General features: G+C 46.8%; 1 protein-coding gene across 1 annotated transcript; it reads left to right on the top strand.

Moving 5' to 3' along the window:
• The first annotated feature begins 28,928 nt into the window (after positions 1-28,928).
• Positions 28,929-56,602, top strand: F2RL1 (F2R like trypsin receptor 1). The gene is made up of 2 exons (XM_069627446.1): positions 28,929-29,314; positions 54,290-56,602. The coding sequence occupies exons 1-2, from the start codon at positions 29,224-29,226 to the stop codon at positions 55,384-55,386; spliced, it is 1,188 nt and encodes a 395-aa protein (XP_069483547.1). The 5' UTR covers positions 28,929-29,223; the 3' UTR covers positions 55,387-56,602.
• Positions 56,603-72,089: the final 15,487 nt, after the last annotated feature.

The raw sequence follows: 72,089 nt of genomic DNA, 5'->3' as shown, positions 1-72,089 counted from the left end.
AGAGGGACAGATGACCCGACCACAGCCAGTGTGTTGGCTGTGTGGACTGACAGGACATGTGGCACGCATGTGCAGAAGCCAATGCATGTGGCAAAATAGTCAAGGAGCAGGTATGCCGAATCAGCCAGCCGCCCCGCAACAAGGCAATGCACAGGGCCATCTGGTACAGCAGCAGGCGGCGAATGCGCAGCAAGGTGCACAGCAAGGGTTTCAACCCTTGAACTTGGGGAACTTGCAACAGGGTCAACCCCAGCAGACACCGCCGCCGGTACCACAACAAACAATGGGGGTGTTCTGCAAACTTATAGTGGGCCGAACCTATACATAAAATAGGACAGCTCACAGGAAACTCGGATGTGCTCTATCCTATCGGTGACACCAGACCCTATTAGGGAACCGAGGGTAAATGTCACCATAGGGGGAAAAGAGTATTCCTTCTTAGCTGACACAGGCGCAACACGCTCGTGCATAAGAGAAGGCAAGTTTTCCTTGTCCCGCGAGGCAATAGACACGCAGAGTTTCACTGGAGCTCATAGTAGAGTTCCCTTTACAGACACTCTCCCGGTCTCAGTGGGAGAGCATGAAATGAATGTGCCTTTACTGTACTCCCGTCAGTCCCCAGTAAACATCATGGGTCTAGATCTAATGACAAAGCTGAATATGTCAATCTCATTTACTGAGGATAGCAGAGTGTGCTCCACGCCAGGATGCATTATTCCAACGTATGCAAAATGATCAGAGCATACTCGGGACGTGCAGCTATGAGAGCTTTACCGCTGGAGCCAGAGGTCTTTGAATATGGCGTGCGAGTGCTTATGGCGGGATTGCCGGGCCTCGCAAGCAAAACTATGAGGACCCCTGATGAGTTTCTTTTTAGACCAAGGATACCCATGCATGAAGAAGAGGTACAAATATTTCCTTTGGTAATACAGTTTCTCGCAGTAAAGGGGAAGGTGGTTTTAGTAGAAGGATACGATGACGAAGGAAGGCAATGGTGCGCTGTTATCGCCATTGAAGAACGGTATTGAGTGACTAATGTCACAGATGATGATCTGTTCAAAGAGCACCCCGACTTAGAGGAGACACGGGTGGAAGTAAGTGTCATATTCTGGGTCAAAATGATCAAACGAGAAGTGCCACAGCGAATGATGCTAGCTATGGTACGACCAGAGTACTTTGAGGAGGACATGGCCCAGGTGCCAGTCACAGTATGGACAAAAGGGCCTTATGACGTAGGACTCCTGAAGGGGGCAGGAGAGGTGAAGATTAAACTCAAGCCTGGAGCAATCCTACCAAGAGCGCGGCAATACCCCATGTCCAGAGAAGCGGATGAGGGGATTGCGAAGACAATCTCTGCCATGATGGAGCAAGGTATTCTGGTAACGTAAGAATCACCTTGCAACACAGTGATCTATCCTGTCAAAAAATCGAAGGGAGGGTCTTGGCGTTTAATCCAGGATTTACGAGCATTGAACGACATAGTCGAAGCCGAGTTCCCTCTAGTCCCTAATTCATCCACCATTTTGTGCCACATACCCACAGAGGCAAAAAATATTTCACGGTAATCGATTTGAAGAATGCATTTTTCTAGATTCCATTGCACCGTGACTCACAAGACCTGACGTCATTTACTTTCAGACAAATGCACCTGAAAAGTACAAAGCTGCCACAGGGGTATTGTGAATCTCTGTCCATTTTTAACAGAGTCCAGCAAATGGACCTAAGCAACATTGCGGTAGAGAGTGTTGTATTGCAGTATGTAGATGACATTCTGATCTGCAGCACCACTGAAGAGCAATGCCGACACGACTCTGTTCAGCTATTGACCATATTGGCTGAGAAGGGATACAAGGTAGACAAGGACAAGTTGCAATACTGCCAACAAGAGGTGTTATACATAGGGCAACTAATCTCACATGAAGTGAAAAAGGTAACACCAGAAAGGGCTGAAGCTATCATGAACACGGCTAAGCCGCTCACGGTAAAACAAATGCAGAGCTTCTTAGGCCTATGCAAATATGTCAGAGCATGGGTATTCGATTACAGCTCGTACACCAAGCTCTTGCTCCAGGCCTTAAAGAAAGCCAGGCAACAGAAGGAAAAATGGAATGGACTGAAGAAATGGAGAAGGGATTTGCAGAGCTAAAGGGGGCAATTTGTAAGGCCCCAGTTCTCGGGATCCCCAATTATGCAGAGGAATTCTATATCTTCTCTCATACCGATGGCAATTTTATGATGGCAGTGCTCACTCAGCGAACATCGCTGGGGTACAAGCCCCTAGCGTACTACAGTGGGAGCTTGGACCCGGTCATGAGGGGCCACTTGCCATGCGAGCAAAATTTAGCAGCTGCCGCGTTTGCGATCGAGAAAGCATCATCCATTGTGATGGGATGCTCCATGACATTATATGTTGAGCACTCATTATTTGCCATATTGGGGAAGCCAAAAGGCACCTTGACTTCACAGAGAGCATCTGCATATGAGGTGATTACCTCAAATCCATCGAGCAAAATAGTGCAATGCAAAACTGTGAACCCTGCTATGTTTATTGCTGAGCCAGTCACAGAGGGAGAACCTGTGCATGACTGCGCCAATTATGAAGAGTTTTATGATGAGATCCCCAGGGTAAGAGAGAATGCTCTGCCAGGCGGAGAAGGTGTCTTCATTGACGGGTCATCAAGAATTGACCAAGAAGACGGGCAAAGGCATACAGGTGTGGCCGTGATCAAACACATGGCAAATGGAGAGTTCCAGGTACTTGTCAGTGCATGAATACCATCCCACTATTCGGCACAGGCTGCAGAACTAGTGGCATTGATACTCACCATTGAGAATCACGCAGACCAGGAAGTAACAGTGTACAGTGACTCCGCCTATGTGACATCCACCATGCATGCAGGCCTGGCACGATGGAAAAGGAGGGGCTACCTCCGAGCGGATGGCACGCCAGTGCAACATGCAGCCTTTTTGGACAGGCTGATAGAAGCACTACAGCTCCCAGTGTGCATAGCGGTCGTCAAGTGCGCCGCTCACACCAAGGGAACAGATTTCGTGTCACGTGGAAACCATGAAGTGGACACGGAAGCCAAGCGCATGGCATCCAAGGGTGAGACAATCATGGACGTGGAGGTGGCACGTACCCATGAACGAATGATGATAGCCCGAGCCACTCCAGAAGCCTGTAGCAATATGGGGCAGACACAGTTAATGGAACTCCAGGGGGAGGCACCTCAGGATGAGAAGAATTTATGGAAGCGACGAGGGTGTTCTTTAAACCCTTCTGATGGGTTATGGAGGCAGGACAGCACTGGTAAACCAGTAATGCCGGTCACCCTTCTAAAGGTAGCGTTAGAACAGCTCCACTGCCCTTTTCATATGTCAAAAGAAAATCTTGCGGCAACGCTCTCAGAAGACTGGTTCATGCCGAATCTAGCGGAGCATGTTGCATTCTTTATGGTCAATTGCATCATTTGCCAGCAATTCACCTCTGGGCACACATTTAAAGTGATGAGAGGAATCATTCCCAGACCTGAAGGACCTTTCGAACACCTGCATATCGACTATGTCGATATGATTCAGGTTTGTAATGGGTACAGGTATTTAATTGTCGTGGTGTGTCCATTCTCCAGATGGATAGAAGCAGGGCCCTGTACACACCCTGACACTGCCTGTGCTGCAAAATTCCTGGTGAGGGAGATTTTCCCCAGGTGGGGGGTGTGTGAGGTTATGAGGTCAGAAAACGGGCCCCATTTTGTAAACTCAGTATTTGAGCAGATTAGCTTGTTGCTTGGTATAAAGCACAAGTCTCATCGGCGTATCACTCAGAAGGAAATGGCATATGTGAACGGCTCAACGGCCTGTTGAAAGAAAGGATAGCTAAATTGAAGTTCACATTAAAGAAGGGATGGCTGCACTGCCCGCCATTGGCATTATATGCGCTTTGGAACCAGCCAAGCTCCGAGCATCACCTCACGCCGCACGAAATTATCACTGGTAGAAGGATGAGAACCCCTCTTACCCCCTGAGATAGGGCTAGATGTGATGCCCAGCCTGCTAGAGAGGTTCTGGGAGAAGAAATGAAGAATGACCTTGACTGCCTTACCTCTAGTACACCTGTCATTTCAGGCCAGCTGCAGCGACGGCGTAAAGGGAACAGCACATCCCAAACCACAACACACAGTGCTGAGACAGGCGCAGCACACAGTCTTTGTGCACCACTCATTTTCCCTGGCTATACATTGAACTTTTTCTCTAAGCACTGAACAAGATGCAGGATTTTTCAAACAAATGCAATGTGCAGCTGAACTCGCAGTGCAAAGGAAAAGGTTGCATACTCTGAACCTGCAGTGACACTGGTAACGAAATCACGTAGAGCCACAGAGTAGTGAACAAAGAACTCTAAGACCCTGATAAGCAGTAAAGGAAGGCAATTCTTATAAGCTGAAACTGTTATCCTGAAGGACCCCAGCATAAAGACTTTGTTCACGAACTTATGGCACACCCCGGCAGGAGCATTAAGGGGGACGTACTCACCTATTACCAATTAGTGACATGGACTTATCCATCACTCATAGGGAGAGAAACAAGTGTCACAGAATTCATCCAAGATCCAGAAAATAAGAAGGTAATCAGGAAACTATTGACTGTCATCGCAGAGGTCTTTGCCGAGTTGCCCGATCACAGTGACTCAAAGACCGAATGCTCCCGCCTCAAGCAGTCATTGACGAAGTGACCTACACGTTGTTCTTTCAAATAATCGAGAAATGCCCAGGACTCATCGGGAGAACAACTGACACACGTACTTTCATCAGAGACTCAAGAAACCTAGCTCAGTTGAACCAACTAAGTTAAATCACCTTGTGGTAGTCCACGCAACCGGAAGGTGCAGAGACTCATGACAAACTCATGACAAGGACCCTGCCAAACAGGACAAATGTCCCTATCCCCTGCAGACACGCAGCTCGCCCACAACGTTCTAATTAGACTCTTTGCAGACGATCCAGAAATGGTGGGAAGAGCTGCTGATGTCGACGTTGCAACCTTCCTCAGAAATCCAGCCAATTTCTTACACATGAAGACTCTTCTCCACGGCATAATGCTCCAGGTGGAGCTATCTAACTTCCAACAAGAATACCTCAGGAGGTTCCAGTGAACCTTTCCGCCGGTGGACAGATCGGGGTGATAAGCAAAGAACCTGTTCACAACAGCAAAAAACCTTGTGATTGAGACTCTGCAAAACGAATGAATGTCCCTGTCCGCTGAGGACAGCCTACTAGCCCACAATGTCCTCTTCGGCTTAGTAAATGACTTTCCGGAAATGGTAGGAAGACCTGCCGAGGTTGACGCCCTCACCTTCCTCAGAGACCCTGCCAACGCGAGAAAGATAGGAACACTCTTCTATAGCATACAGCTACAAATTGAACTGCCCAGCTTTCAGAGGGAGTTTCTGAGAGAATTCCAGGAAATTAGTCGGCGAGCGACAGATCGAGAAGGCAAGGACTGATCACACTGCAAAAAGAGTGGTGACCTAAGAAACAGAGAATCTGAGCAAATGTCATTGTCACCTGAAGACAGCAGAATTGCCTTCACAGTCTTCTTTCACCTCATCGAGAACTTTCCAGAACTAGTGGGTAGACCCATTACTGTCGATGTGCCCACTTTCCTTAATGATCCAGCAAAGAATGCCCAATTCAACAGACTCCTGAGAGCTATTGCATCACAGCTGAGAAGCAACCATGGACATCCGCTGCTGAGAAGGGTTTTAGAAGGGAGAGCTCCAAGATAAAACTGTTTTCATCATCACCCCCAGGGGCAGATCACGGAAATAAAGACACAGTTCTCCATGCTTTTAACGGAGGACAGATCAAGGAAAGCAGAAACAAGGATACCAATATCGTGATTTTATATTTCTGTTTTTTTCTATTTTTCATCATCCTCCCGCAGTGGAGTAAATGGGGAACGGGAGACTTTGCAGCAACTCGACCTCGAAGAACCAAGCAAAAGGAGCAGTGCAACGAACTTCGCTGCCATGTTTACTTTTTTCAACCTTTTTCTTATTTTTTCCTACCTTCTCATATGTTCACTTTTATTTTCATTTTTGTTTTTATTTTTTCAATGGTTTATCTATGCGTGATGAGCAGCGAAGCCACCCTTTTATGGTGCCACAGTGAACAGATCCCTGTATGTCCTCAGGGCCTAATCGACTTTGAAGAATGCCATGGGACGTTTATCATAGAAATACAAAACCAATGTGATATGCTGGAAGCGTTAGTCTAACCTTTTTTCCATAGTCTAGCAAAGGATCTATACTCCATAACTAGAGACTTCCGTCACCACTCGCAAGAGGGGGGATGTTAAACTACACCCGCCACTTTAGTGTTTGCTGAACTTTTTAAGTAACAAAATCAAGATAAGAAAAGAAATAAACTATTGACTATGGACATATTCGAGATGGGGGCCCAAAACAGTAATTTAGTTGTACCACCAGTGGATGGGCGCCCCTGCTTTCCTGGAAGGAGGTGCTGCATACTGTCATTCAAGGCAATCATATGTATATGTATAGTGATTATTGTAGTATTTTTGTCGTTAACGATCAGAACTGCATTTTTTATTGGTGCACAAAGCATCCCAATGTCTGTACATCCACCAGGTAATGAGCGTCTGGACCCCACAAAAGCGCCCAGACTATATGTAGTGATCCCTGTTCCAAGAAAACCTCATGATAAAGCAAACGATTTACAGTTGAATGTAATTAGCAGTAATACGTACACACTTGAAGTAATGAATGGTGAGAAAAGCTGGAGACAGGGTCAGCACGGAATGAATGATAACAAAGCACTGTCCACGGCACGCACCCATACACGGAATGCACACGAGCAAGGGCAAGTGTCAATGGCTACGCAATCACAGGCCGGAACAACCGAAAAAGAAAAGATACCTGTGAAGCGAACAGCTCCAGAGAACAGAGAACCAAGCGAGAAACAAGACAGAGATGGCATGACAAAATCCCTCAAGAGAACAGAGGAAGCTGCGAAAGAACCTACTGAGAAAACACACGCGGTTGTCGAGTATGTATTTCCACTCATACTTAGAACAAAGAAGCTACATGAAGAGCTGAGCAAGACAACCACCACAACTGTAATAACAAGTATGCCAGCTGCAATGCCAGAAATAACGACCGAGCTTACGACACGCCATGTGTTGAAAGGATGAGCCAATGGTGGTGGGAGGAGGTCTACAAGAGAATGCATGAGGGAAGGAAAGGAAACGCACGACCTCCCCCTATTACTGCAGGGCAGGAAATGGAACCTGTCTCACCGAGGACAATACCTGAGAAGCTACCTGAACGAAAGAGCAGCACAGATGCATTCAGAGACATAGTGATAGCTAATTACAGGAAAACACTGAGAATCAAGAGAAGCCCATATGAAGCCGACAATGAACTTAATGACTATTTGGACAGCACAGCCCATCTTGGAAACAATATCTGGTACCAGCACATGAAGGAAGTTGGATGAAGACAATCAGAAGGAGAATGTTTTGTCTGTGCACTCCTGCCATACAGCATGGGAAAGTCCAAGATCTTCGTGGCTGTAGAAGTAGATGTCCCCACAGCACACTGTATGTCACACGTAGCTATGTGCAATATCAGAGGACAATTCATGGGAAGAGATGCCTCATTGATATGGGCCAACGAAAAGGACTACCCTGATGAAGACGGGTTTGTCCAGGACATCAAAGCAAGAAATAGGGCGCACACCAATAATCATGTGATTAGATATGAAAATCCTGACGTCAAAGGGTCAGGAATAAGGTGGGAAATAACCTCAAGACTGAACATCCAAGGGAAAACGGCAGAAGAAGCTCAAATATGGAAGAACCGAGGACAAATGCAGATCTGGGGATCAGTAGTCTCCCCAGACGGATGGGAAGAAGGAGTAGTAATCTGCCGAGCTTGGATGGTCCTTGGAGCCTGTAAAGAAGCAATAGAGAACTCTCAGAGACTATGCAGACCATTGTTGCCAAAATTGGTAAAGCTATTGAGATGGGTCGAAGACAGAGGAGGACCCTTGCAGATATTACCGCTGGAAAACCCAAAACTGTGCTTTAGAAGTAATGGCACGAGGAAAATGGGGGAGAATCAAAACTGCGGACAAATATATGAAGCCCCAGGAATGACACAAGGAACCGCCGTCCTAATGGATCACTATTGGGCATGTGGGTCCAAGGCATATATAAGACTACCTAGGAACTGGGGATGCATATGCACACTGGTGAACGTCCACATTCCTACACTAGTGATCCCAAAAAGTGAACTGAATTTGGACAGCTTTCTGAAAGCAGATGCTCACCTGGGGAAAAGGAGGTCTGTAGAGCTGACATCCAGAATGAAGAGAGAAAACTACTTTTCTGCAAAATCGGAAGAGGCATTTCATGCGATTCCATACGAACACAGGCTGTTCAGCCTCACTTCAACAGTATTCACCACAATGCTCCTGCCACACATCCAAATTGGAGTGAATGCTAAATGGTTGCAGATAACCAGATGGGAGTTACTGCAGACCATCAAAACCACAATAAAAGGATTCAATGCAATCAAAGAAGAGCTGAGATCGGTTGAACTGATGACTCTCCAGAACAGATATGTGCTTGACATGATCGCAGCAATGGATGGAGGTGTTTGTGCAAAAATTGGAAAATCTTGTTGCACATTTATACCATCGCATGATGAGGAAAATGGAACCCTCACAGAGGCCATAAGCATGTTGACAACTTTAAAAAAACAGATGACTGATGAAACGGACAAAACAGATGATGACAGTTGGCTTGGGCACCTATTCTCATGAGTCCCGCAATGGATGGCCGATATATTCAAGATTCTGGGAGCCTTGCTGGCAATGGTGCTGCTAGGATTCTGTGTTATCAAGATAATCATCACACAGTGCCAGAAAACTGCAAAGAAGGTCATTGGGATGAAAATTATGGTCGATGTCGAACCAGGCTGGAAGCCCAGACACCTGACAGATGAGGAGATAAAGGACTTCGTGAAGGCCAGTGAATTTGCACCAGAGGGAACAAAATTCACTTATCCCAAGAAACGAAGACGGTATAAAGGCAAATGGATTTACTGCAGTCCAAATGGACAATGCCAATTGATGATCTGGAACAAGGATGAGCAAGTGAAAACAGCAGGAAGTTTGAAAGCAGTGATAAAGATATGGACACCCAAATTGCATACATTCACGCCATCTTGTGTAAATCCAGAAAACGATGAGCAAGTAGCTGAGGAATCAAAGAAACTGAATATAAAGGAGAAAGTAGGAGTGGTTGATGAACCGACCAGAGGGGGGAGTGTAGAGGAGGTCCCAGATAAGACCTGCACCCCTGCCCCCCATTGCGATTTGTCAGTATGTTACCCGCCAAGGTATGTGACATACGAGGAGCAGCTGAACCAACAAAGGGCTGTAATGGGCCTCTGCCCCGTGTACATTAGAAGATCAATACCTGTTGAAATGCCCATAACCAGGCAACCCTGGGCAGCACGGTACCCAATCAGACAACCGTACCTGCCATTGGTATGAAACGACGAGTATTTACAGACGGTCCACGAGGAGGCCTCGAAGGCCTTAATGGAAGGCCAATGGAAATAGACTAAGGGCCTAGGCAGCCCCGAGAACAACCAGAAGTGGCAATATGCTAAGTAATCGATACCGCCTGCAACACTTAAGTAGAAGAATAGAGCGGCATGCGCCAACTATATATGTCTACCTCAATACAGCACAATGTACACGTGCAACTCCATTTTGTTTGAGCAGAAGGATGCCCAGGCGGCCCAGGCCCAACTGGCTGAGTTTCACATCTAGGTCCAAGCTGAGGAAAAGAGCGGGATCGAAACTTAACAAAGGATGGCTCATGCCGGGGAAATCGAGGTCAACCAGAGAAGGGGAGGTGAGCATGAGCTCACGAGGCTCCAACTTCAGAGTATGCCAGCCCGCCCGTGAAGGTCAGGATAAGAGAGGCCCATGCAGGTGGCCAAGCGAACACAGAATCAAATGCACAAAAAGACTGAGAACTGAAGCAGATTCACGGTGGACCAACACGTGACCAGACAGGTGCGAAGATGTACCACTACCTGATGTCATCCAGAACCAGAGGGTGCCATCACTTTTCCTGACAAGAGACTGCAGATCCGAGGCCATACCCAGCCAACTAATTGACACATAGCCCTAAACCACGGATTGATGGAAGGGAGGCAGGGTGAATCTTGGGACACCAGGCACCAGGGTGTCTATTCTGCATGCTGCTAATTAAAGTGGAGATTTATGTTTAGGGATGTAACTTGCCCAATCACAATGGACCATGTAATCTAGGGTCCTATAGAGACTGTAACCAATAGAACGTCGTACTTTTAGTGACGTCAATCACGTGTGTTGTAGAGGGATAGGCGTAGACGCCCACCCGATAAGAGTTATCCAATCCGTAGGCCTTATTTTCATATACAGATATAACACCTATACTTAAGTTACCTTTCCCAACCAATTATATTGCATGATGATTTTTTATAGAAGTGCATGTCAATGATGACGAAGTTTGCCTATAAAAGAGGCTGTTGTACTGAAGTTCAGGGAAGTCGGGGCGAGACAGGTGTTTGTGATGCTGCTGATTTCCACAAGCTGATGTATGTATCATTAAACGGACTTCCCTTTGCCAACTTACTGAGTCCCTAGTATTGATTTGTGCTGGAGTATGTAAATCCTGCACCCTGTCCTCACACGGTGCAGCTATCTTGTATTACAAGTTTTCGAGGGTGAGTGCTGACCAATGGGCCTGTCAGTAATTACCTCTCCTTGTCAACACATACATAAACACATCTTCACGCCATACTCTCAACACTTAACTCAACATAATTATATTTGATCTGGTCCAGTAATTCCTACAAAAAACCCTTGTTTTCCTAGTACTATGTATGTCGTGCTGAATCTGTTTTAGTCTCCATTGGCTTGTGAATGGCAGGAACAGCTGCTGAGTTACCGTGTGCTCTCTGCCAGCCTGCCTGTAGGCTGAATTCACTGGCCCTCATTACGACCCTGGCGGAAAGTGACTGACCGTACCGCCACAGCGTAAATAGCGTTTCCGCCATTGCACGAAGGAGCAAAGTGCGGCCCATTCCGACCCATCGGGCACGAGCACCACGCCATGGCGGAAGTGCAAAGTCCGCGATGGCGGAAATGACCCCAAAACGGCCCACACCGCCGCCGTACGGCGCCCTAGGTGCAATACCGCCACCCATCTTAGCGGACACCGCAGTGAGCGCCAACCGGAAAGTACGGTGACCGTAAATATACGGAAACGGAAGTAAAAACATGGGCCCGGAACGGGAAACATCCCGCCGTACACCTATAAAACCACAAAATCCACACAACCACTAAAAACACTACCCTGAAACACACCCCAACCCGTCATCCACCCTAGCGAAACCAAGAAAAATGGGAAAAGTAGCGAAGAAAGCGTGCGACCGCAAGCGGCAGGTCCACTTCTCCCGTGAGGAACTCACCGTGCTAACAGAGACCCTCCAGGAGAATGCTGCCGTCGTCTTCTCCACGCAAATGACCAGGACGGCACTTGCGAACAAGAAGGCCATATGGGCTCTGGTGGCACAGCGGGTAAGTGTGGTGGGGACCGCACCCCGCAACCCACAGCAATGCAGAAAGCGATGGGACGACCTGCGGATACGCGTCCGTAGCATACTTTCTGCCAACCGCAACATTGCCACAGCCACCGGGGGAGGTCCTGAATCACCCATCAAGTTGACCCCCTGGGAAGAAATCTGTGCCTCCACCATTGGAATGGAGAGCATAGAGGGAGTCGGAGGGATGGAGAAAGGAGTGCAGACATCCGAAGATTCAGGTAGGTGGGCCAAATAAAACAATGCTAAATCCACAATGTCCAATCATGTGAAGTACCATGTGTCCACATAGTGCAACAGAAACACATGTCCAGGAGAACGTCCACACACATCGGCCTGATAGCGCACTTTAAAACTCACAATAAATACATAAATAATTAAAAACCCCTAAAACACCCACTACACGTGCAGCAGGCACACCCTAACTGCAGGCTGCCAAACAACTGCACCCTCACTCCACACACAAATGAAAGCACCTCCAAGGCCCCGACCCAAATCACCCTCAGGTACCACCCCAATGCATGTGATACAATGCCATTCCAATTCCCACAGACCCATTAATAACCCTCGCCCTCCTTTACTCCACCACAGGGTCCGATCCAAACGACGAGCATCAGGACACCCCTACCAGCACACCTGCAAAGAGGGCCAAGACCAACGGCCAAAGACCCTCCACCTCAGCTGCACGCATCAAGACACGGCAGCAGCACAAATTAGGTGGCAGCACAGAGGAGGGAACATCAACAGGCACCCCAGCAGCCAGCATGCCCACAACACCACCACCACAGGTCCCCCCAACGGATGCCACAGAAGGCACTGCCTCTGGTGGCAGCAGCACCATAGGTGACACCCCATTGATGGAAGCATGCTCCGACACAGAAGACGGGGATGTCGAAGTCAGATCCATCCATGACCTGTCCCAATCCCCCTGTCTGTCCCATCCCGTACAACATGAGGATACCACGCAGGGGCACCCACAAGACGACGACTGGCCATCCCCCACAAGCCCTGTGGCAAGGCAACATGAGGTCACCAGCCCCTCTGTGACACCCCCGCAAATGGCCATGGCCCAGCAGAGGCAACAGTCCCTCGACCAGTTAATCGTGCAACAGCAGCAACTGGCCACGCTCCTCAAGGACCATGCCGATGAATGTGGGGGCACTAAGGCAGACATAGAAACATCAACTGAGACACTTAGGGCAGAAATGGAGAGGAGTACAGAGACACTAAGGGCACAAATGGAGAGTAGCACCGAGAGCCTGAGAGTCCAAATGGAGAGAAGCACCGAGAGCCTGAGGGGGGAACTGCATGCGACGTCCAAAGACGTATGTGCCGAACTTGCCGCAGTGCGCCGTGTGCTCACTGAGCTCTCACAAACCCTTAGGGACATGCATGGACGTGAGCAGGCAGAGACATCATCCGTTGCAAGTTCCGTCCAGGGCAGCCCCCAACGTAGATCTGGGAGGAACCTGCGCTCCACAGGCAGGGGTGCCCCTGATACCCGCAGAGGGGGCTTGCAATAGCGACTGCCCACTGACAATGAGCATCTTTGGACACTGGTGTTCGGGGGGGAGGTAGGAGGGTGGAGGGGGTGTTTTGGGCTCACTTGGGTGGCGGGTCGATAGGGTGTTCAACATGATATCACATATGCCATAAACAGTGCACGATCAACCAATGAGATGTGTGGACAATGATCTTTGTGTACTAGGCCATCATAGGCGTACAGTCCATATTGTGCATGTACCAGACACACACAGTGCCACGAGTACCGTGTCCATGTATCAGCCACCAGGCGTGAGTGCTAGAAGCATGCATCAATGAGATGCTGACGAATGTCACGGCCCTCCGGTGCCTCGCAGACTCCTTGAGGTGCTGCCACATCCCCACCCTCATCATGACCATCTTCAGGTGCTTGCAGTTCTGCGTCAGGGGGCATGGGCACATTTCTACGTACGCACATGTTGTGGAGCATGACACATGCCATCACCATCTTTGCAACCTTCTCATGGCGGTACAGGAGTGCCCCGCCAGACCTGCTGAGGCAGCGGAAACGAGTCTTCAGTAGGCCGAATGCCTGTTCAATGACTACACGGGTATGTGAGTGGGCATGGTTGTAGTCCTCCTCATGCTGGTCCCGTGGGTTCCGGACTGGTGTGAGGAGCCATCTCTTCAGTGGATATCCAGCATCACCTGTATGTGGACGATAAACGTATGATGTGGAATGCCATTGCTACGTACGCACCCCCCCCCCCTTCCTGCCAGGTCATTGCCGAATCACATACCCCACATTATCATGCATGTAATGAGACTCACCGAGTAGCCAGGATCTGTTCCCTGCGTGTCGCTCCATGTAGCGTGGTATTGTAGAGTTCCTCAAGACCATAGAATCATGGGTTGATCCAGGGAATCGGGCACAACAATGTGTAATGATCCTGTTGGAGTCACACACCATTTGTACATTCAGGGAATGAAATTGTTTTCGGTTGCGGTACTGGGCCTCCATGGCATGTGGGACGACCAATTCCACATGGGTGCAGTCGATGGCACCAATGCAACCCGTTATGCCGGCAAGTGCATGGAATCCCACTTTTGTGTTGGTAATTTCCTGCTCCGAGCGTGGTAGAGAGATGTAGTCGTCTGCGTGCTGCAGGAGGGCATCGAGCACTTGCAATAGTGTCCGTGAGAACAGTGGCTGAGAAATGCCATGCAACTGTCCGACTGTGTGCTGGTAGGTGCCTGTGGCCAGGAAGTGTAGTACAGACACCACCTTCAGTAGGGGTGGGATGGCGGTTGGGCTATCTATCATGCTGACAAGGTCAGCCTGTGTCATGTCCACAATGGCGGTTATGGTGTCCCGGTCCAAACGGTAGAGGGTGTGGATCTGCTCATCAGTGAGGTTGAACGGATGTGCTCGGAGGCGTGGGATTGCGGGCTGCCTGCGTGGTGGTAGTGGCTGTGCTGGCGGCCCTTGCTGGCCCTGCCTTGGCCTCCTCCTCCTCCTGCGTCCCCTCCGTGCGGCCGGTTGTAGTTGGTGTTCGTCTTCTTCTTGGAGTTGGAGTACTTGCAGTGCTATCAGGTCCCCCAGGGCCAACATCGCGAGTCCTGCCTGTAGCATTTCGGAATGGGTGTGGTTGTGGGAGGAGACTGGGTGTGCAATTTATGTGTTTTCAGGCTGTATGGCCTCCACCTGTGGTGATTCATTCCACCTGTGCAAGCTGCTCTCCCCTTTGGCCGAGCACGTCCCGCACACAACGCTGCAATTCGAGTAATGGCATCTTGCTATAGCAATCATGTATTTGTACCCGATGGCCGTGTAACATTTGTTGATATGTACATTCGGCTATGGTCCCATTGTTTCACATACAATCTTTGCAGTCGCGAACAGACTTGTGAAGGGTCAGTGGAACGTAGTACTGGAGTAACGTTGGGCCCTCATGCATCACTGTACCGAGTTGCACCGACGGGCGGGGCATCCCATTTGTGGGTGAAGGCAGTTGCTATTTTCACACACAGCCGCACTAGATGGATTAATTTGTGATTTCAAACGGCCACAGATGCCTTTTCGACGTGATGTTGCAAATGAGGAATTCAAAGGGCGGCGCTTTCGGTTTTCAGCTAGCGGCGAGGAGATGCCCACAGGTCTGACTGCAAATATAACGTTCTATTGTTCAATGTCCTTGAGACAGGGGCCATGGCGAGGATGCAATGATTGATATGAATAGTTTGGGATGCGCAATAGCGACGTGGGCGATGAGGCCGGACGTTCCCAAATACATGTTACTTCACAACACTGGAATTACGGGCTGGGGCACTGTGGATTTTGCAGGCTGCATAACGCACAGACTCAATGGATATTTCTAATGTTATGTGAGTAAATATTCAGGAGTTTTTATACCGGGATGAGGGAATGATGAATGGATGCATGGGCAGATGATTTGATACAGAGTTTGCCATGTACAGGGCTTCTTGGAATCTGTCCGCCTCCCCTGCGCTATGTGATGCAGGGCTGCCATAGTGGGACCATCGTCTATCTGGCCTTGTTGAGCCCTCCCTGTCTCGACGCGCCTTCAGACACTTGTGTCCATGCACGTTAACATTCCCATCTGATGGATTCTGTTTTGACAGACGCATGCACAGGTACACTCGTTTGTGATGGTGTTTACACCTCGATATAGATGGTTATGAGTCGCAAGTGGTTTTGGGGTGGTGATGATCCTTTGGAGTGGGCTAGCATGCATATGGCTGTGGATTTAGTGTGATCATTGAAGTGAGTTGTTCGAATGTAGTTCTGATGGCCATTCTGTTCTTTTTCTTTTCTTTTGGTTGACAGGTATCTCCTCCCCTTTTGCCACTGCCATCTGTATGCCACTCCTGCAGATGGCTTTTACTCCCGACACCTGCTGCTTCGTGTTAATCAGTGGAGCAGCATTACGATCTTATGGGACGATCGCCAATGGGCCACATGCCCTTACGCAGTAGTAGTGGCTCGGAGCAACATTTCGGCCTTTCAGCTGGACTAGTGCCTCCCCATTGGGACGGCCCTGCGGTTCTGTGCGCTTCCATGTTGCCTTTTCGTACGTGAATGTGGCTCTGTGTACCATGATGGAACAGGGCGTCACACAAGTAGTAGCTGGTCATTTCTTGCGGATGCAGCCCACAATGGTGAAATGTGTTTTGGAGTTAATGGCCTAATGGCTGTATGGGCTTGGTGATTTTGTTGTGCATTAAATTTCTATTCTGATATGGGCCGTGTAGCGTTCTTCTTTGCGAGTGATGTGGCATATTCCTATTTGGGGAGCGATGTATTGTGAGGAGACCTGCATTGGGTTCCAGCTTCGGAGTTTAGTTTTGTGGTACTGTGCTGGGCGCGTTTGCCTACGTAGCCCAGTGAGGTCAGGGATGGGGGCTGCCAATATGACTGTTTGAATGTTGTCATGCTCAGGGGCGGGGGATTGGGTTTTGTGTGACAGATGCCGGTCAGCCAGGTGGACTGGTGGAATGATGTGATTTTCGGAATATTGCTGGTCACAGGTGCCTGTGTTTGCGTGCGTTTCTTGGGGGGGGACTGTGGTCATGTCCATTGGAATGGCTTCTGTATTCGTGCCATCTGTGCCCTGCAGCTCCCATTGGCCCCTCTTGTGAATCTTTTGTTCGTTGGCATGCATGGGTGACTTGTACATTTCACTGGTTGCATTGTGACTTCATTGCACCTACGGGGAGTTGTACTTTGTGGGCAGGGAGCGGTGTACAGGCACTCAGTGGGGCCGTTTACGGTTGATTCGCGATGCCGTACTTCTCACCATGGCGGAATGGTACTTTCCGCCATGCTTGATGGCGTTAGGTACATGTCCGCTAGGGTCGGAATTCGCGTACCCTTGCGCCATGGTGGTATTTATGGTTTGGCATGGCGCGCGCGCGCGTACTTGGTGCAGTTAGCGTTGGCGTTCACTACGGTGTCGCTAATGGCTTCGTACTTTGCGGTGACGGGTCATAGTCGCACCGAGCGCTATTCGATGGCGGTATTGCATTTCCGCCATCGTTTTTCGATTTCTGCCAGGGTCGTAATGAGGGCCACTGTGTGCTTTGAGCAAAGCTAACTACAATTTAACAGTTTTACAAATATATCCATCTAAATAGTTATTTGCACCTTATATTTCAATCCTAACTATCTTTATTTAGTGACCCTCCTCCCCCTGGACTCTTGTAGTGCTTAGAGAACAGTTAATAGAAATCTTGCCTAATTCTAAAGCGCTTTGGGAAACTTGGGAAAGAAGGAAAGCACTAGGCTGCTTCCCAACATTACCCCTTTCGTTACTTCTACAGTAACAAACTCATCCCCACTCGACATAGCTACAACCCAAGATATATTAGCTTTAAAGTTTCGCTGTTTATTGTATGGCAAGGTGTTTTAGATCCCCCAATAGATATCATCATCTTTGCACTATTAGGGACTATAGGAACACATCATCGGAGACCCCATTGGCACGTGGAGAAGAGAACTAAGAAGAACACAATCACAGGAACAGTATTTTTACTGCTACCTGCAGCCATGACGAGACCCAATCAAAGGCAAGCGATAGCAAATCTGTGTTCTAAACTCCACCTTCTTTCTTCATTTGACCACCTAGATTGCACATTGCCTTGATGACGTGGGATAGTGACCCATTCTCAGCATCCCATCCCATTTGCAGCTGCTTGTACCCCAGGAGCCAAAAAAGATGAAAAAGAAAGTCTCTGCTGAGCTAAAAAGTCAATACTTGTCAGGTATTTTTCTGAGCAGCGCGGAACCGTTTTTTGAGACAGTTTGATCTCTTCTTTCTTCCGCCATTGAAATCGTCCTTTTTCTGGCAGCATACCAAATTCTTGTGTGATCTGCAAGCTTCTTTCTGCTTCTTTAGGTGCTAGAGTGGCTGTTCGCACCTCGACAGGCATTTCTTCTCCCTTCAGGTGTTCATCCAGGATTACTAGTAGCACTGAGTGCAGGGTGGCCAGTGAACACTTGCCCATCCAAGATGGTAGGAGTTGCAGCTAGGCTTGTCGGTCACAAACTCAGTAGTAATCCATCACTGCTGCTGTCTGTACCTTTTGTCATACCAGGGATCACAAGAATGTGATTGCACTGTGTGTTTGTGCCACCAGGAACAGTTCCTTCATTACTAAAACAAAGTCCAAGTTGTTTGGCTCTATGTATTCGCACTGGCTTCTTCATTGTTGCAATCCATGTCAGACTTGTGATGTGTGGGGACCATATTTGCGCACACATAGTCTCTATTTAAGATATTGCTTCTCCGCTGTACTCGATCAGCCCATCTGCCAGGCACAACACGGTGGTGCCCTGCCATTTGTCATTGTCATTTGAGTAACCTCCCAAAGAGAAATATGGTCCTTGTAGACACTAGCTGTATTTTGTGTTGCCATTTCATAACGCTGGGTCTAGATCAATGCTTCTCAACTGCACACTATGTGCCTGGAATGTGCCCTTTATCCCATATAGTGCAAGATGTACCAAGCATTGAGCCCCTGATGTGTGCGGGATAAGTGCACACAGATAACATCTTTCATATTCCTTCCTGTAATGCGCATATAAGAGTACCAGCTATTCAATGTTTCTACATTCTGGACGTCAGAAATAGTGTCAAAGCCCAACCCCTTATGTAAATCATACATCATTCATACTTCCCGTTTCATTTGTCTAAGAAAACTTGTAGGGGTGGCCAGCAAAAAGGGAGACATTTTGTGATTGCGTTTTTTGTTTTATATATATATATATATATTTATACTAACATTCATTTCCAACTGTCCATCCCCCCTTCATATGGCCACCCCATATAACAAACATACCTTCATCCACCCCAAAAACCACAACCAGTGTCATACAAAACATCATAATACTACTACATTTCTAGACTAAATAACATCTTTATTTATCGTTCTCTTTACATAACAGAGAGGTTGGTCAGCCATCTTTGCTTGCTCCTGGAGAGGACAAAAAAGGTTATCAAGAGAGAGAGAGAGAAAGAGAAAAAGAAAGAGAGGGAGAAAGAGGGAGAGACAGAAAGAGAGGAAGAAAGAGGGAGAAGGAGAGAGGGAGAGAGGCAGAGTGGGAGGAAATGAGAGAGGGGAAGAGAGGGAGAGGGGAAGAGGGAGATGAATCCTTTTACCACCAGGGCCGACGGGGTCCTGGACCTTCCAACAAAAAAAATCAAATAAAAATTGAAAAACAAAAAACAAAAAAAAATTCAAAAGAAAGAAAAAAGCAGACGTGTGCCACTGCACACCACTCTGACATGGATCCTCAAAAATGTCTCTTCTTTGGCTATGCCCTTACTAAACTTTGCCTTGTCTCAGGTGCTCTTCGGACATCTGAGAGATGCACCCAATACCTAACTCCTTCATACGGACACCGAGAGGAGTACAGAACACCACCTCGTATGGACCTTTAAACCTGGAGCTGATCTTTTCCCCAGATAAGAATGGTCCAGCTGTTATATGGGTAATCCTCTGTATGGAACCGTGGTCTCGCTTTCTACAGGGGTGGTCACTATTTCTCCCCCCCTTTACCGCACACCACTGCCGCCCCTGTGTGCTTCCGTCCCGTCCCCTGGTCAATTATTTATGACCCAGCAACATATAATCTGTCTCCTTCCGTCAATGCATGAGCCGTTCATCAGAGTTGGAAAATAAATAAAACTCCTGTATATAATCCGGAGTTGCTTAAACAGGGGCCATGCAAATAGCTTAAGTCCTCAAATTATCTAGTCATTTTGTCATTACATTACTTTAAAATCCTCTGTCCTTCCCTGAGATTTTGTAACATTGGCCTTGTGTGGACTGCGTAGTCTAGGATCCATGCCCTACAATAATTACATAAACTCAAAAAACTGCAACATTTCTTTCACAGTACTGGGCCTAGGAGCGGTGTGTACTGCTGCCGCCCTATCTGGTCATTCTTTTTTTCCCATTACAAAAATGAGTTGTCCAAAGTATAGTCCCTCCTGTTGGCAGTATTATAGCTTCTTTGTATCTGCCTTGTACCCTTTGTGAGCCAGTAATTGCAATAATGCAACACAGCCCTGTAAAGACCAGAGGGGGGTGTCTGTACTTATGCTCTCTATTTGGAATTACTATTTGATCTCTTTAAAGTGCATCAACTGTATGGTTAAATGTCACACAAATCAGTTTGTAAAGGAAACCAACAATAGATATGAGGAAAGCAGTTAGCTGAACAATTGGCAGAATACTGGACCCTACCGTTAGACACAGCTCTGTGTGGAGATCCCCTCACCTGGGCAACCGGTAGAATAAAGATATATATTGTCGGGAAATTGACGGCCCTCTTGAGTGCACTCCCTTTAAAGCAGGAGCCATGGGTCGTCGATAGTCCGGCGATGAACAACGGCGGTGAAGTGGCAGCTTTGTTCCTAGCAGTGCTCATCGACGGGGAAGTGAAAACATCCTGCAAGGAAGAGGCGTGGGGGGCACCTTGATGTCGATAGTTCTGGACCGCAAAGAGTTTGAAGAACTGTGGCCCAGCAAGGGCATGGAGTCGTCGGCATCTCTGTGGTCTTTGGGAGGCAGGAAACCCACCGGCAGATGCTCCTCGGCACGTCGACGGCCTGGCCTTCTCCGGTGGGATAAGGCAGGCAGCGGTGCGGACGAGTGCATCCTTGATTCAAAAGTTCTTAGGCAATGGGAGCATGGCGGCTCCGGTCAACGACAGCGGTCGTCGGTGGTGGCGGACAACAGTCCGGGCACTTCGCTTTGGGATTCCACGGCAGTCTCCGTCTCCGGTCGGCAGCCTGTCGTAGGTCTGTCTTCCAGGGAGCTTTGGCAAAGATCAGCTGGTGCACGATGGTCCCTCATAAACCAGACTCCAGAACAAGAAGTGCATATTGGTCACACACTCAATTCACCCAGGTCCCACCCACAGGGTGTACCCACAACATACAGTCACTGGGAAGGCTCCACCAATAAAGGGCTTGCTGTAATCGGGTGCACACAACACAGGTGCCCTACAGAGACTTTCTTTCAAGCCATCAAAGACCCTCTGATAGTCTTCAGTCCAATTACCGTTCCTAGGCTGTTTGGGTGAAATCAGAGCTGTCAGGGGTGCAGCTATGGTTCCATAGTCTGCCATAACATTGCGATAATACCCAGTGAGACCCAAAAAGGCTTGCACCTGGGTTTGAGTAGTAGGAGTCTCCCAATCATGTACATCCAGTACTTTACTGGGAAGAGGTTGGATTTGACCCCCTCCTACCTCATGACCAAGATATGTGGCTTTCTCCTGAGCTATCTGGCCCTTGGTGGCCTTGATAGTGAAGTTAGCCCTTTTCAAGGGCTGCAACACCTTATCCAGATGTGTCAAATGCTCTTCCCAGGTGGAACTGTAGATGGCAATGTCCTCTAAGTAGGCCACACCAAAGGCCTCCAGCCCACTGAGCACATGATTGACCAATCTCTGGAAGGTGGCAGGGGCATTCTTCAACCCAAAAGGCATGACCCTAAACTGGTAGAGTCCCTCTGGTGTTGAGAATGCCGTCTTTTCCTTGGCATGGTCTGTCAGATCTATTTGCCAATAGCCTGAGATAAGGTCAAAGGTGCTTACAAATTTGGCAACACCTATGGTGTCCACGAGCTCATCAGCCCTGGGCAATGGGTGTGCGTCAGTTCTGGTGACGGAATCGACTCCCCTGTAGTCCACACAGAACCTCCAATCCTTGGTACCTGCCTGGGAACTTGCCTTGGGCACAAGGACCACTGGACTGGACCAGGGACTTGTTGTTCAATAACACCCAGATCCAACATCTTGGGGACCTCAGGCTGGATGTGGTTCTTAATGGTATCTGACATACGGTAGCACCTGCTTTTGACAGGCAAACTGTCGCCAGTGTCAATTTCATGCCTACACCATGGTGTAATGTCTGGCGCCAGTGAAAATAGAGCGTCATACAGCCGAAGAAAAGCCCTGCAGGCCTTCTGCTGCTCTGTCGTCAGATCGGGAGAGAGATGTACTCCCTCCACTAAGCCATCCTGAGGGTTGCTATGCAGCAAATCAGGAAGGGGCTCACTCTCATCCTCTTCTTGCTCTGAAACTAGCAAGAGACATGAGACTTCTGCTCACCTGTGGAAAGGCTTGAGCCTTTTAACATGGAATACCTGAGGGGCTACCCCAGGGGCTCCCATGTCAACCAGATAATTGACTTTGCCCATCTTGGAGATGATCCTGAAGGGTCTAGTCCACTTGTCTGCCAAAGCTCTAGGCTTGGTAGGCTCCATCACAAGGATTTCCTGTCCTGGAGTCCAATCCACTTGTGAGGCTTTAAGGTCATGACAGTACTTATTCAATTCCTGGCTGGCCTTGAGATTTGCTGTCGCCTGACCCATTATCTGTGTCATCCTCCGTCTTAGGCCTAGCACATAGTGCCCCACTTGCTTGGCGGGACCTGGAGGGGTGGCCACACAACCTTCTCTGATCAAGGCAAGGGGCCCCCTCACGGGATGTCCAAAGATTAACTCAAAAGGGTTGAAACCAACAAAAAACAAAAAAAAAATTCAAAAGAAAGAAAAAAGCAGGCGTGTGCCACTGCACACCACTCTGACATGGATCCTCAAAAATGTCTCTTCTTTGGCTATGCCCTTACTAAACTTTGCCTTGTCTCAGGTGCTCTTCGGACATCTGAGAGATGCACCCAATACCTAACTCCTTCATACGGGCACCGAGAGGAGTACAGAACACCACCTCATATGGACCTTTAAACCTGGGGCTGATCTTTTCCCCAGATAAGAATGGTCCAGCTGTTATATGGGTAATGATCTGTATGGAACCGTGGTCTCGCTTTCTACAGGGGTGGTCACTATTTCTCCCCCCCTTTACCGCAAACCACTACCACCCCTGTGTGCTTCCGTCCCGTCCCCTGGTCAATTATTTATGACCCATCAACATATAATCTGTCTCCTTCCGTCAATGCATGAGCCGTTCATCAGAGTTGGAAAATAAATAAAACTCCTGAATATAATCCGGAGTTGCTTAAACAGGGGCCGTGCAAATAGCTTAAGTCCTCAAACTATCTAGTCATTTTGTCATTCCATTACTTTAAAATCCTCTGTCCTTCCCTGAGATTTTGTAACATTGGCCATGTGTGGACTGCATAGTCTAGGATCCATGCCCTACAATAATTACATAAGCCCAAAAAACTGCAACATTTCTTTCACAGTACTGGGCTTAGGAGCGGTGCGTACTGCTGCCGCCCTATCTGGTCATTCTTTTTTTCCCATTATAAAAATGAGTTGTCCAAAGTATAGTCCCTCCTGTTGGCAGTATTATAGCTTCTTTGTATCTGTCTTGTACCCTTTGTGAGCCAGTAATTGCAATAATGCAACACAGCCCTGTAAAGACCAGAGGGGGGTATCTGTACTTATGCTCTCTATTTGGTAGAGGAGAGGCACAGAAGACCCCAGACAAGATTCTCTATTGTGGTAGCAATGGATTAGCAATCAAAGCCTAGCTTCTCAGGAGGTGATGCAGGCTGGTTCTTAAGTACAGTGTAGGCCCCAAGCACCCACAAAGGAATGTCCGCACACTATTTAGTTAAAGCACAGTCTTTATATAATTAATATTCAAAGTTATGTACAATATCACGATAACTCACTTCGTACTCGGTTATCTATAATAGCAAATCTATACAGTTCTATGTGGTACCACAATTACTATTTGATCTCTTTAAAGTGCATCAACGGTATGGTTAAATGTCACACAAATCAGTTTGTAAAGGAAACCAACAATAGATATGAGGAAAGCAGTTAGCTGAACAATTGGCAGAATACTGGACCCTACTGTTAGACACAGCTCTGTGTGGAGATCCCCCCACCTGGGCAACCGGTAGAATAAAGATATATATTGTCGGGAAATTGACGGCCCTCTTGAATGCACTCCCTTTAAAGCAGGAGCCATGGGTCGTCGATAGTCCGGCGATGAACGCAATGAACAACGGCGGTGAAGTGGCAGCTTTGTTCCTAGCAGTGCTCATCGACGGGGAAGTGAAAACATCCTGCAAGGAAGAGGAGTGCGGGGCACCTTGATGTCGATAGTTCTGGACCGCAAAGAGTTTGAAGAACTGTGGCCCAGCAAGGGCATGGAGTCGTCGGCATCTCTGTGGTCTTTGGGAGGCAGGAAACCCACCGGCAGATGCTCCTCGGCACGTCGACGGCCTGGCCTTCTCCGGTGGGATAAGGCGGGCAGCGGTGCGGACGAGTGCATCCTTGATTCAAAAGTTCTTAGGCAATGGGAGCATGGCGGCTCCGGTCAACGACAGCGGTCGTCGGTGGTGGCGGACAACAGTCCGGGCACTTCGCTTTGGGATTCCACGGCAGTCTCCGTCTCCTGGACTGGACCAGGGACTTTTTGTTCAATAACACCCAGATCCAACATCTTGGGGACCTCAGGCTGGATGTGGTTCTTAATGGTATCTGACATACGGTAGCACCTGCTTTTGACAGGCAAACTGTCGCCAGTGTCAATTTCATGCCTACACCATGGTGTAATGTCTGGCGCCAGTGAAAATAGAGCGTCATACAGGCAAAGCAAAGCCCTGCAGGCCTTCTGCTGCTCTGTCGTCAGATCGGGAGAGAGATGTACTCCCTCCACTAAGCCATCCTGAGGGTTGCTATGCAGCAAATCAGGAAGGGGCTCACTCTCATCCTCTTCTTGCTCTGAAACTAGCAAGAGACATGAGACTTCTGCTCACCTGTGGAAAGGCTTGAGCCTTTTAACATGGAATACCTGAGGGGCTACCCCAGGGGCTCCCATGTCAACCAGATAATTGACTTTGCCCATCTTGGAGATGATCCTGAAGGGTCTAGTCCACTTGTCTGCCAAAGCTCTAGGCTTGGTAGGCTCCATCACAAGGATTTCCTGTCCTGGAGTCCAATCTACTTGTGAGGCTTTAAGGTCATGACAGTACTTATTCAATTCCTGGCTGGCATTGAGATTTGCTGTCGCCTGACCCATTATCTGTGTCATCCTCCTTCTGAGGCCTAGCACATAGTCCCCCACTTGCTTGGCGGGACCTGGAGGGGTGGCCACACAACCTTCTCTGATCAAGGCAAGGGGCCCCCTCACGGGATGTCCAAAGATTAACTGAAAAGGGTTGAAACCAACACCCTCTTGAGGTACCTCTCTGTAAGGGAACAGCAGGCATGGCAGGAGGAGATCCCATTTCCTCTTTAGGGGGTCTTCCAAAGCGCCTAGAATGCCCTTGAGAGTTTTATTAATTCTCTCAACCAGACCATTGGTCTGGGGATGGTAAGAGGTGGAGAACTTGTAGGTTACCCCACACTCTTTCCACATGGTTTTCATGTAACTAGACATGAAGTTGGATCCTCTCGTCGGCGTCTCTGTGATCTTTGGGAGGCGGGAAACCCACCGGTGGATTCTCCTCGGCACGTTGACGGCCTGGCCTTCTCCAGCGGGATAAGGCGGGCAGTGGTGCGGACGAGCGCATCCGTGAATCAAAAGTTCTTAGGCAATGGGAGCGCGGCGGCTCCGATCGGCGACGGCGGTCATCGACGGTGGCGGACAACAGTCCGGGCACTTCTCTTTGAGATTCCGCGGCAGTCCCCGTCTCCGGTCGGCAGCCTGTCGTAGGTCTATCTACCAGGGAGCTAGATCAGCTGTTGCACGATGGTCCCTCGTAGCTCGGGAAGAGGGCACCTTACCAGACCCTCTCTGGGCCAGTCCTTGGAGACACAGCAGCTTTCAGATTGATGAAGAAGGGCAACAGCAATTCTTCTCTTCCAACAGGGCTTCAAGGTCAAGCTTCAGTTTCACTCCAGTTACTCTTCAGCTTCTGAACATTTTTCAGTGGTGAGAGGTCCCCAGATATACTATCCTGTCTCTCATCCACACTGCTGGGTCACACTCAGCAGCCAATCATACAGAAGGGCATTCATGCAGTCAGTCAGCCAATCAGGCATACAGTGCATTCAGGCCATACCCCTCCCTCTCAGACACTCACAACAAGGAATGTGTATTGGGACAAGTACCCAGCCATTCAACACTACACACTGCATTCATACCAGTTTCAGGCAGGGCTGTCTCAGTCATTGTGTCATACACCAGAAATCAGACATCCACAACAAGAAGTGCATATTGGTCACACACTCAATTCATCCAGGTCCCACCCACAGGGTGTACCCACAACATACAGTCACTGGGAAGGCTCCAGCCAGTCTGGCCTGGACTTCACAACAACACCATATATGGTACTCCCACCAAACAGCCAGTCAGGGGGAAGGGACAGAGCCAGGGCTTCCCAGGACTTTGGGAAAACAAAGTAACAGGCGATGGAAGGCAAGAGGCCACGGGGGCCATCTTGTTTCCATCAGGAACCTACTGATTCCAATGACAGGGCCTGGGCATCCCAAAATGGAGGACGCTCAGGCACCTGTCAATTCAGCACGGAGATGCCACCAGCCTGTACCCTGCTCTGTGGGCCACGCACAGTTGCTCAAAAACATACACTAGGGCACAGGGTTGCACCACCACTCATGGGTGCCATAAGGGTATCCCATGGGTCTGTACACCAAACCAAAAGAGAGAGCTGCACCTCCAGGAGTCCCACATGAAATCCTGCGCAGAAAACACGACAGAACACAGGATAAAAACAGTAAAGGACAAGGATATGTCCCTCCGATGCATTTCCAGCATCACAAGCCCCTCCTGCACTGATGTTCCTTTTCACTACATACCAACCAATCATCCACATACTGGATGATTTGTGCTAAGCACCTTATTTCAATGTAATCTTGTACATGGTGTTTTTTTTTAAGTCGTCTGGCTCCCAGTACTACACTTAGATAATAAAACTTACAGGGGGTCTTGTGTATATTGAAACAACCTTTCCCAGGTATTATACTCCAGCAAAGATAACATTATCAGGTGCACTCCCCTGTGTGCAAGCAGAACCGTCTAATAGGGTTCTTCTATCATAGTGGTAGCTGACTCATAGATACCTTTATAACTAGGGAATTTTGTTGATACTAAAGCCTGGTCAATTGTTTAATTTTCAGGCCCTGCGCGTGCAGTATTTTTCTCCTGAGTAAACAGCAGTGCATGCCTCCCTATGTCAGTGCTTTTTTTGGCGTGTTTAACACAGCTTCGCCACAGGTAACGCGTACTTCTGTGGCCATTGATCTATAGATATTTCATACCCTAACTGTAGCCTGTGTTAAAGATTTCGGTTACCCTGTTACAAATACTGTATTATGTATGTTTTACACATTTACCCCACATCGAATCTGGAAAATGACATTACCCAAATGTGCGATCGTGGACAAATCGCGCCTCCCTCTGTGCCTCGGTTCTTATATCTGGCTGAAATGAGAGCGCATGGAATCACAGGTACTAGATGCAGATGAAAAATCTGAAGGTCACTTCCTGTGATGTCACTGGGGGGCGGGGTCAAACAACATCACTTCCTGTGATGCCATCAGGGGGTCAAGGGTCATGTGGTGTCATTTTCACTACTCCCTCGCAGTTTGGTGAAATGATGTCCCTTTTCTGTTGGCCGGTAGGGTCAGATCAATGTTTAAGAACTTGGGCAAGAAAGAGAGATGTGAAGGTAATGCGGTTTACCAATATGTAATGTAGGCATTACAGAGTGTTTGTCCTCTGTATACTTTTAATACATTTATCAGTTTGTCCACCTCAAGATGTGTTGCTTACTTCTATTGTGTGCTGTGCCACTGGATATTGAGGCTGGCTGTCTCCTGGATGGTGCACCATAGCAGGAACTTCTTCACTTAACTTCAATTACACCCACCCATACTGTCCAACATTAGACAACCCTTAAATTGGATACTTTGCATCAGGTAAAGGTAAGTGTGGATTTCCCCGCTCACTTGAATTGAAGTAATGACAATTTTAGGCAGGAGAATCTATTGATAACATTTTTAAAAAATCAACATTTTGCACTGGAAAAAATGGGAGCCTCTATACAAAATATGGAGATTTTGCTGGCGTGCTCTCGCCTACCACTCTTCTAAATGAGGGGATGCTGGTACATAACTGTCAACTCAACATCACTTATAGGTGCCACCCACATTTCCCCTGCCCAACAAGCCCAATGCCATGAAAACATTTCAATGGGATGACCCTCCTAGTATAGCTTTATCACATTCACAAAAATGCCTCGCCCCAACAGGCTTAAACAGGATCGCCCTACAAATCCTTCTACTTCACCTGCCTTAGAAACTCAATGGGCCTGATTCACAGAACTTGAAGCCTTTTATAATGGCGCAGTCCCATTGAAAAGCGATAGATGAATCAGGCACATGTATAAAAGCAATCCGGGCGGACCAATTGTATAGAAAACAAAGGATTAATTAGGCCAATTGTCCTTGGTGACAGTGGCTGCATGTGTGACTTTGCGGTTCACACCCTCAAAGTGACAACGGTGCGTTCTTATCTTTTCCCTTTTCGAAACCAATAGTTCTCTGTTTACGTTCCGAAAATGAATCTCCTTTCTGCCCTAATATGGCCTCGGCAGAGACTTCCCACTCCTAGTGCGCGCTCTGGGGTTGGGAGTCGGGAGGTGCGTGCGTACGACCGTCTAGGTGTTCGGGTGAAACTTCGCCGCGCGCTCCCTCTAGTCCTGGCCCTGACGCGAGATCGGGCCCGCCCCCGTACCCGCCCCACCCATGACGTGATCCCATCTGGAGCTCACCTGGCACCCCCCCGGGGGCGGGCACCCGCAGCAGCCTGTGGAAGTTTCACTTGAAACTTGACATGCCTGCCACGAACCTCGAGGGGGGTGGGGTCACCTAGGCCCTCGAATTGGGAGGGGCTGGCCGGGGATAGTGCGAGAGCAGTCGCTGTGAATGCAGTTCTCACTTGAGTAAAGAAGCCAGTCAGAGACTAGCAGAAGGAAGCCCGCCCCGAGGAGAGAGCGGGGACACCGAGCCTTAACCGAAGAGAGGCTACACCGGGCAGCAGCCCCATCACCAGGCACAAGAACCCGCGATACCCCCCGAAAGTCATGCGGATCGGCTCGGGGGCAGGGGTGTGGTGGTCGCTGCTGTTGGCGCTGGCCCTGGGACTGGGCGAGGCTGCTGTGGTTGTCACTGCAGGTGAGTGAGTGCCCGGGGTCATAGGGTCACTGCGTCCCAGGCGGTTATGAAGTGTAAACACACCCGTCAAAGGGCGTCAAAGATTCTTTGTATAATAACCGGTGGGGGCAGGAAGGTGTTACTAAAATAGTCAATTGTTGCAGTGGTTGTATAGCATGGGAAACCTGGAAGTGAAGGCCCACGCATTCTATCGAAAGATAGCCAATCGTGTGCATGAAATAACCAGGTGTATAGTCCTACCTGCCAAGCGGCCGTGTGGCACTTCAGATCACAAGACAGCACTGAATGCAGGCACACATTTGAAGTATTTGGGAACGCAGTGTGTTGCTCAATGAAGTTGGCATCCGTGCCCTGATCATGGAGTGAATTAAGCAGTGCGCCACGACACGGCCTTCTCACTAATCATTGTGACCACCCGAAGGCTGGTCCGTTGGCATGTACAGTCCGCACTCCTGGTTGCATTCCGTAAGTGCGCTTGGCACGATCTCCTCTACGGGTTCATATGCGCTTTGATCATTTTGTGTCCATTTTTTTTGTGTACCAAAATGTAATGCTTTGATCTGCTGTGTGTGCCTCTGGTGGGATTTGGTCATCTAAATGAAGTAGTGAAAGGGACGGCGGGGGTGCTGCGTGTGGTGCCTCAGCCTTTGTTTGTGGGGCATGGTCCTTGAGTGTGTCGCCGAGGGCGAGGAATGGCTATAGGAACGCGATTGTCTTGGTCCCGTTGTTGGGCCGTTTCTGCCGTGAGAAGGTGGTTTTGTTTTTTTTAACACCCGTGCGGGGAAGGTCAGAATGTTTTCCCGGCGGATTTGTCATGAGGATGTGAATGATCACTAAGTGGCCGCTAATCCGTGTCTGGGAGACGCACACTAACTGGCCCGTTTCTGTGTGACAGGGTGCCATGGAATGCACGGCGGGAGATTCTTGTTGAATCAGGGGGACTTGTGGTCTCCGAGACTAAAGCTTTCAGCCGACGCCACACCCATCGACTGCTACCGCAGGGCACTGCTCTCGGGTGCAAGATTTCTTCCCTGGCATCATGGCCCAACGTTGCTGTGTTTTTATTCGCCATGAAGCAGCTCAGGCCTTTATCCAGGCGTTCTCTTTTCCGCCTCCCCAGTGTATAGCGACAGTGACACGCGAACAGGGTGGGACTGGGGCATCGGGCACCAATGGAAAAGTGGCCCACAGTTGCAAACGCTGGTAAAAACTACTAGCCATAGGGTTAAGCAATTTATCAAACTGGCCCACACTACTAGCATTTTGTGCTTTTCGTTCGGCATTGTCCTGTAGGCCAGACAGAGCCTGCCTGTGAAGAAATCTACAGCACAACTTCTCACATGCCTCTAAAAAAAGGCTTTAGTTAGTATTTATTTGGCACTCCTTTTTAATTAGTCTGAAGCCAACAAATGCCCTCCTACCCGAATTCCACAGGGCATGTGTTGCCCTGCCCCACACACCATTCAAATTAAAGCACTTCTTCTGTAAGAGGACGTTTTTAATATGGGGGGGGGGGGGGCATTAAAGGCTTTGGCAATGGAACTCGTAGGCTACTAGCTATTGGTTACTGTTTCAATTAATCCGAAAGGCCGCAAAATTACCGGTTTGTGCCACAGCGAAGGCACATTTTTTTTAATAGAAGTGGGGAACCATTGGGAAGACACAGGATGTGTACCTCCTCCTCACCCACCCCCAACATCTGGTGTCCTGTCTCCCCATGTTGTCGGTAGCTTGCCATCAAAAAACGCAAGAGATGATTTAGGGAAAAAACAAGAAACTTTATTTCGTACCTACACAATATTGTGCACAGAAGGCGATGGGGCACGAGGAGCAGATTAATGCTGCTGTTAGTAAGAGTAGTATTCTGCATTTAAGTTGCTTTATTGCAGTGCTTTCCAAATATGTGTTCTACTTAAGTTGCATACAAAGGGATTTTATTATTTTTTTAAGCATTTGGCGATGCAGTCACTCCAGTAGAAAGTAACACAAATCTCCGCCTGCAAGATGGCACTACAAGTTCAGCCAGTGGCGCAACAACATTGAGTGCCCCTCCCCCGCCCCCCAAAAGAAACATTCTGGGCTATTTTGAGTCAACCTGGCTTGACATACAGAGCCGTGGCCAGGCAGAAAGAACAAGACACAGAAGATAGACGGCGCCTGGGCTTCGCTGTTAGCAAGGGTCCTGCAAGTACTTATGTAAAGCATATAGCTGTTAGCACCTGCATACATTTTTAGACAATTGAATTTGTGATGTGGGGATAGTACTTACACGCCAGGGGAGTGATTGGAAGGGTAGATAGGGGACAGGAGACCGCTCATTCTCACAGCGCTCCTTAAGTGGGTTCTTTCAGACTTAAATGAGAGAGTTAACTGCTTGTAACATTGAAGCTGCACTAGAATAGTCTCATTAAAATGCGTAAAGAAGTTGGATGCCCCACAAAAACACAGTTGTCCCTCCCCTAGCGCCTCTGAAGTTGGCGCCTCCCGAAATGTAGGTTTCGTTGCACCCCAGAGTTCAACATTTGCTTTGGGCACAGTGTTCACCCTGCAGGACACATGTCTAGCCCTTGCCTCTATCATCTTCTGTGTATTAATAATTGAATTGAATCATACTATTGTTATTACAGGGAGTCAGTATTCTATGACACGCACAGAGGTGAGTATTATGCCATAGATGTTTATTAAATTATAGCTTAAGAACAACACGCTTTAAAACTACATTTCTCCAAACCACTCCCAGTTCCAGTGTCTCTCTAAATGGTTCATCCTTCTGCTATTGGTCCTCTTTTCGAACACTATTATATTACTCCTTCGGCCTCCCTGGGCAGAACAATCGTGAAAGCCTTAACTCCCGGCAACAATCAAGACCAAATGGATCATCCAGAAAACTGTCTGGGGAAATTCTGGTGCTGAAAAAGAAGGGAAGAGGGAGCAAGGTCAGGTGGGATGGGAACCTATTCGCCTCTTGGCCATTAATGGAATCCAAACTCTTTCATAACCATGTTAGGATTAATGGATAGTCTGTGTCATTGCATGGCGCCAGAGGCTTCTTATTACGCCTTTAGAGGCCTTGTGAACCACAGGCTTGCAGTAAAAGCGATGACCAACCTAGCCAAATACATAATGTCTTCCTGTCTGGCACCTACACCAAAAGTCTTTGGATGCCATGTAACTATAGGAAGGAGCCAGCAGATACAAATGCCTATCCATGGCAACGTCCTGTTGCAGCAAGCTCACCTAGCTGATGTCAGCGAGGAAACCGGTTGAGGCCTGCAGATAGATGGGCACATCTTGTCTGTGGACCCTCTAAATGAGGCGGTTCAGTTTTCATACCCTTTGAGGTATTTCACTACACATTAGGTCATTGAGAGCAGGCAGAGAAAATAAAACCGATGGACTTTGTTTTTTTGCATCTAGAAACTCAAAGTGCCTCGCGTTGGAGTAAAAGATTTGTCCTACAGATCCTGGTTCAACAAGAAATCCAACCCATCGAGCTGACTAGTTTAGCTGAGAGCTCCTGCATAGCGGAATGTGAATTATTCCGGCATTCCTGGAACCAAGTTAACACCCTAAATGTTATGCAAAGCCTAGCTCTGGGGATTTAACAAAAAGTATCCCTCGTGGAAATCTACCAAATGGTGGAACCCAATCACCCTCCAAACGATGAAACCCAGGTGTAGGGGGTGGAAACCGTTACACTCCGACAGTACAATGTGATTGCAAGGAAGCTAAAAGGTCAACAAATGACACTATGCATGTAGGCAAGGGACCCAAACTCCTCTGGGATCCAATGCAACCAGGTCTTCCCAGCACAGGGGAGTCAGGCTTGCTTGATAGTCCAGAAGATTCTGCTGCAAGCTCTCTCCCTTGCCCATCTATCCCTGATCTCTCTCATGCCAAAATGGAGTGGGCACCTGGCATTACCATGATCAACGGAGAGCAAGGGTTTTGATTACCAAAGAACAGTTCTGCTTGGGGGTATTAACCAGCTTCCCTGCGATCATCCAAAAGAAAGTGGGGGTCGGGGTGTAGTTACCCCCCCAAACCGCGAATTAAGGAACCCATGGCCATTGTGAACTGGTCTGGCTGGCTGTAAACTGAAATATCTGGGAAATTAGGTGTTCAAATGTTCTGAAATGGACCTCAGCACTTTTTAAATTTTTTTTTTAAATAATTGCTGGGCAGAGAGGCCCCAGCCTCCACATCCCCCAAGCACCTTATTTAATACACGTAGCCAAACCCCCATGTATTTATTGTAAAATGGTGCAAACGGTGAACTTTTTTTTTTCCCCCAAAAAATATCTTTGATTTTCGACCACACTGTTTTTGTATTTGTTTTTTCAGGTGATACCGTTTCCATCACTTGTTTGCCACTGGATTCTGGGACCCTGGTAAAGACGGTCCTTGATATTGATGCAATTCTGTTGGCAAAGGTTCACTGTCAGATTGGAGCCAACTTGATCTTGTGCCACCTAGTTTATTGATGTATCTTACTGTGGTCTGTGAGACTATCACAGACCACGAAGGGCTCTGCAAAAATCCCCCAAAGTATATGTGACAAAGAGATGCCCCCCCAAGATCATTGACCTTCAGTCAAAACAGAACCGCACCTTTCTTTCAAACCTCTTAGGCTGGCATTTGATTCTAACCAAAGATCAGGATGAAAGTAAAAATAGTTCTGTAGTCCAGTCCTCTATTTTGGCTGGTTCTTCCCTTGCCTTTTTTTTTTCTTCCAGAGAAGGAACTTCAATCTGAGTAGTCTAAACCTTTGCGATGAGCAGAGGCATTGTTGGGGGGGGGGGGGTCAAGGAGGCTATAGCCCCTGATCCTTTGGTTGTAGCCCCGGATAGAATCTCAGGAGCTACAGCCAAAAGGCTAGCTAGCCCCCAGTCCTGATGGTTCTGACATCACTGTAGCCCCAGGTCTTTTCCAGACCTAGCAACACCCCTGGCGATGAGCCCTTCTTTTCAACCTCTGAAGAGCCCGGCAGTTCAGTAGAGTTGCAATACTATGGATGATGGTCCTACAGTCCTCCCTGTATACCTTTGCAATCACTACTGGTTGTGAATCTGCCCTCTTGAATTCCCATTTTATCTTTGCCACATTGTATTTGGGGATACACAAGGTGGATTTCCTGCAATCAATGACACACCCCAAAAACTCTATGCTCTGAAAGGGTAGCACATCTGATTTTTGTTTTCCCCGGCGCCCTTTTGATACTGAATGGCACCCAACCTCAATACATCTCTCAACGCAGAGATCGTTCCCGTCTTGGATACAATGAAGGCACTCTGGACACCTGTGTTTGATCACTGGTCCGAAAGATTTGTCCTTCTTCTGGATCAAGAACTTGTTGCTCACAAAACGGGAGATAACTGGGAGCCGTCTCCACCACCCTCTTCCTCAAATATGCTAATTCCTGCAAAAGTTAGCTGCTTCTTGGAAGACCCTTGGATGCGTGGAATTGAAATCTACCAGAAACTGCTTGCAAAACTCTCTCTTAAGAAACACCTAATGAATTTTGAAAGCAATCCTGAACTGATGGTTTGGGCACTCGAGATTTGGGTAACTAGCCCTGTCTGAAAGGGCACTGTCCAGATTTTTACCTGAAACCTCTGGATTTGAAAGATTGGCCCCTCTTGGGGGAAGAACGGTGGAGAACACTTTCTGGAAGCCCACATCAGTTGTTGATGTCTCGGGTGCATGAGGAAAAGCTGGATGTACAGTTTCTGCCATAGTTGCCTCTGGGATACACTATAGGGTAACACTACAGGAGCATGGGCACTTTGTGTCTTCCACAGAAGCAAGCCTATGTATATGGGTGCACAGTTCTTTCACAATGGCCTCCAAACAAGCGATTGTCTCAGTCTCGTTTTCACTTGCCAACCCTCCAGGCTTTGGACTGGTTTTCTGAAGTGCAGTTCTTGTGAGCTCATGTGGCAGAGCGCATTGCACCCAGTTGCTTGCTTCAAGTTCTCCGCCAGAACCAACAACTTTACCACTGGCCCCGAAGCATTGAGCAGCCGACCGTGGCAGGCTACCTCGGCCGTGTTGGACCTCCACATCCCAGATGGCGATCTCCTATATTTGAAAAAGAAAATTATACGTTGTTGGATCTATAGTAGTTGTGGCTTTATTTGGGCAGAAAGGCTGAGGGAACTCTTCTGTCCTTTTTACTACAATGGAGTGCTCCACTTTGTGTTTTAGGTAAGTGTCACCTACTATTCAAAGGCTCTCCATTCCCTGGAATTGGCATGAGTGTACCACATTTGGTTTAAACGTGGGCTCAGCCCTATAGTTTGGAAGACCCAGAGTTGCCATCAACTACCTCTGTGATGCTCAATAAGGGTGCGGGGGGGGCATTATGTAAGTTGACTAAAGAGGTTTCCTTCGATTCCAAATTCTGTCTTAAACATTTTTAAAATGATTCATAGGCTATTTTACACCCTCGTATAAATTCAAGCTGTTCAACTCAGACTTTGCAGGCTTGTGCCACATCACTGATGCACATGTATTACACATGTTGTGCTCATGTTCTGCATTGTGAATGTCCTGGTAGGAGGTCTTTCGGGTGATGTCCAAAATATCTGGGTTTAGGTATTGCCTCGAACATGTCTCTTTGGGGTGGTTGGTAAAATGTCCACTACCAGCACATATGTCTTAATCTTGGTGCACTGCTAACCAAGCGATGCCTTCGGTTCAGATGGAAGCGTAAAAGCCCTCCCACGTTTTGATATGTGGTTCTTTGATGTACTGTGGGCAAATGATGCAGAGAAACTGTACATAACGTGGCTGCCAGGAGCAGTCGACCAAAGGATATATGGTCTGATTTCCGGGGTTATTTACTGGCATCTGCAGCGGTGAACCCGGATTTTGAAGCTGGCCCTGTGGAGGAAAGGTAACTTGTGGTACTGTGGTTTTTGTATTTTTTTTTTTTTTTTAATGTTAATGTTTGATCTGAATACCCTTTGAATCTCTTTTATCTGGGAAGTAGTCTGCTGTGTATTTCTTTGTAACTTTATTTGTATTTTTTTTTTTTTTTAACAAAACGAACCTCCTCTGTGTCCTCTTCAGGATCAGCGTCCTTATCCAATGGATCTTCTTTCTCATCTACTGCGGCCAGAGGCGGAGGTTACTGTTCTGTTCACCCCTTTGCAATGGGTTCAAGCCATATCTTGCCTTTTTTGCTCTTTTGCTGCTCTGCGACCCTCCTCTTGGCCTGGGGGACTGGTTAGTGGTAGCAGCACGTCACTAAAATAAGCTCCCAAACCTATCCTCGACTTGATGTTTCAGGCTCAGGATTTTACTGCACTCTCCCTTGTGCATAACATGCTTCCTTTTGATGGGGGTTTGGTGGCTCTTTTAGGAATTGGAGCCCAAACCCATGCCACAATCATTTATCCCCTCCATCTAGGCGACTGTAATGCATTTTAGTGGAATCTTGTATCCAAAGCTTTATCAATCGAAGTGTAATCTTGGGAAAGGGTAGTAATAGTTTAGGACATAGATTCAGTCAGTGGGAAACATTCCTAAATTCCCCTCCCCAGTCATCTTATAGGTGCCCCTCGTGCTGCCATCCTTGTATCTTCAGTGGGAGCCTCCCACAACACACTTCTGCCCTGTAGCGTCGGGTTCTTTAGATTTGCTGGAGGTGGATTCCATTTCCCACCCATGTTAGCGAGGTAGCACTCCTGTCGATAACCGTGTGTGGAGAAAACCAAAATGTAGCAGGAAACAAAGTGAGCTATTCGTATTCCACTGCAGGCTTCCCTGTGCCTGCAAGAATGCTGTTCTGCACTGCAAGGTGCCGCCCTCTTATCTCTGCGCCAGAGTGCCACTGCACTGAGGGCACCAGTGCAGCTGATTTCCCATCTTGTTTCTCTACCGGGGCAGCGGGGGGTCTGAGGTATACGACAAGAAAATGCAGGAGGCCGAAGCACCAGGATACTTAATTTGCACAGGAGGCGCAAGAAAAGAATTGTACAAGGAACCACTTGGAGAGACTTGGAAAGTGGGGCTATTGGAGGGGCTAGGACTCATTCAGAGGGAGTTGTGTAGAAGGTAGAATAAACGTTTATTTTTTCTTGCTGCTATATTTGAGTAAAGAAGTATTTGCTGGAATAAGCCTCTGTGGCATGCCCTACATTGGAATGCTTCGTATCTAATATCACCTGCTTAAATGCACTAATATATATATATATATATATATATATATTTGTGTGTGTGCAGTTTAATGCAGCCCTGTCCCTCTTCAGAACATCACATCACCAGAATACGTGGCCAACTACCATGGGTTTATCATGCTAATCTTATGCAGAAAAAGACATGCGTGGTATCAGTACCTGACCCACAAACCGGTCAACAACACTTCCATGCCAAAGGGCCTGTCTCCAAGATCAATCCAGGTCACTGTCTCGTAGTGGTCTGGAGGGTGAGTGGCAAGATTGGGCAGGACTTTAAATTTTTTTTATTTTTTTTTTATCTTAAACTTTTTGTGCAAATTGGTCAATTAAAACCTTATACACTTAACATATAAACATTTAAAAACGTTCATTAAGAGCATTAGATTTACAAAAAAACATACAAAAAAAACATATCAATCATTACATTCCAGTCATACACAATAAAATAATTCCACACATTTTCACAAGTTTCCTCTTATATTCCATAAAATATACATATAGAAGCTGTCATATAAGACATACCCTCCAACACCTACTGGCTCAATGCACTAATCCTTAAGGTTTTTACAAGTAGTAGGAAGATTCCTCACTAATATATCTTATCAGTGCTATTATTAAAGCGGTCTGGTTTGCTATTCAACGTTTCTAATCGGGAAAACCTCCGGCTATCGGAGACAGATTTTTTTTTTCAATTTCTTTCCAGATGTAATATGCCGCACCCACATACGACTATTGTTTCAGCTTTGTATATTGCTTCCCAAAATGGGTCCAGTGATACCGTTCTTGAGTCACTCACCAGATCTCTGTACCCTTTATCGTCATATTCTTGGCAACTTATTTTCGTCAGCAAGTGTCTGCTGGTTTCCTTTTGGCACAATCTATCCTGGTACGGTACCACCCACCAGCACCCCAGGTGTTAAAAACGAGGAAGTACATTAAACCGGAGCAATAGGATAAAGTGTAACAAACCTGGATTGCACATTATATTGAATATACCTTCTTTAAAAAAAATGTTCCTACTGAGTCTACTCAAGTTGTTACAGATATCCCACTCTATAGTTCTCTTTTTAAGGTGTATCGTCCTGAGGCATCGGTATCCTGATGTCTTGCATGAACACTGTCGCGTTTCTTTGCAAACCGGTTAGGAATTCATTCGTTTTTATTGTCCATATTTGTAGCAATGATGCTCATTAAACTTTAATCATTCCGTGCAGACAATTTTACTCTTACCAAAAGTTTGCAACACTGTATTTTCATAGGGTGTTTAGGGAGATCAAACCTAATTCACATTTTATGGCTTCGATAGGAATCGTGTTGGGGATTTTAAAGTACAGGCACCATATTTTCCCTTCTAGTTTATCAAACCATGACAAGTGTTTCAACTCTATTGTCTCAAGAGCATACAAAATCCCTGGAACTATACTAGTTTTAAAAAGATGTATAAACCCTTCAAGGGAATATTGCCCCTATCCCCCCCCCTTTTCTATTTATTTATTTAGCCCTATACTGTTTTATAACATTCCACCTACCCAACATTTTATTCTTTAATGAGCCATCATAGACCTTGTTTTTACGGGAGTATTCATGATCAGGATACCTAAATAAGGGTACATGTTGCCCACTTCAATCACCTAATTTGCAATTTCCAAGTGTATCCTTGCTTCTTTGTATTCAATTCTACCTGGATCCCAGGATCATAATTTTGGTTTTCTTTACATTTATCTGCAATTATTTCTTTTAGAAAACTCTTCCAGGGCATTTAGCATGAGCTGCAGGCCTGCTGGGGTTTTGTCCATGATGACTGTCGTCCACATAGGATAACCAGCCTACCTCAAAGTCACTGATTTTAGGGGGGGTAACCACGCACCATCCCTAGATCATCCTTCATATCGGCTACCTACCGATTGTACAGTACCGGCAAGGTTACACAACCTGGTTTCAGCCCCTTGTTTGTACTAACTGGTGGTGTGATGATAGCCCCCTTATCCAGACAGATGGTCACTGTGGTGTCTGTATACATCTCTTTCAGAAAGTGTAACACCCTTGGGCACAATCCCCATTTCAACAGCTTAAGAACATCAATGAAACAGATGTTTAAATGAGTTATTTTTCTTTTTTCTTTTTATTTTTGTTGTCTGATAAAGGTGGTTAGATGAGCTAATGTGCTAAGCCCTTGTCTTAAAACCAGTATTTTGGGGGGGGGAGCATTGAGTTTCTTTGTACAACTCCATTGGTTTATGATTTTTAATAGGGGTGTGCAGAATGCCATGGCCAACGGCCTATAATTACCCGGTTTAGATCTTTCGCTCTTTCCCTCCCCTGTATTTGGACTAATATAGCTTTCTTCCAGCGGTTGGGTATCTTCCCAAATTGTCAGATATTAAAGTACATAACATACCCTGTAGGAAAGCTGTCCACTTCGTTGGATTCCGTCTTATAACAGGATTGGCAAGGCCATCAGTGCTCCTAGATGTATTCATATTACTGATAATGTTCATGATATCAGCTTCACCAAATGGGAAATGCATAGTATTTTGTATCCAAACTCCCATTTTAGGACTCATTACATCATATTCCTCAAAATAGAGATGACTCGCATTCGGCCACTGGTATGATGTTAATATCAGTGTCATATTTTTCCGTCGGATACTGTCTGTAAAGATAGCAGAACATCTTACTATCTGTGGTTTTACATAGTTTGAAGACTTTCCGCCAATTAGCATTATTCGTACTATGACGTGTACCTTAAGCAGTTCTTAAATCTCATTTGGAGGGTTTCTTCCCCCTTACGTTTTTGTTCTCCATCTAAATCATGTGATAGTTAAATGTTCCTAATATCTACCGTAAGTTTCTTTTTCTCATTATGGATGGTTTGATCATACACGTTTGAATGTTTCCTTCCTGATTCTTGTGTAATGCTAATTCTTTTAGTATGGAGGTGGGTTTGCTCTCACACTGCGCACACAAACAAGTTATCAAGCTAGATTGCTTTTGTTAATTTTATTCAGCACGTGTTTCGAGCATCCCGCTCTTCCACTGAGGCTGCATTTAAGTAAATGTAATTGGTAAGTATTTGAAACCAGAAAACCAATATTTGACATAGTAAAACAATTACACGAAAGCCCAGACCCAACTAGTCAAGGCATTTCGAGGTGGTAAGAACAGGCATTTCGAGGTTGAAGTTCACTTTCCTTGTGGGTAATCAGGCAGGTTCCCACTACCGCTTTCACCCGCAGCCCATTCAAACCCCGGAAAAGTTTTGTCCTTGCGCTGCATCTCGTGGGGCCCTCTCTGCCACATTTCTTGTAATTCTTTTAGTAGTTTTCAGGATAGGTTTGATGGATGGGCCTAACCCTGTCAGATCAGGCTCAGCATTATCCGTATTATCAAGAGGGAGACAAAAGGGGACATATTCATTTCCGTCCAATTAATCCGATTCTGTCTGGCTGTTTGAATATTAATGGAACTTTTCATAATGTTTTTTTTGGCATTTTGCCGCCTTAAATGTACATTTACTTTATTTTTGTTCTTAACAAAACGTTCTTCTCTCACTAGCAAGCACGGTTTGGCCCATGTTTTAACCAGGTACTGGCTCCAACCTCTAACCAGAGTTTGGCACATGCCACCACAAATCTTGCCTTGCTTCCTCTGATCTACTTTTGAAAACTTATGGGGTCTATCTTTTGCAGGTCAAACTGCATCTTGTCTGGAATTTTTGGTTTGGGGATAATCCCGAGCCATTGTGTGCCAGACCTCCTGACACCCAGACACAGAATAAATGCAACCCTCTAAAACATCTCAGCACACCGTTTGCAAGGAAAAGAAAGTTTTACTTCCAAAAAGAAAAATACATGTCAGCACGAGCATTCAAACTATACTGCCACGGAGCCCACTGGTTAGTTCAAAAGCAGACCAGGCATTTTAAAGCAAAACATCACTTGTGTCAAACAGTGCACGGTATCATCTCTTCATTATCATTGGTGGGGCCCCTATGTACATAGAGGTGACCCCCAAATAATTGGCTGCCATCGCATGTGTCGATCTTCCATGTGGACCTTGGCCTCTATAAGCTCACATCCTAGCAACACAATTGGTTCATTAGATGAATAGAGCTTTCTTTCTACAATTTGAACACGTGGTATGCACCTGGTAATTCAGACGTGAGCTCAGTGGATATTCTCGAGGTCAAGATAGCCCCAGAAATGCGAGAAGTTTTGTTCGATCCCAGACGCTCTGGTGCCCTGCCATGCCTCCCCATTGTAGGCCTGAATTTATCCTTACACACCCTCACAGGACATTCTATTTTGGCTCTCCCTTGGGATTTGCCACATCCCCAAGTTGCCTGTTCCCACACTAATCAATCGACAGTCGAGGGATTTAGGAGTTTGGATAGGGAGCCTCTGGTAGTTCAAACAGAGAGGCTGGAGTTTTGAGGACGTGAGTGCTCTAAATCTGGGATCCATGTTTTTGCAGAGTCTGACCACCTTCCCTGGTTCTTGTGAAACCATTCTTCAAAACCAGGCACAACCCTACCCGTGCTTTTGTGTGCACATTCCTTTCGGATTATATGGGCCTACAGTGTTAGACTGGAAAGTCTTTTTCTTAATTGATAGAATAACCTTCAATGCTATCGCCAGGAATGGAAGCAGATATTCTTGCTGAGGCCTACATTTATGAATCCCTGGTACTGGGTTCTGGCCATGCAGGGCCTGACTTCTGAAATGGCAGTGGATCAGTATGCCTTCGACACCTAGAAGACTAACATCTACAACCTCTACATTTCCTGCATGCTCGAATATCCCTTCTGTGCACTCTTAACGTATTGCTCTCAGTCTAAACCGCGCGTGGGTACAGGGGAGCTGGACATGCATCCCAGCACCATATATTGTGAACTCACCGATCCTTACTATGCGCATGCCAGAGTTTATTTCTCTTTGCTTTATAATGGAAGTTTTCACTGATACTTAACCTTAAATATGGTTTTGATCGAGCTAGACTGCTTTTTTTTCAATTTTGAATAATTCATATTAATTTGTGCTTGATCAAGCATCTTAAGCCAGTGATCTATAACGCTAGACATTTCTCTGGAAATAAAGACTGTTTGCACTGAGAAGAATCACTCATTGGCTGCTACCTTGAACACATGTTGTTTCCTGGTCTGTGACCTCGATCTTCCGCTGTGCAGTGAAACTCCACCTGCTTTGAATAAAACACTTTGCTGAAGGGCGGTGGCTCCTCCGGACAGCCAGGAGCTGATCCTTTCCCAGGCCTCTTATTAAGCACGCTTGTTTGGACTCGTTTGTAAGGCTGGAGCCCCAGGGGGATGCTCAACATTCTTGGATTTACGTCGATGTAGTAGACGGGCGATCTCCTCAGCCTGCATACTTACCCTTGAAGCTGGAAGGCCCATCTGAGCTTTGACCTCTTTGATCCCTTTTGCTCTACATCTTGACTATGCCAGTAACTGAAGTGCCTTTCTGCTTTATTTTCCGCAGCAGATTTACATTTGCGCAACAGATTCCATTTTTTCTGAGCCAAACATGCACTTAAGACTAGAAGAGCGAACTTTTTCAACCCGGTATCTCTCTAAAACCATAAGAACACCACAATGCCCGATCCAACTTCTATTGTTGCATCTCTTCAATGAAGATTGAAACTTAACTTCATCTCCAGACTATTATATTGAGAGACTGGCAACGTGTACTTTCAACTCACCCGTCCACATAACCAATGGCCCATGACTTTTCATTGCCCAAGGCTTCAATTGATGCCCTTCCATTACTCGCATGTGTTTTGTCATGACCCTTGAGCGATTCGGAAGGGCAGCTGTTGCTTTTGTGCTCAGAGAGTAAAAGCAGTTCGTAGTTTCAAAGGGTGAACATTGATGGATGCCATAATTGCTTTATTCAGGGTTGTCCAACCCCAGGGGTTTTCGGGATACCCTGCATTATTCTACTTTAGAAATGTGCATGCAATGGCTCTACATGTATGCACATTTTCCTTATGAATATTAATGAGGGATACACTGAAAACCCATCAGGATTCCGGCTCTCGCGGCATTCTCCCATTCTGGTTTCTGGTGTGGGGACGGGGTACTACTCTACAGTGGTACATGGGTGCGGATGTGATGGCAGCAGCTCGGGCAAAGGACCCTACTAAACCAAAGGTCAGGCACGCCCTCGATCTAATCATTGAAATAACCCAGAGGCCATGGTAAACTACAATTGATTGGTGTCCCAACATTGGGCAGCGAGCAAGGGACTAGTCATTGACTTATTGAAAAATGCTCATTAGGAATAATCTGTGACCAAATAAAATGCACATCTTATAAACGTGCCTGGTTTTGTTTGGCCTCATCGCTGCACTGTCTTGGCTCAGGCTATGGATGGCTGCTTGCTCAGCATAGCATGGCTGCTTTGTCTTTTAATAAGGATATGACGTTCCCCTGCCACCGCAATGGTTCTTGGGTAAGATTGCTTTCCCTTCAAAACGATTCTTTCTTATTCTATTAATCTTCTGTTTAAGGGATGGGGGTAAGCACTTGGGTAACGCCATTACCCTATCTCATGCTCTTCCCGCCTCGGATTTATTTATTTATTTTATTTATTTGGATTTATAGAGCGCACATCTGCCCGGGGGCATCGTGGCACTAAAGAAGTCTTACTTGTTACAGGCATACATGTATATTCTTCATACATTAGCTGTTATTTCCATACATACAGTGGTGAGAATACAGGTGAGGTAGGGTTAGTTGAACAGCGTGGTTTTGAGTAGTCTATGGAAGGCATGGTATGATTTTTCATTTCTTACGGCGGTGGGGAGTGCGTTCCAGTTTTTGGGTGCTAGGTGTTGAAAGCAGGACCCTTCGGCTTTGCTTCTTTTAAAGGTGGGTACATAGGTATGGTTGGTCACGGGCGTGGCCAACCGCCATGTAGAGCGGACGTGATTTCGGTACGCTCCGCACGATGAGCTATTGATAAGCTGTTTTTCCCTGCATTCAAGCCGGCCTTAGCGTCTTTAAATCACCCCGAGAGCTGCCAGCTGTGACGAGAACCTCCTGGACCCCTCGCATGCGAAGGTGAAAGCCCGGGAGCCGAGGAGAGAAGACCGCGCATCCCACGGCGCGGACAGCCAAGATGGCGGCTTCCATCTGCTGAGCCCGGAGAGCCCAGCGCCAGCTCGCCCTCCGAGAGAAGGCCGTCCTACGTCGCCAAGTGGAATGGTGGGGGGGCGCCCCTGCTGACCCCCCCGGCGGCCACCCCAACGGTAGGCTCGGGAGCCCTGGGCCCGAGGACGAGAGAGCGACTGGGGCGGACGAGGGCGCCCGCCGGCCCTGCTGCAGGAACCACGGGGATCGAGGCCCGGCCGGAGCTAGAGACCGCGCACTACATCGAGTGCGAGCGCCGGCCACCTCGCGCTGCCCCCGGTCGGCGCTGCCACCGGAGCTGCACTCACCATCCATCCTCGCCTTGGTGTCCACAAACCACCCCGAGAGCTGCTACCAGCGACGAGAACCTCCTGGACCCCTCGTACGCGTAGGTGGAAGCCCGGGAGCCGAGCGGAGTGGTCCGCGCACCCCATGACGCGGACAGCCAAGATGGCGGCTTCCATCTGCTGAGCCCGGCGCCAGCTCGCCCTCCGAGAGAAGGCCGTCCTACGCACACCATCCATCCCCGCCCGAGTTGCGCTTCGGCCCGGGCCCCCCTGCGTCCCGGGGGCGGGTTGCTTGAACCGCGATACTCGGAGCGGGCAGCCACAGAGAGGAGCCTCCCCCGAGCACCGAGAGAAGCAGCTTAGGTCGGAACAAGAGGTCTCCCACGAACCACCATATAAGGCCCGGCTCGGACCTATCGCACCCGGCGGAGCTTGGAGGCCCTCGGACCGGCGCCGGAGCGCCAGACACCCCGCAGGAGGGCCCAAAGTGCAGACCATAACCTTACGAGTGCCGGAGGACAGTAAGTGGGCGACCTCTACAGTGGGCACTAAAAACTCGCCGTGGTGAGAGGATGTCCTACTTGGACAAGCCTACGGGGAGGGGAGCCAGGTCTAAACAGCGGCAGACCACCCTGGACGCTTACACAGCCCCCGAACCCCCCAGTCCTGAGTGCCCAACCATGGCGACTGCCGCTGGGGACGCGAGCCCTACTCCAGCGACGCCTGAACCCACCAACTCGCAACTCTTGGAGGCCATCAAACTAATCCAAACGACCATGGTGAACAAAATTGACGCAGTGGCCATAGATCTGGGACTCCTCCGCCATGACGTCCGCTCCCTGGCTGATAGAACTGATGCGCTCGAGACCCAAGTACGTGAGAACTCCGAAGCGAACACCCAGCTTCTGCACGACATGGAAGGCCTCCAGCAAACGGTCAAGAATCTCGAGGACAAGATGGAGGAGGCCGAAGGGAGGGCCCGCCGGAATAACATCCGGCTGCTCGGACTGCCTGAGGGCATCGAAGGCTCGGACCCCACCAACTACGTGGAAAACCTCCTGCTACAGGAGATTGGCGCAGAGAAACTATCGCAGGGGTTCTCCATCGAAAGGGCTCATAGGTCGCTTGCCAAGAGGCCCCCGCCTGGAGGCCCACCCAGGCCTATGATAGCAAAAGTATTAAATTACAGAGATCGCGAGGTCGTCCTGGCGTACTCTCGGTCAGGGGGCCAGATATTGAGAAATTCGGCCAAGATCGCTATTTACCCAGACTATACCTTTCAAGTGCAGATGAACAGGGCTCAGTTCACCTACACCAAAGCCAGGTTGAAGGCCGCTGGTTTGAAATACATGCTCCTATACCCTGCAAGGCTGAAAGTAATACATAAAAACAGAGCCCACCTATTCGACACGCCGGAACTGGCCCGGGACTGGATGGATGAGCAGCAACTTCCAGACATAGAAGGCAAGAGGCGCAAGCCGCACTGATACACCCACCTAGACTGCCGTATCGCATCGCACCATAAGATCATTGCAACACAACCCCGAAGCAGCTGGAAGGATCCTATCACGCGGAACACCGAGGTTTTAGCTCCCGCAACCCCCCAGGAGCTTGTTCTCTTTTCTTCTGTGTTTTCAGGGTACGTTTACCCACCTGTAGGGCACCCGAAGACCATGCCAGGTCCTAGGGAGCGGAAACGGGACAGTCACGACAAGGAATACCTCGTCAGACCAGTTATCGGTTGGGAAAGTTTTTTCTTAGGGAAAGGGGAGCCAGAAATCCGCACCCTAGTTGGGAACCCTAAAGTTGAAATACCGAGACCGCAGGACTCCTTCAATACCACAGCATCTCTAACGAGACCGAGCCAAGGACCAGAACAAGTGAGAGAACACCACCACGACTATGGCTGAGAAAGTAAAAGTTATGACATGGAACGTCAGAGGCATGAATAGCCACGTGAAACAACGAAGAATCCAAACATACCTGCGACGATGCAAGGTAGGGATCGCCATGCTTCAGGAGACACACCTAACAGAGGCTAAACTGACAGCGCTAGCCAAAACCTGGCGGGGGACCTTGGTGGGATCCTCCTACTCCTCATATGCTAGGGGGGTCCTGGTGTGGATTAACCCGTCAGTCCCTTTCAAAGTCACGGACACCAAAACGGATAACGAAGGTAGGATGGCACTGGTGCAGGGTACCTTGGAGGGAAGAGACCTATGCCTGATTAGCACCTATGCGCCTAACCATGACGCCACGGCTTTCTTCCACTCCCTGAGCTCTAGACTATGCCCCCACGTAAATTGCACCATGATCTGGGGTGGGGACCACAACTGCACTTTAGACCCCCTCAAAGATAGGTCAGACAACAAACACTCCCGCCCGTCCCCCCCTGCCAAGATACTATCCAAACTGATTTCCCACCTGTCACTTAGCGACCTGTGGAGGGAATTGAACCCGGAGAGACGGGAATATTCCTTCTTCTCCCCGCCACATAACGTCCACACCAGGTTGGACTACATACTGGTCAGCCAGGAGCAGCAGGCCACTTTCAGCGAGGCACAATACTTACCCAGAGTACTATCAGACCACTCACCCCTGTCGGTCACCTGGGAGATACACCCGCCCAGACCCCCGATCCCTACATGGAGACTGCGAGCAGAAGCATTGCTTGACGCGGCCTTCAGGGACCACGTACAAGACAGCACAGACGAATACTGGCTACACAATCTAGGCAGCGTAGAATGCATTAGCACCGCTTGGGAGGCATATAAGGTGGTTATGAGAGGGGACATGCTGGCAGCAGTAGGGGGGACTCAAAAGGTCATTACGAATGCCCTGGCTAAAGCAGAAAGTAGGCTGGGGGAGCTGGAGAACAAGGCAAATCCGACTCCCGAGCAGGTACGGGAAATAATAATACAGAGACAGGCCTGTCTGTCGCACTGGGAGTCCCTGGGGAAATTAAGCTACGCCAAACACACTGAAAGGACACACGCCCTAGGAGACAAGCCCGGCAAACTCCTGGCCTGGCTGTACAAAAGGGAAACCCCTAGGACCCCCATCTGCCACATCCTCAGACCAGATGGCACTCCGGTGCACACCCAGGCTGAAATTAACATGGTCTTCGCAGAATACTACCAGGACCTGTACTCCAAAACCCCGCCCTCGCTAGATACCGGGATCGAGGACGCCCTAGATTGCATAGAGTTACCCAAACTAGACCCACAGTTGGCCGTAGCCCTAGAAGACCCAATCACCCCAGACGAGGTCAAGGCAACCATTAGATCTTTACCTTCTGGGAAAGCCCCAGGTATGGATGGTCTCCCGGGGGAATTCTATAAGACATATGAGGAGACCCTGGCCCCTCTGCTGGCACAAGTGTACAATGAGGCCTTTGACTGCGGCATACTCCCTGACTCCATGAGGGAAGCAATAATCATCCCCTTGCTGAAGCCCGGCAAAGATGGCACGGATTGCGGTTCATATAGACCTCTCTCTATGCTAAATGTCGACTGCAAAATACTGTCGGCACTCCTCGCTAATAGACTACGCAAGGTGATCCCCCTGCTGATTCACCACGACCAAACTGGCTATGTACCCGGGCGCTCTATCACTGAAAATTTACGCAGGTTGCACCACATCATATACCGCACCGAGCAAGACACCCAGAAATACGCGGTGGCATCTCTAGACGCCACCAAGGCCTTTGATTCGGTTAAGTGGGAATGGTTATACGCCACCATGGCTAAGATGGGCATTGGACCCGCCTTCCTCAAATGGACCCAGTTGCTTTACACACACCCCGAGGCCAGAGTGCGTACCAACAAGACGTACTCCGACAAATGGCCCCTCCACAGAGGCACACGACAGGGATGTCCCTTATCCCCCATGCTCTACATCATTGCTGCAGAGCCTGTGGCCGCGTACATCCGGCAGGAATACGGTGGAGGAGGCATTATACTAGATGGAGTGACACACCTCATCTCCATGTACGCGGACGACACTCTCCTCTACCTTAACGACCCTGAGCACCTCCTGCCCTACATCTTGGAGACACTTGACTGCTTCCAAAAACACACAGGCATCCAGATAAACAAAGACAAGTCGTGTCTCTACCCCCTCGCAGCGCTATACAGCAATGAGGGCGGATCCCTGCCCCCACTGGCTCTACAGTGGCAGGTAACGTCCTTCAAATACTTGGGCATTGCCATACACCGTAGCCCGAACACTGAACACATCCTCAACACAGTCAGAACAAAGGATGCACTCACCAACTCCATGGCTTTCTGGGGAAAACTTCCTCTCTCCGTGGCAGGAAGGGCAGGCCTCCTCAAAATGGTAGCGCTCCCACGCCTGCTACATTGCTTCACCAATGTCCCCTACAACATCCCCTCAGCCTTTTTCAGAGACTTGAACAAACTCTGCAGAGAATTCCTGTGGCAGGGAGGAAGGCACAGGGTGGGGCTTGACATCCTCCAGAGACCCTACGAGAGGGGCGGACTGAAGGTCCCTAATTTCGAACTATATTTCCTGGCCAGCCAATTGAAACACGTAATGCACTGGATGGCGGATGAAACCACCACTGACACCAGACTTCTCCAGCCGGCTCTGCCACTACTGCTACTTCGAGACTTGTTGTGGGTCGAGAAAGGGGCCCCACAGCGTCACCCATACCTGGCCAAGTTGGGAACTCAGCTCTGGAAGAGGGCCTGTAAGGCTGTGGGGCTGCGAGACCCTTACTCCCCACAGATCCCCATCGCTGCAGTAATGGCGACACCCTCTTGGGGGCACACCGAGGCTCGATCAGTATGGGAGCCTTACGGGGTGGCGACACTGGGCGACCTCGTGCACGAACACGAACTTTCTTCATTCCCCGACCTCTGCGAGCTGACGGGCCTGCCCACCGGGCAGTTCTTGCTCCACGGGGCAGTAACTCGGGCCTTAAGGAAGAGATGGCCTGAGGCAGACAATCAATTTACTGAGAACGAAACCATCGAAACATTGCTGGACACTGCCGAAGGAGGCCACGAAACCTCCAGAATATACGAGGCCCTATTACAGGCAACGACAACGAATGAACTAAAATGCAAAAAGAGATGGGAGAGCGAAATGGGCCTCGTGTTCGAGGACAACACATGGGAAAAGATCACCCACTACCATAAAAAGACCTCCAGGAACGCTCGCCTCCAATTAATACAGCTATACATCACGAACCGAGCCTACCTTACGCCTGATGCCATATCTAAGTTCAAGGGGGCCACGCCACAAACATGCCCCAAATGCCATGCGCCACAAGCAGGAATGACTCATATGTTCTGGAGCTGCCCCGCGGTCCTGAGGTTTTGGACCCAGGTGCGAGATAGGGTGGCGCTGGCCGGGATTGAAGTTGAAATTCACGAACCTGCAGCTTGCATACTGGGGACATACAGGCGAAGCACTAAGAACAAGCCCCTAAATAGACTTCTGGACTTGATTTACATAACAGCAAAAAGGCGCATAGCCATGGGTTGGAAGAGCACAAGGGGACCTAGTGAGGCCCTTTGGTGGTACGACCTCAAGAGATGGGCCGCCGCGGAGACGGCGGCTTGGGAAATGGCCATCCAGGTACAAAAACTTGACTCCAGTGCAGATCTTCTCCGCTGGGTAGAGCTAACAGAACCGCTACTCCGCTCAGCAACAACGGACAGCACACCAAACAGTCCTGGCGGTCCCTGCTCGGCACACGAGCCTATTGAAAACTGAGGCCTAACCTGCGGTCTCGAGGGGAGGGGGGTGGGATGGGTGGGGAGGGATTGTTAAGGTTGTTGTTGTTTTTTCCTCTTCTTTTGTTATTACATATATTACACCGCCAAGCCGAAGCGCTGTTTGTTATATGTCTTGAAAAACCAATAAAGATTTTTCAAAAAAAAAAAAAAAAAAAAAAAAAAAAAAGGTATGGTTGGTCATGTGTGACCTGGTAGGTCTAGTGGAAGTATGGGGGGTGATCCTTTCAGAAAGATAGGGTGGGGCATTGGCAGAGAGGCATCTGTGCGTGATGGCCATGGATTTGAATAGTATGCGCTCTTTTATAGGTAACCAGTGTGCTTCTTTTCTGGGCTGGGAGATGTGCTCCCTTTTTGGGATCATCTCTGCTACTAACTATAAGGAGCCAGAAAAGGCACTACTTGTTCTTTCCTACCCTGACTGGACGGTTATGCTGCAACTTTAAAATTAAAGAACTACAGATGCAAACTGGACAAAAATATACTTTGGGCACAAATTGAATCCGGAACCCTACTCTGATGCAGAAAGAAATTCAAAGGAAATGCCTAGATGCAGGAAGCAGGTCTCGCCGCTGCGTTCTGAGCAACACTGCTTGGGCAGACGTGGTGTAGCTGTGTTGAGGAAAGAGACCTGTTCGTTTGAGATGTGTGTGTGTGTGTGTCTTTCTATGGGTACTATAACAATGTCAAACCAGTGTATCTGTGCCTCCTTTATCCAGCAAGCTACTGCATAAAGTAGGGGTTGGCACTGGGTGTGTATCTTCCTTTTTGAAATGAATGAGTCCACCCCATGTATTAGCAATTCCAATTCATTCACACCAAGCACTATAGGTCCAAATTAGAGCCGTCCATCGCTTTGTTGTGCATAAAGAAATGGGTAGATAATTATGAGGGCAGTATTCTCCCACTAGAAATGTGGCCCAGAAGCACCAAACCTAGTTTTCTATATCTCTGGTCCCTAGGGCTGTGGCAGAACTCTCCAGCTTCCCGGTGCCATGCGTAAGAAGGCCATCGAGTCCATGTTCTGGGACATGTAGTTTACCTAAACCTATGAGAGAACTACAAGTCCCAGAATCTAAAAGGGGGGGGGGCCTGACTGGCTATGTTTATGTTTATTGAATTTATATAGCGCTTTATGCCAAAGCGCTTATCCTTCCCAGAGAACTCGAGAGCTCTGTGTGGGGTGGTTGTTTGAAAATTCATTTTTAAGCAATTTATTGTTTTGAAATGTTTGTAATGGACTCTGGTTTCCCAGTTCATCGATGTTGCCTGTCGCGTGTTACAAAATGATCATGGATCGATTGAATGCAAGTTACTGTTCAAATGTAATTCCTTTTTTGATCTCGTCTCATTGCAACTTTTGTGACTATTCCCATTTCTCCGATTCTTACAGTCCTCTCATTTTGCAGGTCTCTTCTCGATCACATTACAGGGATCGAAATAAATTGTTTGTAGCCTACACAAGCCTAACTTATTTGACACCAATAGCCATGGGGGGAGGGGGTGACTACTTTTGTGTCCTTGGGCCAACTTGTGCCAAATATACCAAGTTGGATTTCACCGTGTGTGCAGGAAGGTAAAAAGGAGCAGTAGAAGCCTTTGGGGAAAAAGAATGGGCAATAGGTAATGGGTGCGTGGGTGTCATAGTTTATAGCTCATGTTGTGGCCTGCGATGTGCTAGCTTGGCGAGGTGAGCAGTCCAATCTACTTAACAATGTGTACTACAAAGGCGTGAATTGGGTAGTGGGGAAGACGTGAGAAGATGGGGAGCATGGCTAAAGGTGGAAGAGGAAAGGAAGAGATAGGAGGGTGCTCGGTGGCCCATATTCTGGTGATTTTAGCGGAAAAGTAGGGGGCAAGGAGGCAATTGAGCAGTTCTGGGGCCAGGTGCATGTCCTGCAGAGGGGAATCCTGAATAGGAGAGTGAAGGATGGGGTGGGAGGCGTGGCAGAGACGGACGGGAACATGAAGGAGCAGGATTGGCAGGTGCATTCTAGGCTAGAGAGATGGTACCTTGTAGGTGGAACCACCGGGTCTTAGACGATTGTAGGAGATTTTTTTTTTTTATTTTTTTTTTAAAATGGTCTTTTAAAACCATCGCCAGCACTAGGTGACGAGTTAAAAGCCCAAAATCCTAGGCGACAAGAAAACGACATTTAAAAAAAAATCCCAACATAGCAGGTGAATGGTGCAATCTGCAAAGCGCAATTGGTACATGCATTGTTGGAGCTTAATAACAGGATCTCGGTTATTGGAAATGGGGCACGTGGTAGTTCTGCTTTGATGGGGAAATGGGTCGGAGGGAGTAGTTGGGCTGAATTGGCGTCCCTGGCACTTGGCAGGCTCCAACAGTGCCAAACGGGACCTGTGCTAGTCATCGCAGCCTTTGTTTATGGACACCAGGTTTTGGTCAGTTTCTGCAAAGGGTTTACTGCATGCGACATGGGATGAGAGGGGCCAAGAGGGAGCTGCCTGTTCGACAAATGGCCGCTCAGATGGGAAATGGACACTCAAACTGGTGTGTCAAATGTCGGACTCTCCAGCTCTGTTCAATCTCCACCAGGGAATGAACCAGAGGTGGTTGGTGTGAGCTGCAGACTACTTGTTGGGCCAAAAATCTGTTACTGATGGAGAAAGATGGCGAATCTGTATGAATGCGCATTTACCTTGATGATGTCTTTATTGCCTCCCTTTTCATAGGTTTTTGATATTGTGTTCCATTTTTGCGTGTGTCTTAGTTGAAACTGGTTGTCGTAAGTGGAGAATAACAGATGTCAATACTTAACAAAAACGTATGAGATGTGCTGTACTATTTCTGTTTTAAGTTTCTGCTGGTTGGTGTGACAAATTCATGTTTGTGTGTTTGTGGGATTTCGTAGAGGTAGATGTATGCTTTTTGAGCAGTCTTCTGAAAGGTAATGACTTAATTGCTGTTATAGACTAGCTCCTGGTGTAACAAAAATGCTTATAGCAAGTGTGCATTCAGCCACTTGTTTCATGAGCACTATGTTTGTCGGTGCATCTGTTCCTTGCACTGAAGTCCTGTTAAAACAAGCATTGGCAAAGCCACCAGTTTCTGCTCTTGTTTATGCATTACATACCCATTTGTCAGACAGTATCCTAATATATCCATGTACTAACACTGTTTGGCAGCCGTTTCGATTTTATGAACAGATCATACCATTAGGGCAGTGCCCAAAAGCCAAAACTGTTTGTTTTTGCCAATGGTTGTTCCCTGTTGGGTTGCAGATAACATTACCGCGGTGCAGGAATTATGCTGATGATTTTCCTGAGGGAAAATGCTGTTACAAGTAACAAAACGGAACTCTGTACACTGCCCCGAAGCTAAACCTAAAACCGACTTGGAACATGGTGTGCTTCACTGTAGTGATAGATGTTTCGCCAAGGTGGTGGGTATACATTTCCTGTATTAGAGTTCTGTGTCCATCTATGAAAATCTTTCTAATTGGGACTGCAATCTTTTCCAGTATTTGTTTGCTTGTAAGAACAAAACATTAGATAAATGTACTGCATAGAGCAATACATCTTTCATTGCATGTTTTTAATGCTAATCTGCCTTTTTTCTGCATTTGAAGGGCGTCCCAATACCACGAAGAAAGGGAGAAGTTTCATTGGACATGAGGTTGAAGGAGCAAATGGTTCTGGGAGAGCTGGATATACGATTGATGCTTTTGCAACCCAAGTCCTCACCGGTGGGTTGACGACGGTTTTCCTTCCTCTGGTCTACATCCTTGTATTCATCATCGGCTTACCAAGCAACGGCATGGCTTTGTGGGTCTTCTTCTTCCGAACCAAAAAGCGTCACCCGGCAATCATTTATATGGCTAACCTGGCCATGGCGGATCTCTTATTTGTCCTCTGGTTTCCTCTGAAGATTGCATACCATATAAACGGCAACAACTGGATTTATGGAGAAGGCCTTTGCAAAGTACTTGTTGTATTTTTTTATGGGAACATGTACTGCTCGATTCTTTTCATCACATGCCTCAGTGTACAAAGATATTGGGTCATTGTAAACCCCATGTCGCACGCCAGGAGAAATTCTCACATTGCAATTGGAGTCTCTGTTGCTATATGGTTACTTATTGTGCTCGGCACCATTCCTTTTTACCGCTACAATCAAACAGCATACATTGTCAATCTTAATATCACAACATGTCATGACGTCCTTCCTCTGGATGTGTTGGCTGTCGACATGTTTCGATATTTCTTGTCGCTGGCAATTGGCGTCTTTTTCTTCCCAGCCGTTCTTACCACGGTAGCGTACGTGCTAATGATCAAAACGCTGAATGCCTCCATAACCGATGAGAATATAGGAAAGAAGCGGAAGAAAGCCATCAAACTCATCTTGACCGTCTTGGTTATGTACCTTGTCTGCTTCACGCCCAGCAATATCCTCCTTGTGGTGCACTATGCGCTGATCAGAAATCAGTATATCGGTAGCGTGTATGCATCGTACATAACTGCGCTTTGTCTGGCCACAATGAACAGCTGTATAGACCCTTTCATATATTATTATGTTTCGAAAGACTTTCGCGAGAATGTCAAAAACACATTCCGTTGCCGGAGCTTACGGACAGTGGAGAGAATGAGAGTATCTTTTAGTTCTATGAAATACTCCAGAAAGTCTCAGATCTACACGTCAAGCTCCACAAAAACAAGCAGTTGCTAACTTCCTTTCGAACCTGTGAGGGCCGGACTCCTTCTGTACATACCTACTGCAGGGTCTCTTTATACAGTGCTCCCATTTCCCTAATAGTGTGAATTTGTAAATTACGTTTTTTCATTTTTTGTGATATTTAAGTAACTTTTGCAGTTATTGTACCCAGTTTTTAAGTGAACCCTTGATTGCATATGGAAACTACTAGGTCCCAGAGATGTTGGTGAATACACATTTTAGGCTACTATAGATATGCATAGTTGACTTTTTTTTTAACTTGTATTTAAAAGACTTTTTGCCCAGTTACCTGTTATAGAACCCTTTCACAGAAGGTTAACCTTTCCTTTTTGGAATCTAAGATATTGGCTCATTGACACGTGTATTTTTGTTTTTGTGTTTGTAGTTTCAGTGGAATGCCTGACAATGCCACGTCACTATCTTTTTTTGTTTTTGTTTATGACTGCCAGCTGATGCAGCAGTCCCACTCTCCGTTGAAATTGAATGCAAAAACTTTAGGGAGTGATGTGTGTAAGTATCCTGTACTTGGTCCACATTGTCATTTCAATGCATCAGAAGGACGTGATGAGCTGCACCAATATGCAGTGGCAATATATTTAGCTCATTGCTCTCTTTACATGCGGTTACCTATTGGTCACCCCTCTCCTGCAGTGTTTTTTTTTTATAAATGTTTCCTTGTTTGGCCCACGTCTCCCACACGGACTCTGGTCCCCATGCCTCAATTGCCCATCTCTTGCCAAATATTTTCAGGACACTGATTATCTTGTGCGGCTTAAGGTTTCATGCTACTGTTTTTCATCAGGGTCCTAAATGACATTATATTCACCTCATCAGTGCTGCATTATTTATTTTTTCGAAATGCCTCCAGTAAACCAGGTCGTGAATAGGAGTTGTCGTTCGCATTGTGAATATTTCAATACTCCAGTGGTATGGTACTCTTAATTGCTGTCACTGCTGGAGAGCACTCCCTTGCACCAGGCCATAATAACAATGTGTTTTTGTATGTTTTAGTTATAAAATTCTGACATTGGGTGATGGCAGTAACTTGGGCATTATGCAGTACTGTCATTTTTTTTCCTCCAGCATTTGATTCCATTATTAAAGGTTCATCAGAGGTCCAATGCACTGTAATGTAAATTCTATTATTTGTATATAGGTTTTATTTTGTAAATGCTGATTTTATAATTAAACCTTTTTATATAAAAAAAAACGACTGAATATTTAATGTATGAACATTTGGGATGTTCAGCTGTGTGGGTGCACGTTCTTTAATAATAAAAAAAATATATATAGATGAAAAACAATGGAGGGCAGGGGGTGTGGGGGTCTGCTTTCTGCTACAGGAGGGAATTTCCCTTATGAACTGCGATAATGAGCATGGTCCACCCTGGCATTATCATGATCCTGCGTGCCCTTCGTATGTTTTTCAGCAGACATTAAGTTTGCTCTTTTCCCCTGTTTGCCGAAGCCACTTCTGGGCAAGGGACATACTTCTGGGCAAGGGACATGTGCTCAAAGTCTAGATACAGTGGCTCCAGAAACCCTGGGCCAAGGCTGTGGTCCTGAGTCCAATGGATCCATCCAGCTGAAACTGGAATAAGAATAGACCGTTGTCAGGAAGCAGCTATCCTCGTGGGGTGGATGACCGAAGGCCCTTGGATGTTGAGGTAGGACTGGAGGTACTTTCACACATAAATATGTAGGGGTGTGGAGCAACGGTTATTTTGACGTCCTCTACTTGATCCTCGAACCAAGTTAACTGTCAATCCAGATGTAAAATAGCCCTTGATGTTGGTGGTGTGCCCCCTATCTAGGGTGAGGGGACAGGGAAGAGACTGACCCTATCGCTCAGCTGTAGTGAAAACCATGAAACGCATATTTATGTGTGTAAAGTACGTTGAGAATCGGTACAGGGTGTCCTCACCCATCACCAATTCCCCGAGTGTACAGAGGACTGGAAGTACTCCACTGAGGAGGATCCCTGCCCTCCATCAGGTCCCGCTGTAATGGAAGTACCGTGGTAAATGTCACTGGAAAGGAGGTGAGCTTGCACAACCTAGGTGGTTAAATTCTATTAATTACCTGCATTCAAGTTAATTACTCTTGGGGTGCAAACCCACTGTTGAGGTGCCTCCGTGCTGGCACTATGGATAACTGAAAAGAGACCGTGGCCGTGAAGCCAGCGGTGTGGGCTGGACACCTGAATTCCACTGTAGTGGTATATCCTTATTTCCACACTCGTATAGTAAATGTCTTGCTGGTATAGAAACGATCTGTTCCAAAATCCTGTGGTAAATGTCACTGCCATTCATCAGCATTGTAGTAGGACTCTCTTTTTATGAACGGATGTATTGTTCGGCGGGAGGCAGGATAAATAGGCAGGCAGGCCTTGGCAGACGTTTTATCGAACCTTCAGAAGTCAAGTTACCGTAGGGTTATAATGTGACCGCGTCTGGAAGGCTGCTCAGGTTAGTTCGATGGGATTCGCCTTGGGCAGGATGCTGTACTCCTTGACTCCCGTGCCCGTGAATACATCACCTCTGTTTGCCATGAATCTAAAGTGGAGTGCAAGGTTCTCGCCAACAGTTGTAAACCTAGTCCATCATTGGGTGCCTTCAATGAACTGTACAGTCTGCTCAAATAATTTCACTGTACATAGTGGCCTGTTCTGACCCAGTTGTACTAACGCACGAGAAAATATGCCCCAAGTACTCCTTCTGTGAACACTGAAACTACGGTTTCAATCGGAGTATAATCCAGACAGCCCTCTGTCTACTGTGAGTCTTGCTATCCCTTATAACGTTGGCAAAGCCAATCAATTAAATTAATGTAGTGGATCATAGTAGGACTGAAGAAACTGGCAATAGCTACAAGGAATGGGGCAAGGAATGCAGCTGATACGTGAAAAATGTTCACCCACGCCAAGGAACTAAAGTAAACCCATGAAACCGAAATTAGCAGAACCTTTTTCTGGGTTCATAACGGAGATTTATGTATGTATCTATTTTTTGGCATTTGGAGTGTGCTCATGCAAAAAATGAGGCAATAAGGTGCATCTTTAGGCATTCTGGAACAGAAGTGGATTGACCGTGTCTGAGGCGAGGAGGCTGTCCGTTCTACATCTCTGGAGGGATGGGCAATATGCTGATTGAATGGACCAGGTTCCAGGTTGGGAGATTTCTTTAAGCAGATTTGTAGGACGGTGGGATGAAGTCTGTGGATTGGGGGGGGGGGGGGGGGTGTGTGTGTGTGTGTGACAAATAGTTCTGAACTTTACATCAGTGGCGATCCCGAGCCGATAGTTGTTGCAGGATAGAGGTGGTGTGGTCCTGTGTGCTTGGACAAAAAATGGGCATGGCTGCTTTGTTTTGGGATAGTTTGAAGTTTGTCAAAGAGATATTGAAGGAGGCTGGTGCAGAGTGCATTGGCCTAGTGCTGGAGAGGAGGATGGCTCAGATTCGAGAGGGATGTGATGACTTTTGCAAGGGAGAGGTGATAGTTTCAGTTTTTGGCCCGAGTCTGCTTGTTTATCTTCAACAGCAAGCTCTCATTGGTCAAACTCCGAGATTTCTGGCAGAAGCTGTGGGATTGGGGGCTTTAAACAGAAGACCAGACTAAGGGCAAAAGAGTATAGTTGGGGGGGGGGGGGGGGTGGGGGGAGAATGACTTTTTTCCATTTAAAGCCAGTTTGTTGTAGTTCATCCCAATTTTGATGGTGTTGATGTTTGGGTAGGGCGGTGGGTGGTTGATGGGGGCGGGGGAGGGGCAAGGGAGAGTTTGGGAGGGCAAAGCCTACAACCATTTTGTGTAAATTTAAAAATTCAGGCCAAAAACAGATGCTGTCTTTCAAAAGGCATATGTAGGCATTATAGAGGAGGGGATGGAGCGGATGCCTGGGCACGCCACAGTATGAGCACAGGAGAACGGGCCAAGTTGCGCTTTTTGTGAACTGCTGTTCAATAACTAGCTGATCCGATGCAGTGCAGAGCCTGAAAAGACGATATTTTAGAAGAACGAAGTAGGGTGTAAACCAGCAATGTGGCATTAGAAAGAGGAAAACTGCCAAAGCCACAGTCGGGAGCTGTTTTGTGCTGAGCAATTGTGTGGGAAGGCTGATAAATGGAATAAATGGTTGTGTACAAAGGTGACCACATCCTGACAAAACAGAATAATAAAAAGATTGCACAGAATATTGAGCAACTGATAACTATGCCCACGCCAGGTCATGCTCTTGTCTTTTTCCTCTCAGCAGACCCCTGTCTACAGTGAGGGCAGTATGAGCTATTTTAAAGGCAATCGAGACAGAGCAAATCCTCAAATTGGAGACACTATTGCCATAAAATGAGTGACATTGAAAATCGGTTCAGATCACCCTTTAACATGTACCATACTTCGTGGTCATCTGAACATGCTGTATCAAAGGTGACCCCAATAAACAATCCACGATAAGAAGATTAGTGGCCCCAGGAGCACAGTTGCAGACCCCTGAACATATGAAACACGGCTGCCCCGCCTTTCTCTGTTACTTGTATCTGCTGCCTGTAACCCACACTATTCCTGCTTCCAAGTCTACCCTTAATAGTCCACACTAATGCTGTCCATAGTATTGCACGCCATCACTATTCCCCTTGTTATATGCCGCTCTTTCTGCATCGACACTAGTTTAGACTATATAAAAGCCGGCACTTCCCGCAGGTTCACATGCTGGAAGGGAAGCCTTGTTTTTCAAGGCTGGCGCAGTAAGGCCTAGTCTACACGGAATAGTTCATTCACGTGGGCGTCGGGTGGCCTTTTGCTGTCCAAATAAGACCTGATCTCAACCAGGCAGAATCGTGGCATGTACCAACAATGCGGGCCAGGAAGAAGGATGTCACTGCGCAATGGGTTGCTGAGGAAAGGAGGAGGGGTGGCCGGAGGAGCCATAAAACTGCGGGTGCGTGCACCAAGGAGTGCCAGGCGGGGTTTTAAGAAGTGTAAATAGAGAAGGAATGTGGATAGGCAGGGAGGCATGCAGTTAAATGCTTGGCTGCAGACTGTCTTTGTTTGCTAAATTCCTAATGAAATCTCACTTTCCCATGAAGTACACCTGAAATCCTACATATGCTGCACCCTTCACTAGGGCGGGTAGCAATTTGGCATAGAGGTGGGTGTGCCAGATGCTTGATTTGTGAGTAATCCCAGCTCCACTTGGCAAACAGCCCCTGACCGATTGGGGGTAGGGGGGCTGGTCCAAAAACTCAGTTTCTAGTGTGTCTTATAAAAGTGGACGCTCAAAGCTTGGTGCTGTAGGTTGTGGAACAAGCTCCATGATGGGTTATCACACATAGTTCTCCCCATAATGAGCACCTGGTTTTAGTTGGCATAATCAATTTCAGACTAGCACGAAGCAACAAACGATACCCTTAAAACCCATGATCAACTTGGGCTTTCTATAACCATACTGCAAAATTTGGCGTGTTAATGATTTGACACGGTTTGCTCAGGACCCCCCTTTACCAATCGGGACCCCATAAACCGGTCTTCATGCACTGTTCTTTTACAAGAAATGTATGAGTTCTTTGCTTTAATATTCAGATAATATCAACAATCATAAATACTTGGTTGAGTGGGGAATGGTGGGTTGCACAAAGCAAAAAACAGTATTGCTTTTCACATGGAAAATAAAGATTCTCAACTAGTCGGAACATTCGATAATTATGCAGTAATGTAATAAGGCCATATGTTAGGCTCTGGAGTGCAGCTTTTCGACCAACGATCGTCCTCCAGGCTGCCAATTGTACAGAAATTATGCAAACAAAATAACCATGATTCTTCAAATTAAATTGGCAAATTGTGCAAAATAGACACCACAATTTGGAAGATGTAACAAATACCAATTATAATATAGCAATTGGTACCAATGGTAATTAGCAGATCAACATAAACCTGATCATTACATACTATTTATAGTCATGCGGGTCGGGTCAGAGGAGCAAGAAACACAAGACCGGGAACCGAGTCAAACTGATTGCTAGGTTTAGATCATTCACTGGTTACAAATTATATTGGCAAAGTTGCACATAATCATAAACATTGGTTCCTCTTTATAGCATACTTGTTTTTTTTTTAGTGTGCCACTACCTTATATAATCCTAGCTGTCCTTGCACGTGACATCACTATCCCTTCTAATCTAACTAACCCCATTGAACGAGTCGAGCAGTTAAAGAGTGACCATGATAGAATCACAGAAACATGTGCTTGATACCTTGTATTACATGTACTCATTTGGGATTAGTTCATCGCAATCCGTGTGATATCGGAGGCATCCATTAGCCACAATTGCACCATCGTGGTTAGAAAGTGTTTGTTTAGTAACGTTGTCCTTAAAAGCTGTCCACATTCTGGCTTACCATAACTTGATACTCTTCGATATTCTAATCGCGGAAAACCCAAGGGCTCATTAGAGATGAATTTGCCCATGAAGGGCCTTTGCCCTTGTCAGCAGATATGCGGATGTACTATAACAATTATCTTGAAATACATATTTTGAAGTTCAACTGAACTTAATATTATGAACCATTCTCAAACTCTCTATATATAGATCTCAAATGAAAGATTTCGAATCTTTTACTCCCTCCTCAAGTGTCAATAGAAAAAAAATATCAGGCTTCCTTTTAGGAGATTGTTGGTTAACTGTAATGGTAAATCCAAAAAGTAATCCCAGGTTACATTGGATTACAAACCTTCTCCAAAAGCGAGCAGATGGAAGTTATGGTCCTGGTATGTGCTTCAGTAGAAGAGCTTCTGATTGCCTTACCTTGTTAGGAAACTTCTACATTAGTGGCCAATGCCTTATTCCTCGTTATGTTCCCTTGCACGCAGGCGCCATTTGCAGAGCTTATGTGGCGCTTGCTCCCGATGTGAAGAACATGATTCCTATGGCAACGGACGTCCGGTCCTCTTTGCCAGCGGATCGTTGTTTACCTTTGGAGGCATGTCCAAATGAATGCCTGCCATCCCGTGGGGTAGAGCTGTGTTATTTTCGAGGCGAGCATCCGATAAGTGAATATCTGGTGCACATATACAGTTAATGTGTTTAACGTTGTGGATGGTGCTTGGCAGGAATACCGGGTAATAAAAAGCCATTCAGACTAATATCTGTAGAAATGGACTATGAGCCGTTTTTGACAGCAGTATCTGGGCTGTTGAATTCATTGAGATAATTAATTTTAGATTTGAACAGTTATTGCCTACTTAGGTCACAGAGACCATCATGGTATAATCACATTTAAGATGCTTGACATGAAGGATACTCGGAACAGATTTTGGATATGCTAACATTAGGTCTCTAATGGCCTTCATTAGTGGTTTTGTATTGGACAGATTAGAATTAGGTTGTGAGTTTATTCCCGGGATGATTCCCTGTGTTTAACATAGCTCGATGTAACCTAAAAGACACATGCATAGCCTAATTTGTGTAATATGGTATTTAATCTCTCACAAAAGGTTGATAGAGCATTGAAGCACTATTTCACAAAAATACATAAATCTTGTGGTCCGTATTGAGACCCACCGAAGTGCTGCAGAGATTAGATACATTTTGATTCCATCCGTATAGTCTCCCCCTCTTTTGCCTTGTTTGGCCTTCATTCTATATATCATCGATCTTCTTTTTTTTATCTTGTAGTTGATGATTTTGCCAGTATACAGCTAGTGCTAATTTGGTATCTTGACTACTAAGGCTCGTAAAATGCTTCCTAATTCTGACCTGATGGATGTTGCTCCATATATATAATTTACCACACACATATAATGGCATATATCACATGGGTAGATCTACAATTGATAGTCTCTGACAATTTTAGAACCATCTGAATGTTCAAAAGAGTTGCAATCCGTGGGTGCATACCGGCACATGCTGCAGGTGCCGCATTTCTGGAAGCCTGACCGAGTTCTCAGCAAGTCACTCCCACCTTCAGTGTCTCATGTGCCAACATCAAGGAAGGATTGGACATTTGATGTTCTTAATTGTCGTAGCAGGTGTGTAGACAACTTTTGGTTTAGTGGAAATGTGCTCCTTCAAATCAGGATCTCGACAAAGAATATGCCAATGTTTGTTCACTAGCTGGTAAAGATCAGGAGTATCTTTCCAATACTGTGTGATATCTATTGTCTTATTCAATATTGTGCCCTCAGTTGATTGTGTCGTAATCCTGGGATCTCCATCTAATTAGCATGTTCTATTATGTGACTCCCTAAGTGTTGATAATGGGTAGCCCCTTTCTCTAAATCTTGCTGTAAGAAGGTGGCGTTCTGTATTGCGTCGTGGCCTGTAGAATTCACCCGATAGTATGTTGGCCACTGTTGATCTTCAGTGACCGCTGTCAGCATGTAGTGTGGAATTGACCTCTGTGGGTTGTCCTTGTGTGTACTTGCGCTTCTTCTATATAAATATGTAGATCCAGAAAATCAATTCTAGTTTCACTACATTGTCCTAGCATTGTGATACTATAGGTGTTGTCGTTCAGGTAATGCAAGTCAAGTAGTTATCAAAGCCTTGGACTGTGCCATTGCAAATTATAAAAACCTCAATATATAATTTCCACATTATTCCATTGTTCACATGATCATTATTGAGTAATGTGTAAGTTTGTTGAAACTGGGCCATAAACAGGTTAGCGAACGATGGCACATATTTAGCCCCCATTGCTACACCCTTAGTTTTTAACCAATATGTGTCATTAAAAAGAAATATGTTGGCTAGTGTGAAATTTAAAAATTCCTTCAACATTTAGATATGTAGATGATGTGAAGCAGAGAAATCCTGGTAGTTGTAATCTAGTGCTTGCAAAGCCAAAGCCAGATTATGTTTAGTGGAAGTATACCAAGTAGATACATCCATAGTGCCTAATGGGCAGCCCTCACACCATGAAAAATCCATTAGGATCTGCAAAATAGGAGTGCTGTCTCTAATATAGGATGCAAGGTTCTCTACATGTCGTTTAATAGCATTATCAATGTATTGTGATAAGCTCTCTGTGGCCCAGCCTATCCCACTCCTTATGGGACGTACTTCCAGAAAGCTCTCATATGGCTTGTGAATCTTTGGTGAAATGTACATGATAGGAACCACAGGTTCAATGCTGGTAATAAAGTTTTTCATCATCCGTGGGGTGGTCTGATGTATGCCACTTATTCAACATTAGTTGTAATTCCTTAACAATTTTCTTTGTTGGATTACTGAGCAGCTTCTTATAACATCCTGGAGTCTCTTGGTGCATATTTGCCATTTTAAGGTAGTCTGTGGTATTTATTATGGCGATTTTGCCCTCCTTATCAGCTTCCTTAATGATTGTCTTTGGAAAGGTTGTCCAATGCCAGTTGTACTGAAGAGGGAAAATGGGAAAATGTTCCCCCCCACACCCTCTTTCTCATCCAAACCATGGCCTAGGACGTCACGACCCAAGCACCCCGCTTGAGAGGAATTCAACCAGCTCACTTCCACACCAGACGGCAAGATCCACTGTGGCCACACCCCACATGGCCAGGGAGCCTGCCCGTTAATGAAAGCACGTGCGGGAACCTCAAGTGGAACTAACATCGACCTTATGGACCAACTCGATTAAACAGTAACCACAAAACGCCATCATCGTTAGAGATGCCATGACGACATAGCTTACAGAAAACGCATGCACCACCATGCACATCGTTCACTCACACACCAACCTACATGAAGAACATACTCAGTGCTATGACACAGAGGACCGTGTACACCCACAGACATGCATCGTTATTTTCCACATAGGCCACCTACAGCACCGCTGAAACGCAAGATACCTGAAGAGCTCGTGTATACGCTTGAAGATGCTTTATCACCACTAACGCCATGAAGACGCCACCCTACATATCTACTAATGCAGGTGACCCTCTGTCGCCCCTCGCAACCCCCATATAATGGATCATGTACAGCCACCCAGAAACTAGGCCCAGGTAGGCCGCAAAGCAAGAGTTCCCAGGCAGAAGCTTCTCAGATAAAAATGCAAAGCTCTGATCACGCAGAACGAGCCCCAACGAGAGCCCACAGCCAAGGCCGGGATGTTGCAATCTACATGCCAAGCTCCCCGTGCCAAGGTTACACCTGCCACTGCTAAACGCCGTACGAGACGAAATACAAATCAAATGCTCATAATTCTGCTCCAGCCATGTTCTCGCCACATGTGACCAAGCCGACCTGACACAATGCCAAGCATACGGGACAGAGCGCTGGGGTCTCGCGTCTGGGACACAGTCTGCAACAATAAAGTGACAAATTGGACACCTACAGCGATGGGGAAAGACATGTACACTAGCCACTAGTCAGACCTGTCCATTGTCCGGCACTGACACATAGTCACACATTGTTGCCAGCACCAGGTACACCGCGAGCTGGGAACAACGATGTCCCCAGCTTGGGGGGGGGGGCTTGCGGGTGAACCAATCAATACGAGGGGCGCATCATGATGCCCATATAGTCTAGCCAATCACCAAGTGTCCCCTTGTAACAAATTTGCTGTAGCAGTTGTTAGGGATGGCCCAAGCGTACCACCTGACCCTTCCTCACCCAATAACACCCTTTTCTATAGGTAACCATACTGACCTTAGCACTCGGTGAGCCAACCTGAAGTGGCGCTAGGCTTTGGGGGTAGATTTCCCAGGTGACGCACGTAGCACGTCATACAATGGTAAAAAGGGCCTGCGAGCCCACTAATGATGAGAGCCTCCCGGGTGCATCTGGTTCTGAGAGTTCATCCCTGCCTGTTTCTGTAATAAACAGCAGTATCTACCTTGCTCTTGTGTGTGCCTCATACTCCTTTTGGGACGCGGGAGGAGTTGGGGCCTCCCTAGCCCCAGAGGTCCGCGGCCGGCCCCCGGGGAATCACCCCAACAGTTCATTTCTACTCAAGTTGAATTTGTTCTGGTTTGAGCATGCCCTTTCTTGTCCAGATATCGGTGAATAGCTTTGATCACTGCTTGATGGAAAGTGTCTAAAGTTTTCAGTTGTCATTTGCAGTGTAAATTTAGACTTTGTTATAATTTCTTGCATTTTGAAAGTGGCAACTTGCACCCCTAATTCTTGATAAATACCTTGTTCCATGTTCTGACTCTGGTTCTAGTGACATGAGAAGACTTATGTTCTCCATCTCTCATTGTCAATTGACTCGAGGGTTCTTGTCTAGAAGGCGGTGTGTATATCTAAACTTGAGTAGCAAAAAAAACGTTTTTATCTACAGTTTTCTTATTAATTTAAATATATCAATTTAAAAGTCTGTCAAGTTAGCACCTATGGTCGGAGAAAATGATAAACCATTACTAAGTAAAGTTGATTCACACTTTGTCAATTGTCTGCTGGATAGGTTAAACACCAAATCTGTGCCCATCATTTTCCTGTCTGTTGCCTAACGCATGATCGTGTCAGTCTGCTTGTTTGACCGATGTCTTCATTGAGCTTCCTCCAGCCCCACCACCTGCCCCTAGGACTGTGCTCCACTTATGGTATTTTGGACCAATGGATCATGAAATGTGACCTGCTTGATGGCTCTCAAGGTCCCTCTTCTGTAACATCTTATTTGTTCTAAAAAAATATTTAATTTGCTTTCAAAATACCGGACACATTAGTGTCTGGCTGACATGTGGTTTCATTTTCAGATTCGGCACCTGAGCTGCCCGTTCGGTGTGCTTTCTCTTGCCTTTCAATGTACTTTGTCAAATTTAGGTTGAAAAGTGTAAACTCCCATCACAGTAGTCAGGTTTATCTCTGAAATATTTTCTAAATTTTTGTAGCTTGATCTCATCTTGATGGGTCTTTAGAAATCCATACATCCAGTTCTTTTCCTTAGTGCTGTCTGGGTTTGGCATGTCTGAGATTTCTTGTTTCGCCTTTGAAATGTGTTCTTGGACTCTTTTTCTTTTCACATGTTTGATTAGTTACTCAATCATATTTTTGGAACTCTGATTCAATTTTTCTTCCCGTTTATTAGTAAGATCTTGGTCCTCCTTGTTATCAAAATTTGGAAAGATAAGACCCCAGGGAGTTTTTGATTTTCGAAATAATTAGTCGTCCATGCTCCCAATATTAGTTAATTTCCTTTTCTCAATAGTAGTACACATTTCTGACTTAAAGTTTGAGATTTGTGTATTCTGAAGGCGTTGTTAGTACTTCCTGTTGGAGAAAAAAGGACCGCTCGATCCTCTTCCTTTTTAAGTAGGTATTCTGCCATGTTATTTGACACTTATAGCTGTGCTGGCACCCTATCGTCAATACATGAAAAAGCTAGGAGATTGAGGGGTATAGACGCTGGTGGGTGCACACTGCCTCTATATTGTAGGTATGATGTTATGTATAGTAGCCCACAGCATCACACATGCCTGGAAGCTATCCCCTAGGACTTCCAAAATTGAAAATACCTAAGGGAATGGTGGGTTGCGCAGAGCAAAACTAGTATCACTTTTCACATTGAAAATAAAGATTCTCCACTAGCCAAAACAAATTCGATAAGTATGCAGTAATTTAATGAGGCCATATGTTAAGCTCATTAAATTACTGCATTACTTCTCGCTGTAAATCACAAAATAATTCCCATGCAGTCTGAAAGATTTACACCGCCCTAACACCACTTGTAATCCAATGGTCATGCCACTGGACCGAGTGGTGGTAATGGTAAAGGGGTTTGGTGTTAAATCAGCAAATTTAGTACCAGACTCGTAATGAAAGCCAAAGTCCTGCATAATGGCTTGCACTTGCTTCCTCAAGAACCTCCCCAGTAAAAAGGCTCTGCTTTGTTTGCAATAGAAGGAAGTCCTGAAATGGTGATAATTTGCACTGTCTGCCTTAGCCCCAAGCCTGCCTTACCGCTCTTGGCACCTGTGGCCACAGCAAAAGACATTTCCTGGTTATCTAGCTTGCTTTATGTTTAAAAGAAATGCGTGGAGATACATTTCTATTGACACTCGTAATCCTCATATATAGCTTCTCCTTTAAAAGCATATTGCTAGTTTGGATAACCTGTCCAAATAAGCTCATCATAAAAGTAAAATCAATGTTGAAACTGCTTCACAAGCGGGTAACTTGTTCAGTTAGCAAAACATGATCACATTTTTTTCCTGATGCAGTTCAAAGTCGGATGGTATTTTCGAACCAAGTTGCAAAAGCACCTGCAGAGATCAATGTTTCTACCACCTGCATCTTGGAAGATGTGCTCAAGTGGCAGAGTAACCGCAAAGTATGTTCTCCCTCACTATAGCTTTTTTGCCAAATTATAAGTCTCCACAAATGATTCCGCTCAGACGGCCTACTACTTTTTTTTTTAAAGTTGATTAAATATTATGGTTGGCTTCTTCTTAAAATTTGCTCAGGAGTGGCACAGAGCCGTGTAGATGTGATTTTAGTTGGTTTTTAAAAACATGTTTTAATTGGCTTTCAGTGGAGTGTTCCGAAATCAAAATGTTTTTCTACCATAGAGCTTTGCACCAGTTGAGGATTTTCAGTGTGTTCTTGTGGGAATGGAAATTGCAACCTACTACACAGTAGGGGGTGGGGTAAGAGGGGGGTGTATGCCTTTTAGGGTGGATATGGAATGGGTAAAAGAGTAGCATTTGGTAGGCGAGTTTGTAGGGTGCTTGGGGATGACCTTTTATTTGTAGGCGCGGTCTTCGAGTATGACATGAGCAGTGTGGCCATGTTTTCAACGGTCGTGATTTTTCTTAAGAGGAATCTTATCAATGACTGGGAAGTATTCTAACGGAACAAGAATAAGGGGAGAGATCACAAACTCCTTTTTCGAGATATCTGCTAAATCACACTAAATATTTCAAGCAATGGTGTCCCGGGCCCTCGTTGTTGCAAAGTGGCCACTGGCCAAGGACATGTAATGAGGAAAACCTCATAGTGCCTAGTTTAGAAATATGCTGGTAAAGTTTAATATGCAGTCTGTGATCATATGAATTGGAAAAACTGTAGCACTCCAGGCGATGTGTGTGTGATCTAGCAAAACGCGAACCTTGAAATATAGTGAATATTTAGTTTGTTGACATGGTGTTAAGGTAACAGTTTAATGCAATGAAGGCTTTCCAATTTGGCAATTGTTGGAAGCTACAGCACCTTAACTATGAGCAGGGGTTAAGCCAACTCTTGCGTAGCCCATGAGCACACTGATGACATTGCAGATGTTTGTGCAGTACATGCCAACAGATGTAATATACCCTGAGAACTGTTGAGAGGATAAAGTGGCTCCTGGATCTGGCTGCAGGTCAGGCACAGTGTCTCATTTGGGTGAGTTGGCCGGGCCATGCTCCTGGGCGGTGTCACCTCTGGGTATCGCTGCAGACCCATGGTGTGTCTATGTGGTGGGGGATGCGTGGGTGGGGGGGCGTAAAGGGCCCACTCTGCCTGGCTGAAGTCTAGGCTAAGTATCAATTTTAGTTGCATTGGTAGGGCATGGCCCATGGTTTGAGACATGGGTGGGGGGTACATTGAGATGCATGCTCCTCATTGAATAATGCACAGTTTTGGTAGAATACTGTTGCTGTGCACGGGCTTGCAGATGCAGATATATTAATCACCAGTTTTAGCAGAAACAATAGCACCTATCCGGAGGACTTGTCACTGGCATTTGTGACTTCATTGATCCTTTTCGGCCCAGTTTTGAAGTATTTTAATAGGCCAGCCTAAAGGGAGTCCTGCTGGCGCGGGAAACACTTTGTGATAGATCATCAAAGTCAACATTGCTGGTGACAAATCATCTACATAGATGCTGGGGAGAAATGTCTCAATCAGAATGGCGTTGACCGCGCAGGAACTGCGCTATCCAAGAAGCGTGAGCCTCTTTTGTTTGTCCTTTAATTTCTCCCCTCCCGTCCCCCTTTCTAGTTTGCCAGTGTAGCACTGCCATACAACTGCCTCATGCCCATTTCTCCTGTGTTTGTCTGCCTCTTGCCCGCAGCTGGGTACTCTGGAGGGCTGGGTGAAGTTTCTTCACCAACGCTGGGGCGGGTTGTCCCCAGAATGGGACTTTGGGAGGACATTTTTTCTTCTAAGGCTGCTGTTTGGAGTTATTGCCCTGATTCTGCATTGCTCACCACGCCTTCAGTATAGTCCGGTTCACCCCTTTTCCCAGTGTGGTGGTGTCTTATGAGAGCCTCATCCCTGGTTGTGCAATAAGTCAGCCGTTCAGGTGACATCCGGCCCTAATGATCCCATTTGCAGCAACAATGACATGGTCCTATGCATTTCAACACGTGCTTTACGTCTATAGGCACTTTGTCGGTTCTCAAAAATGTTCCTCAATCAATGGCACACTGAAACATTTCTCTGTGAATTGCCAAAAACCTTCATTTTAAATTGTGCCTCTCGTCCTATGTATCTTTAGATTTCATTGAGGGTTCTACACAAAGCCCAATTCTCAAAAGACATCAAACACAACCCACGAGAAAAATAAAATGGAGTATATACTAGAGCTTAGATCATGCCAAAGTGCAGCTGCGATCCGGCAGAGTGAAATAATATGGTAAAACCTTATGACCTCGGAGAAGCAGTGAAAGAAGTGTGAATATAGACCTATTATCCATTCTTCTTCAGTTTTAACGCAACACTCAAATAATTGCAGAGCCCTTGGAACAGCAAACCCTCAGTGAAGTATACATTAGCAGAAATACCTTGGGTAGTACAATTTCTGCTTCTCGGCACTGTCAGCGGGGTCAGACGGCCGAATAGTAGAGTACTACGGAATACATAATGTGAATTTCATGGGTGATCCCTGAATGGTTTAAGGTGATGTGTTCTAAAACATTTGGTTTAAGGAGAATAATTCTGGGGGGTGGGGGCGGGGTTCATTGGTCGGGTTGTTGCTTTTATTTTGCCAGATTTATTTTGCTGCATATATATATATATATATATATGTGTGGGGGGAGATCAGCCCCCTCCAACCCCTGCATTATTTCTCTAAACCCACCCTTATATATATGCTGCAAAATTCGTCCCAAAAAACTGCAACTAATTCTCCTTCGACCAAATATGCTGCACGGTAATCTGCTGATCCCTCCTGCACAGAAAGGGCAATTGAGACCATTCTCATTTCGCGCTGCCTGAGGGCCAGGACTTTACCCATTGGGTTTACATCGATTCAGGGAACCCGCAGAACCGGCTGTAGCTCCACATTTACCTAAGGAGGCTTTTCAGCTCTTTAACAAACGCTTTCACCCCCTCCCCCAATAGCGCTAATTTCCTGCAGACTGTACAGATCCTCTGACACTTGTCAAAGGACAATCTACACTTCTAAGTACCTTTTTTCAGGAGGGTGTATGGGGAACATTTTCTTTTATGAAATTTGAACTGCACCTTTTAAGGAATGAACAAATCAAGCGCCCCAGCCAATGCTGTATGTCTGGAATTGGAAACCTCTGTTTTGTCCCCTCTGTTAAAAGAGCAGAGCCAATTCTTTTAGAAATAATCAGTGTAGACGGACAAGGACTCTGATATTTAATGCAATGTGGGTTGCATTTGACAATAACATTCCTCCTCTTGCACGAATCTAAGAAAGTTAATGAAAAGTCGAACTATCCAAAATAAATAATGGGGTTGTGGACTATTTGAGCCCCAAAGGGAAATTCCTTGCTGCTGTAGCATACTGTTGCACGCTTAAGGGGGATGTTTACAAGTTTATAATATACTCCCTGATAAACT

This window comes from Ambystoma mexicanum, chromosome 6p (assembly GCF_040938575.1).
Source record: "Ambystoma mexicanum isolate Mex_15411 chromosome 6p, UKY_AmexF1_1, whole genome shotgun sequence".
NCBI lineage: Eukaryota > Metazoa > Chordata > Amphibia > Caudata > Ambystomatidae > Ambystoma > Ambystoma mexicanum.
This window is presented reverse-complemented; position numbering and strand designations above follow the sequence as displayed.

Bases quoted from the DNA above. Each gene is read 5' to 3' on its own strand.
- F2RL1 (XM_069627446.1), top strand. From the start codon at position 29,224: ATGCGGATCGGCTCGGGGGCAGGGGTGTGGTGGTCGCTGCTGTTGGCG. The intron at 29,315-54,289 runs GTGAGTGAGTGC...CTGCATTTGAAG, and splicing joins TGCTGTGGTTGTCACTGCAG to GGCGTCCCAATACCACGAAG.